At 49.5% G+C, this 68,399-nt stretch overlaps 1 protein-coding gene across 1 annotated transcript; it reads right to left on the bottom strand.

Annotated features, from left to right (window-relative positions):
* Positions 1-8,063: 8,063 nt before the first annotated feature.
* On the bottom strand, positions 8,064-43,650 carry LOC116946636 (angiopoietin-2-like). Its single transcript, XM_032961745.2, has 9 exons — positions 42,356-43,650; positions 24,059-24,280; positions 22,179-22,300; positions 21,682-21,917; positions 17,782-17,915; positions 16,101-16,202; positions 13,506-13,672; positions 9,721-9,851; positions 8,064-8,760 (listed from the first exon to the last, which is right to left on the bottom strand). Exons 1-9 carry the CDS (start codon positions 42,791-42,793, stop codon positions 8,591-8,593), a joined length of 1,722 nt encoding a protein of 573 aa, XP_032817636.1. The 5' UTR covers positions 42,794-43,650; the 3' UTR covers positions 8,064-8,590.
* Between the last annotated feature and the right edge of the window lie 24,749 nt (positions 43,651-68,399).

The following is a 68,399-nucleotide window of genomic DNA, read 5'->3' as shown; positions in this document are numbered from 1 at the left end:
GATTATCGACCTACACACTACACCTGATTATCCACCTATACACTACACATGATTATCGACCTACACACTACACCTGATTATCCACCTATATACTACACCTGATTATCCACCTATACACTACACCTGATTATCCACCTATACACTACACCTGATTATCCACCTACACACTACACCTGATTATCCACCTACACACTACACCTGATTATCCACCTACACACTACACCTGATTATCCACCAATACACTACACCTGATTATCCACCTATACACTACACCTGATTATCGACCTACACACTACACCTGATTATCCACCTATATACTACACCTGATTATCCACCAATACACTACACCTGATTATCCACCTATACACTACACCTGATTATCGACCTACACACTACACCTGATTATCCACCTATATACTACACCTGATTATCCACCTACACACTACACCTGATTATCCACCTACACACTACACCTGATTATCCACCTATATACTACACCTGATTATCCACCGAGCATCCAGCTGACTGCTCCGTGATTGCTAAATAAGCTGTCTAATTACTATGAGTGACAATTTAACTGCAGCTTGCGAGAGAGGGAGACTATGCCTTTTGCTTTTCCCAGACCTCCAATCGTCCTGAAGCCATTGATCCAAAATGTACATATTTGGTTCCACCCACGGTGGCAAACGTTAACAAATATTGTATAAAAGTATTTTCTATCCAAATCAACAATATGTATGATAGCAAGGTCACGGTGGTAGCATTTTATGAGACCGTTTTTTTTGTTAAAGAAGGGTACAATAAACATCGATGGAATGTGCACATAAATAGCAAGAGTGTCTACACGAGACGATATAATATACTCCGAGCTTTCTGCTCATGGTGCATGCTGCCCGTGGTGGACACTACCCGTGGTGGACACTGCCCGTGGTGGACACCGGTTGCATTTGCCGCTCTGGGTGGTACCGACCAGCTAGGACATCTTGGTCCATGGGCTCACAGCATAATTTTACATCGGTATGGGAACCCGTTTTAAACGGGAGGTATCACATTGTTGCATAACTGTGAAAAGTTGAAATGTCAAGATGTTAGAATCTACCTAAAAGCCAAAGTGCAGTAATCTTTTTGATATTCAGAGACTGTTTGGAGAGGTTTATCATACATTTCACTTTTTTTATTTAAGTAATTTTTTTAAATATTGGTTACGTTAAATTCAACGATGCTAAGCGGAGATGCGCTAATGCTTTGTTTGCCCACAGCTCAAAAGTTGAAACATTCCAAAAACTTTTAAGTGCCACAGCTATACATTCCTAACTGGATTTAGATAAATCTTTGGAGAATGTTTACTTCACTCTATCCAATACCTATATGGTCGCCTTGCGTGATTAATACTCGAGGGCACGTCCAGCAAGGGCTCTGAGGGCGAAGCATTTTTGGAACAATCAGTGGCACCCAAAATGTATCCTCACGCATTCCCCCAGCCGACCGATGCTTTGTTTAACCAGGAGAGAGCCCAAGAGACCAGGACAGACGCCATTTGGCACATGACCTGAGGCATTAGCCTGCCAGCAGGGGGCGATGATTGCCGTGTATGGTCTCAGTTGAGAACCGTACCGCGATTTGCGAGTCATTTTCGAACTCGGCAAATCTGGACCGTGACGCCGGCATGTAATATTCCTATTTTTTGCGAATGACGTCCGGGGATATTTAACGTCAGCTGTGAAGCAGATTGTATTATTATGGTTAACAACGCCCGCAGTATTAATCGGGGCAGCCACCGGATTCGAACCGCGAGCCTCTACAACAAGCGCCGCATTTGATTGCTCACGAAACGTCACGAACCATAAATTACGCCCAAGCGATAGAGCCGTGCTCGTTACATCAAGGGCGTTTGAAATGAATTATTGCCAAACGGGTAAGTGGGTGTTAAGTTGTGGCACTGGTTATCCAGAAATAGTATTAATCCATCCACAATTCATCAATACATCTTTATCTCTCAATCAGCTCAAGCGTCCTTTAAATCATGTGACTTGTGGGTGGTCACCCCCACTCTGACCCCCTCTCCCCCACCCCCTGTGAAAACAGACATCGCTGCGTGCAGCAGCGTCGAGGCCCTTATGCAGCCTCTTCCTCCCTCATCCTCATCTCTTCCTGATCCTGTCCTCCCGTTTATCCACCCATTTTCCACTGATGTCCCATTCTGTCTCTTCCCGCTTCCATTTCGCCTTCCGTTATCTCTTCCCCATTCGTTACATCCTTCACTCAGCCCCTTCCCGTGATGGTGTGCCACAGGTAAAACAACAAAAATTGCCTGTTTTAAAACGAAGTTTCAGAATTTAATTTCAGATAGCATACATAGAGGAGAAAAAAATCGAGTAGTTGCAAGTATAATGTAGCTTTCCAATTTAGTTTATTCTCGCGTGCTGTGCATATTCTCTATACTTGTTTTTGAACATGGCATTTGGTATGCCATCACTTCGTACTGAGCAATCATCTCAAGTACCCCTTTGTTCGAGCGCCTCTTCGATGTACTGCATGGGAGGCTTAGTGGCATAAATAATACACGAATATGGTCATAAACATCATTTTCTAAATACACAGACAAATAAGTACAATTGAACTATTTATTATCAATGTATAAGTTTGCCACATATATAAAAAACAACAATCGTTTTACATTTTTTTAAGCAAAAATATTAACCATACACATGTTTTAAAAAGGAAGTTTTCCGCATTTTTTTTGCTTTATCTTGGTTAGCTTTAAAATGTAGAAATGCTTTGCAATGACCGCGTCTTTACAAAATTACAACGTTAAATAAACCGTGCAGCATAATGATGTAACCCAGGACTTAATTTCCGCCGGAGATTCCTGGGGCTGAGCTCTAGAAAATATAGTTTCCCCCCCCCCCCACCCATATTTTCGGACGAGCATCTGGCAACGCGAGGACGATGCACCCGTTTACTCGCAAACGCCACAATAAAGGGAAGTGTAAACGCATCGATGATGGGCCACCACTTTATTTTCCAGCGACCACTTCTGCCGGCTGTTTGAGGCCCGCTCCACTCCTCTCGCTCGCGCCACTCTAGGGATGAAGCGCGCAAAGGGGGCCGTGCGAAACCCGTGCGACCGACAACTAAAATAACAAAACCGGGGGAATTTTTTGCTCAAATTGACGTGAGCAAGCGCACTCCTTGGACTTGATAAGTGACAATTACCGCAAACATGAAATGGGTTGACCTAGACTATTTTCAGGTTCTCCTTTTTGAGAGAGATGTGTACGGTTGTGGGCTCTCAGCTGGTTTAATGGTGATTATCTGTCCAAGCGGGTTGCGGTTGTGTGAATACAAATGGACCGTGGTTATTATCACAAATGACTCATGATGGGATTAGCGGTCTCGGAGGTGGTGAAACCTCCATTGGTAGAGCCATGCAGGGGAAACTCCAATGAAACCCCAATATTCCATGGGCCCTGACCACATTTATTGTGGTCACTGAAACCACCTGAAATGACAAACCTTGAGTTGTAACAACATCTTTCAAAGTCTCAGTGATATCTTGCACAAATGAGCATTGAGAGAGTGCCCATCGCCTGTTAACAACACTGAGCCAGTGGTGGAAATTCCAGGGTCCTAGGGTCCTATGGCGAAGCTACTCAAAAAACAATCACTGATGACTTAAACACAAAGTGGTAACTATTTTATCGACCCCAAAGGGATGATGGGCTGAGTCAAACCCCGAGCAGGATTTGAACTTGCAACTTTCCGATTGCAAGCCGTTCGCTCTACTACTGAGACAGCTGGCCTGCTACCAACATGTTAATCGCCACTAAAGTGAATTATCCAATGACCCTATTTGTTAAGTATGTTATGATTCATGACATGATCCGCTTTTACACAGAAACTGGAATCCATAAATATTAGTCACCTCCCACGGTACCAAATTCTGATTTGGCCCATGAACTGCAACCGCAAGTCCTTCAATCCCACCACTCCTACTCCTCCACAGCTCAGCTTGACATTCTTACCAATCCAACATCAAGCTGCAAATCAAAGCTTTCCAGTGTACACGTTTGTATGTATGCACGTTGAACTTCTTCCGCACCCTACGTAGCCAACCGTGCTAATCGGAGGTGCGTTTAACGGGTAAGACAGGCGGGCATGTCCGAGGCCCTGCCGTGACTCGTGAGGACATCTGGCCTGGAAGACATTCCGATAAGGGGGTCTTGTGATGACCTCAACCACCCAAGAAGGCGCTTTAGCCTGTCCAGAGAAGGCACGTGTCTGTGATTGCGTTCGCGAAGCGGCCTTTGATCCTCCGCACGCCACAAATTGTGCATCTCGCGTTTCTTGTGCAAACCTTTGGATTGTCTCGGCGCAGGCCAGCATTCTCCTTGTGCGCGATAAAAGTGCCGGATCATTGGTTGAACCATCAGCCGTGGATTTAACGTGTTACCGTTTAACCCATCAATGCTGACGACATACGTGTGCCAATAGTCTTACCCGTAAGGTTTCACAGCCACTGGTAAGCCAAGTGTGGTATTCTGTGCTTTGAGAATGTATTCTCTGAAGCTATCGCCGCGCAGTGCTGCGGGCAGCTTCAGGAGTACTGACTCACCTCCCGACGCTTCCCCACGCAGCAGTGCCTAGCGAACTGGAGACCCATGCTCGAGAATTCTGACAGTCGTTTTGTCGATCCACTGCTGGATGAAGGTGCTGACTAACCGCTGCGCTACCGCTCCCCACTGTTTAAGCCTACGCCGAGAATGCGTGCTTTAATGTTGTAAATGAGAATATATTGTATTCAGCCTGCTTCACTGAGCACTTGCGATACATATCCACACCTGGTGAAGTCGCCACAGTCCGAGTCAAGTGTGCACAGAGTTGCTGCGAACGTGAATTCGTACGCTGTGGAGCCACAGCCATCAAATGCTTCCACGTGTTGGGTTCCGTGACAGCAGTGCCGGGTTTTGAAAGACCCAGCTCGCAACGAGCTCTTAAAGCGTGAATATTTAAAACAAAAATTCGTAGAGCGGAATTTTGGTAGAGCGGAAACTCTCCTCGTCTGTGTGGCGATGTGGTGCGGGCAAACGTCACAGATCATATAATCCGTAAAAATGTACTCCACTCGTTCACGAAAGAAAAAAAAAGTCTGCGTATAATTGTAAATATGAAGGATGGTGGCGCGGATAATACGAGTGTTCGTGGACCCTACAGCTCCCGTGGATAATAGGATTCGCGGTTGATAGGGTGGCGGATAAGAGCGGGGTTCTACTGTATTCAACATTGACAGTGCCCAGCCTGTACAATTCATACGTGTTCGAACCTCGAACCGCGCTCGAACCTCGAACCGCGTTGGAATCTTTATGCAACGTCGAGATTTTAGGAAAAGTAACAAAATAACAAAGCAATCTATTATTGTGTCTCTTTACACACAAAGCGAACGCATCTTACCGATAAAGTTCCTCCAGGATTTTACTCGTTGCACACAATACTAGTATGCGTATAAATCTATTATAATAGAGCTTGTACAATGAAAACGTGGTAAGTGGAATTAAATTACACGTACAGTATAAAAATATGAATAAAATAAGCAAAAGCCCTTTAAAAATGAGTGCCACTATTGCTAATAGAAGCAACAGTGTTGTAAACATTGCGGAAAGCACATCGGCACACGTTAATGTACGAATTGTAAAATACAATACACGTGAAAAAAAATAGCTAAGGAATTAAACTCGGTCGTTAGTACCTCCTTCAGGCCAATTTCGATTGCTGTTACTGAAACGGGGCATGTGTGCCAGATTCTCCAAACGCGGCCGCCACCTCTGAGTTACAAAAATAACACTAGGGCACATCACGGTAAAAGATGAATAATGTCTCGCAATGCTGCGAGAGTGGAGGGAATGCATGTGTATGCATCGTCATGCGTGGTGCATTATTGTTATTATGATTACGCAACTGGCAATAACCGAGACTTACAGATTCCCAGAACAGCAGCTACCTCAACGAAAGGACAATCCTGATCACTAGATTACCATTCCTTCAGCTACAACCAGCACTTCATTTATCACTTGATATTATGTCCGGAACGCTGCGTAGGCTGGCATGGAGTAGGCTAATCATGAGGCACTGCCACTCGGGTACATGCTATGCTCCTCCATAATCATCCCATGTCATTGTACCCTATATTCATAGGACATCTGGGTTACCATAAACACTATTCACGCAAGTGTGTTGCACACCACCGCACGCACCACTGCACCAAGGCACACCACCGCACATACACCACCACCGCATGCACCACCGCACGCACACCACTGCACACACCACACCACCACCGCACAACACACCACCGCACACACCACCACACACACCACTGCACACACACACACCGCAACCCCAACACACACACACACTACCACACGCACCACCGCACGCACACCACTGCGGCATGTTGAGGACATAACTAAGGCGAGATGGTGGTGGCGTCCCAACAATAATTCCCCAAAACAGCATTCCGGACCCGTTGCGTCTGACATTAAGAACTGGCGACAACGAAATCTACAATCCACAGCAATTCGTTCAGCGAAGTCCACCCCTCAGGTTGGATTATGCTGGTAGTGCCACATAAACACAACCAGCACTACCACTGACTGGCAAAACACGAGCTAATGTTGGGGCATGGGCACGTTAAGATTCCCTTTGGGGCAAGAATAATAACAAACAAAACATCTAGCTGCTTCTTTCACAGTCTTGGGGAAGGCAACATATATATTTGTAATGTAATGTACAGTTCCTATCCACTGCTGGATGAAGGCCTCACCGCACCTTTCGTTCGTGGGGGTTGTGTGACCATACTTCGCCATGCTGGTCGGGTGGGTTCCCAGAACTCGTTGAAATATCACACGCCGGCCATGTTCGGCGTGGCCAGGAAACTAAATCATGTCCCAGGGTTTACAGCACGGCACGCAAACAGCTGAGTTACCACTCTACCCAAACATATATTTAAGCTTACTACAATATAAACATATTATATACCCTTTAATATACCAGAGCCTTACTGTATGTTATAAAATTATTACGTGCATAACACTGACAGATAACACTATAGCGTCACTTCAACTTCATGTGATTACATTGTACAGTATGTCCGATTTTAATAACTCCATTCTCAATTAAGACCTCTAACAACTAGGGGGATTTTTCAAACGAAATTCCTCTTTGCTCTGCTTGCTTGTTTGCTTTGAGCCACTCCGCAAAATAATAACCTCCCCCGGGGATGGCACCAAATTAAAATGTTTTAACACCAGAACGTGAAGCGAAATGAACCCAGGCTGTTTTTTTTCCCCTTCCTCTGACACAGCCCCTGGTCATGTGTAGCCAATTATATCACACCGTTCAGCCGCAAAAACGGAATTCTCTCGGAATTCTCCGAGCGAAGTGAGCGTGACACACACACACCGAAGCAGAGCGCGTACCAGAAAAAAAAATGACCAGCTCCGCCGTGTGGCTCCACAGCAGTGCAAGGTTCTGAATTAACCCAACCCGCTGATTCTGAATAACCCATCCCGCTGTGATTCCAAACAACGCCACGGTCACCGGCTCGGGGGTTTGCAGCGTACATTCCTGCCATCAGATCCTAAAACTTGAAGTGGCTAAAACTTTTTTTCATTTACCAGGTAAAGGCCCACTGAGCTACACAGCTCTTTTTTTTCCGACGTGACCTGGCCCACAAATGATAGCTCAACTTAGCGGCTTGTCATTTGGAAATGTATAGAAATACTCTAAACACATGTTGATGCTAAATGTGGAGTGAAAAACCGAAAGACCTGGAGAAAAATCCACACGACCACGGGGAAAACATGCAAACTCCAAATACACAGGCGTCATTCAGGGTCGGGATCGAACCCACAACCTCCTATATACTGGGCGAGGTAGTTAACATCTCACCACCGTGGCATGCCCCTTATCCCCCGCGACTGACCCACCCACCCCACCACCCCCTCTGCCCTCCCCGCCCTTCGCTGCGAAGGACATGCGGTCGTGAGAGCCCCCCCCCCCCCCCCCCCCCCTGGAGACGACGTGGAGCGCGTGGTCCTTCGCGAAGCCGAGAAGCTTCTCCCGCCGGATTAGGTGAACGCACCCTGGGGTTAGCTGCCAAATACCCCTCCAGCCAAATGTCGTGCAAGCCCTGAACCATCCCCTGCCTCCTGTTGGCGGTGGGCGCCAATGAGATCGGCGTCGTACGACAACTCAGCGGCTTACAAGAGCCGCCCGTTCCTCGTGGCCGATTTTAAACTCGGAGAGAATTCTCGAGCCGACTGAACCGGCGACGGCCCTGACGCAGGTTTTCTCTACGAAGGAAAACAGCGACGACAGCGGCAAGCGTTCGTAAAAGCGCCCGTAACGAAACAAAAACCTCCTTTTTACTCTTCGTCACAATGAGACGTTGCTGCCATTAACTGCTGACCGACAAAAGCACGAAGAAGAAGAGGATGAGGAGGAGGAGGCCGGATATTGAGTCACGGCGACTTTTGTGCCACTGGTGATTCTCTTTATGGGAAGGGCCGTGCGAGGCTGCCTCGTGCCGGGCTTAGGACGGCTGGAAGTCGGCGGGGCGGATCTTCATGGTGGTGGTGCGCAGGGAGTAGCTGGAGCCCTTCCAGTAGTGCCACTTGACGCCGTTGAATTTGCCCGTGTGCATCCCCGACATGTAGTACATCCCGTTGAGGTTCGAGGGTCCGCAGGCATCGAACCACCAGCCTGCAAGGGCAAGAGAATGCGGAAAAGCAATTTGTCACCAGATTTCAGATGCGTTTTTTTCTTCTTCGCCCCTGTCGTTTTACTGCATGCGAGCGGAATGAAACATCTGTTTTGTGAATCGTGACGTATGTGAATTGTGTTACAATATGCTATACATTTCCCGCAACGAGCACTCGGCAAGGTGCGTTAACACACCGCTGCTGGACGGGCAGATGCCACCGGTCGTGGTGGCGGCCACACATCACCATCCCCCTCGTGTGCAGTGCCACATTTGACAGCTGCTTGCTAAAAGCTCTCTCCCAATAGTCTCGTCAGCACACCATGAACCCAACCACTTGACAGTTGGATTTCTGGCCACGGCTCATGCGATCCGGTCCTGGACTCATCCTTCACCAACCCGCTTTGACCAGCGCGATGAAGTATGGTCAAGACTGCCCTCATGACTGACACAGGACGGGGAGGCATTCATCCAGCAGTGGACTACCAAAGAGCTGACAACTTATCACTAATAAGACAACATTTTAACGAACACATTATTTACGTGGCTCTGCCATATTTGGTCTATGACGTAACACGCAATGACCTGCTTTTGCGAGAAACAACAACGGGTAGGAGACCAAATTCAGCAGAATGGCCTCGGTGGAAAGCAGACTGTACTAGGCGTTGTGGAGACCACGGAGGGAGATAAAGTATTTGGAGATGTGAGAGGTGACGACGCTTTCTAGAAGAAGAAAAAATTCCCACGGAAAGGGAGGTTTGAGACACGACGGACGTTTGGCTAAAAAAAAAAAAACGTCGGCCGGGGTCTCAGGGTGAGCGTGACAGCAGCAGGCATCCCGAGAGATCGGGGCACTGGCACTGGGATGGCATGGGGGGGCATTGCCGAAACTGGCGATGTTGGGACACCGGGGCGTTGGGGGAGTCGGCGAGGGATTGGGTTTGGTGGGCAGAGGCACCTACCGCCGGTGGCGAACTGAGAGCACTTGCAGACGCAGTTGTCGTTGTCCACGTCCTTCGTGCTAAACCCGATGCCCGACTGCCCGATGCTGCTTAGCCTCCCGGCCGTGCCAATGTAGCCCTTGTGGAAGATCCTGCAGAAGTACGGAGCGAGAGCTAATTAGTCATTCAGCTTTGGTTGGTGGCGCCCGTCGTTCGGAGCGACGGCGAAACGGGAGCGGACGTCGCCCGAGTGTCGAGGTCCCCCCGGTACACACCGCTCATGGTGATGTGGGAGTCGAGCCGTTGTTCATGAAAAACCATCGCTCGCTCTTCCCCCTCCAGCTCCGCCACCCGTCTATAAAACTATAAACTATTTTTACCAGGTAAGGCCGACTGAGCTACGTAGCTCTTTTTCAGAAGCGACCTGGCCACAAATCATAGCTCAACGAAGTGACTCATCGTGTGTACATTGATAGCAGCCAAATACTCCACACGTACGTTGATTCTAAAATTTGGAGGAAAAACCGGAGGACCCGGAGAAAAATCCACACGACCATGGTGAGAACATGCAAATTACAAATATGCAGGCGTCAGGGTTGGGATCGAACCCACGACCTCCTGTATACTAGGCGAGGTAGTTAACATCTCGCCACCATCGCGCCCTACCAAGGTATATCCACTGTTAATTCATGCTGAAAAGTTTAAGGTGAAGCACTGCAATTTTTATTTGCTCACGACAGAGAAAGGAGCCTCCATGAGGGGGGGGGGGGCGCCCCTCCCCTGATAATTTGGCCTCCTCTTCCACGCTGACTGTCGTGACGGGATATGAAATCGAACCAGCGACCTGTGGACCTTAAGTGCAGCGTACCAACCATTATACTGTCACAGAATCCTGTATGCACTTAATGTGATATACATACACGCAACTCAACCAACGGCAGTGATTTATTGAACTCGCGATCATTAGTTTTGCGCGTAGGAATCACTTTTTTGCCAATTGACGTAACTTCGTTCTAATTTGAAAGACGTTCTATTTTACAGATGGCATATGAACGCACAGGCACGCGTTCGCAGATGTGCGTGCATAGCGCTCATGCTTTGCTTTGCCATGACACGAATCATGAATTACGTGTCTGCGGAAGGAATTTCATTTTGCAAGCCTGGCAAAACGTGTACGGGTCTGAGGCAAAATCATTTGGATATCACGACGGGTACGGCTGCTTAGCTTCAAAGCGGCCCATCATGATGCTGTCATTAAAATATCTCTCTCTCTCTCTCTCCTTGTCACGTTCAGAAAATAAAAAGGCACGAATGCATTCCGCCCCGAGAGAACGTTTCGCCGGCAGCCACGACCGAGGGAGCGTGTATTTTTTTTTCCTCCCCCAAACGTCGGCGCCACGTCGTACTTTTCTCTCACGAAGCGAAGCGCTTGAATATTATCACGTTGGCTTTCGCGACCAATATCATTCGTGACAAACGTTTTCGTTTGCTTCTCGGATCATCGCGGAGCAAGACCAGAGCACGGCACTGCGTCAAGCTACCCGGCGCGTTTCAAGGGACCGCGAGAAAGCACGATCGAGGTGCGTTTGTATTGGCTGAGGTTTCCTCACGATCCAGAGAATGTCTTGTCGGGGGGGGCGGGGGGGGGGACAAAAAATGTGTTTGCAATGTTCAGCCACCCGCCGCCCCCCCCCCCCCCTTTCTTATACCACATGCCAAAAACATGACAGGGCCCAAGAGATCGTAGAACTGTGCACTGGGGATATTTTAAAGACATTTATGAGACACTAAGTCTATGGGAGCGGGGGTACTTGCTCTCTTTAGAACAGTCGCGCCGGATTATAATGAAAAATTCCCCGCGTGGTCGTGGATTTTTATTTTTGTTTCAAACTTTTACTTACCGCCGGATGTTTTGCGGCGGCTGCGATTCGCACAAACACTCGCGTTTTCAGGCCGAGTTGGTGGAAACGGCCGTAAATTTCCACAATTATTTTGCGAGGCGAAAAAAGTAAAGTGTGAGGCAGACGGGGATGAAATGTGCCGCCACCTGCCCCCTCCCCCCCCCACCCCACCTCCCGCCCCCCCGTTTGTCCTGAATTTATTTTCTTTAAAAAAAAAACTAAATTCGGGCGATACACAAATTCCTCTGACCACCGGGGAAGCGTATTGTGGTGATGGAAGGCGACTGACGTGAATAAATGCGAACGCGTCGCGCTAAGCGGCGTGAGTCCTTGCGAACGAGCGTACGCAAGCAAGGCCGCCCCAGCGGCAACGACCCGCTTCGTGTTTTGGCTGAAATCACCGCTCACGCGCGTTTCCGTGGGAAGACGATGACAGCCCCAAGTCAGCGGAGCAAATAGCTTCGAGTTTAGACGCTCGCTGATGGACACTGTAATAATTCACCGTATTAATGACTTGCACGCTAACGTCAGCCTTAAAATTGAATACGCAGCTGGCAAAGCATTGGGAAGGGTCAGGGTAAAGGTGCAGCCCTGCAACTGCTTTGCCCCTGTCACTGCTTGCGTAAGAGCCTACCTCCTGGAGAGGCCAATCAAGAGCCCATTTGGCCTCCTCTTCCACGGCGGTCACACATCTTGTAAGAGGTGGGAGTACCCACGTTTTACCCCACTACACGCAACCTGCCGATCGACTGCGGCATACCCATCAATGCTGCTGGTTGGACAGAAGCTGTGGGGATTGGAGAACATTGCACCTTTCGTGACTGCAGGGATCCCTACTCTTTGGTTCTTTCGGTAAAGTCACGTAGGTAGAATATAAAATAAATCACGACGTTTCGGAGTGTGGTTATCCCACCTGATGACGGACGCTTGTGTTGCGCCAGAAACGTCGTGATTTATTTTATTTTATACCCACGTGACTTCACCGACAGAACCAAAAAACATTGCACCGTAGAACCGCCGTGCTGTGAGGTCGATTCGAACCGGCGACCTCTGGATTGCAAGTCCATGGGGCTAACCAATTCACCACGGCAGCATCCGCCCAAGGCCTTGTACAAAAGCCCTATTGTGTTCAGTATTTGGGCTCCGAACCACAGAGAATTCAGTGGCGATGCGCGGCGAGCTTGACGCGGGAGACAAACACCCCAAGCGTGTAAACCCTGAACTCTGGTGCTAAACTCGAGTCACGTGTCGGTTTAGTTCCTATTGCGCCAGCGTGATGGAAATCACATGGGACCGACAGGAACGCCGCATCACCGGAGCCGCGAACACTGGATTTATAGCAGGGGTGGGGGAGTCTTTTCCTTACTGAGGACCGAATTGGACTCTCAAATACGTTTTGCATGGGGCCACACTTACACTCGCACACACACACACACCTAGCTCACTTCTGTCACGGCAGGAGAGACCCTTGCAGTGACTGAGTACGCAAACATTTTGGAATCGCTAAATGAAAAAGCAGAAGCCTGAAACATTCCCCTCGAGTACCTGATTAGTGTGGCTAATGTGATATCATCTGCAGAACGTTTCTAAGCGTTAAGCCTTTACAATAGCGTGTAGGTTTTCGAGGTTGTGCTGTACAACGCTACAGTGTGCTTTCGTGTTGTGCCGCGTCTTTGTCGGCAAGACATTTGAACAACGCGCAACACACATCAGGGAGTCGGCAGGTCTTATGTGGCCGTATCCAGAAATAATAAAGTCCTGGGCCAGATATGTATGTCGATGTATAAACGTATATGCAACGAGGCCCTGGGGCCACCTCTGACCCCGCGAGCTGCCGAGTCCCCAGCCCTGCCCACGACGTCGTTTTTTTGGTTCTCAGCGGTGGCGGCGACGCTGGCTCCCCACCGGTAGTGCTGCTTCTCGGAGGCGACGGAGAAGCGCTCGTAGAGGGAGAAGGCGTGGTGGCCCTCCCAGTCGCCCAGCTCCACGCGCAGCACGTGCGGCTGCTGGCTGCTCAGCTGGTGTACCTGCTCGTTCCCCAGCCAGTGCTCTCCCGCCGGCTCCCCGAACCCCTGCCGCACGCGCACGTTGCAACACACACGAGCGCCGATTTGAAGGGATGGCCGATGATTATGGATAACAACAGTGGCAATCGAGGGATGGAACATATCTTCATGCAAAACATCCCAGAGTGCGTCACAATAATAACTCAACAAACTGTTGCCCGATCAACCCAGGTCAAAGTCAGATAACTAAAACGAACTTTGATAAATTTTAGTAAAGAGGTTTGATCATGCCAGCAGCCATTCGTGATATGAATTAGGGCGGCGTTCCAGAGGCAGGGAGCCTAACAACTCAAGGCCCTTGCCTCCTCCTGATTACAGACGACTTCTAGGAACCACCGAAAGTTCAGCAGTCACTTATCTGAAGGTGCGACTCGATGAATAAAAGTGTCCAAATTTTCTGTGGATTCAACGGCCCAATACAATTTAAGGCCGTATGTGTAGCATAAGCCCGAAAAGTGTTCTGGCACCACGTTTCCACTAATGTTAGCCGTGGCCCGGAACCAAACTCAGGTCACAGGCTTTGTAGTGCAATGCGCTAGCCAGTGCCACCACATAGCAACATACATAATATACATACATACAAACACAAAATCCGGCTTTCATAATCCTTGCTGTGTGGATGTGAGAATTGTTAAATTGCATAGCCTTTCACGACCTATATTATTCTCATTCGTTAGTGTTTTTTTTGCATCTATGTCAATTAGACACTCAAGAGCTGAGCTTTTGTTAATAGCTGACGATGCTGGACGGAATTTGCAGCTAAACGTTGTGCAAAATTGTCAACATTTTGCTTCCTTTTCTACATTTCTCCAGTTTTGCTGAAATACCAAATCAATTGGCATATTTGCCCACGACGTAACAACTTGACTTAACTTGCTCTATCGGGTGGTGGAGGGTTATAGTAAAAGATTGACATTGTATGCTATACCCCCTACACGATCAGAGCCAAAATAAACCAATTGTGAGAATCGTTATTCAACTCACCGGCAAGCAAGCTGAAACAATAATAACTGCCGCTATAAACGCTTGCACACCGCGTGACGATTTAATTTGTTTGGCTGTGTGAGGCTGTGGAGGATTTTATTGACATAATTTTGGTCAGATCATTACATGGCCTTACCCAAAATATTTTTTGTAATATTTTTGTTACTTTTTTTTTAATTTCGTTGGCTGCGGCAACCTGCGTGTTAAATCTTGCTTTCATGTAGCGAGCGAGGCTCTCGGGAAAAAGAGCCGCCGTTAGAGAACGCCAATTATATTTGGCACCACGCACGACGGTCTGGGGCGGGGGGGTCGGCGGGTCGATGTAGCGTGTGCCTATCTGGCGGCACCGGCATGAACGGCACCGTACCGCGCACCCCTTGCAAGAATTCGACTCGACGCGTACTTCAGCAACAATCCGAAAGCGTTACGACTTCTGCTCTCGCTGCTTTGTTCCCTGCTCGCCCCCCCCCCCCTCCCTCCCCTCCATTTCCTCCTGTAATGCAATCAACCCCGCTCGCCGGATTTGTACACGGGTTCAGCGAGAAACATCTTGTGCCACTCAAGAGAGGCGAGCCGGTTGACGACGCAGCAACCAAAGAGTAGAGCGACTCATTTCAAGAGGCTTCAAGTGAACCCACGAAGCATAACCTCAGGCAAACCCACGCGGTTTTTTTTTTGGTGTTTTCAAAGACAGATTTTTTTTTCTTTTCTTTCTTTTCAAAACGCTCTCCGGGAATAGGGGGTTCAAGGACGATGCGAGGAGTCGCGTTTCAGACGTTCAAGCTGTGTTGCTGAACGCGCCGGAGCGGCTACTGCCGCACAAGCTTTCCGAAGTGCACGGCGCGGGCGTTCCGCTCTCGCGCTTTGTGTGGGCAGTGGAAGCCTTGCCGGCTTGGGGGGGGCGGGTGACGGGTGGGAGAGGTGGAAATTTTGTCGTCGAAAGTAATCTCATCGGGAAGGAAAGCTCAGCGGAGTTAATTGTCGCTCGCCCCCGCATAATCTTAACTGCGCAATGCCGTAATCTGCGTTTTGCCTGTAATTGCTTTTCATTGCCACGTCACTCTTTGTCAGCGTTACGGATTGTCCATGCGGTATTGTTTTTTTCTAAATACATTTGCCATGTGCGCGTGCGTGTGCTCGGCTCCCAAGTGGGCGATTGCGAGCCGCGCGCGTGCGTGCGCGTGCGTATGTGGGGAGCGGTGGCGTAGTGGTGAGTACACTCCGTTACGGACCCGGTGACCCAAGTTTGATTCCCGCTCGTGGCTAACGTCAGCAGCGAGGGATATGAGAACCGGTCCTGGGCCTCCCCTGGGTCGAGCCAATCAGCACTGGGGAGACAAAGGTGGCTGGGTGCAGTGCTGGCTACACAACTACGTCGTGCTCGATAACATCACTTCCTCTAAGCCATATGGTGGGAACTTTTGTCTTTGTTTTGTATGTGCGCTCTCACCAGCTTGTACTCTGCCCAGGTGCGGTGAAAATCCAGGCTGCCATCACTCCGGTGCTGGATCACGGTCCAGCCGCCGCCACTTGTCTCCATGTCACACCACACCTGAGCCACAGGGACCGTCGTGCCAGCACAGTCAAAGGGAGCCGCAGAGATTCACACTTTCAGATTCGTAGAGGCCAATAATTCCTTACATGGCCTAGAAGCACTTGGGCAGCAGGTAGGGCCAGATTAAGGTTATGAGGGGCCAAAGGCTAATAGGAGGGAAGGGCCTAAGTATGTATTACAATTTTGCAACGAAAATTATGAAGTCATTAAACATATTTATTTACCTGTGTAAAATGGAACACATTCATTCGACTCAAGGTCAATGCAGGAAACATACATCACTCACTAATGTCTCTGAACCATTTTTTTCCCCTTTTAAAGTCACGAATGATGATGTCATCGTAATTCAAAGACAAATAATTTTCGATGGTCGCGCTACCGTCGCTCAGCCGTTAACTTCTATGTGGAATAGAGGGGCCTAATGGAGGGCCTACAAAATATGAGGGCCTTAGTAGCCTATGGGTCAATCCGGCCCAGAGCGGGAGGGTGGCTCAATGATAACACTTCACAACAAGAAGCGCCTGGGTTGTTGCCCTGTTGTGTGCATGTGTTTCCTCTGGGTTCCCCGGTGTCTCTTCACAGCGAAAAACACGCACAAAATGTAACTGATATTGGCTAAATATCCGAATTAATGGAAATTTACCTGCAAATTACTCAATTGGGATTACACAGCAACATTGCCCAATACCACGCATACTTGGCAGGACCTTCCTGAAAAAAAGGTCTTGAGACTCAGTGAGGCTTTCCCGGTTAAACAAGCATAGTAATAATAATAACATACACACGATTCTTGACGCATACGTTTTCTGCTCACAGGTTAATGAAAAAATGTAGAAGTTTCAGCCATCTGGCCTTCTTCAGGAAATATCGAGTTTTTTACATGAAGAAAGATCTGACAGCGTCATGTGTTAACAGCATCAGCTTAACTCCACCCATATGTTCCACAGTATTTAAGAGGCAGTGGAGAACTTTTACTTCCAAAACAAACAGTGGGAGGGGATTTATTTAATCAGGTGAGGACCTGCTAAATACGCATCAATCCTCTTGCAAGAGACCTTGTAAGTGAGACAATGAAAGGCCCTGTTATAATTCTCAAAGGAGCAGCGCTGCAATTGTGTGCCTGCGCAACTGCTGGCAGAAGGGTCTCCACTAGAGGGAGCTCGAGAGAGAAGCCCTGCCAGAGGGTGTTGTGGCCTCCTCTGCCAGACGTCTTGGTGAAGTACCCCCCCCCCCCCCCCCCCCCACTGATACTGCTGGGTGGACAGGGGCGAGGGGAAGGGGTGGGTGGAGTTTCTTGCCCAATTGTTTAAACTGCAGCACAGGCAGATTGACTCTAACCAGCAACGTCCCGCACACTAATAACCATTACACCATGGCTCTGTATACCTCATTAACATGCCCGCTGATGAACGTATTTGGCCTACTGTTCCACACTCGCAAATAAATTAAGGGGGTATAAATATTCGGTGTGGGTATGTTGTGGGTGTCTCTTAGCTATACACACACACATATATATGCATAACGTGAACCGATATTCTGTAACGTTGGTTTACTTGTCGCAAGTGATAATATTGACCTGTGTCGGCTCGGAGGAGTTGGAGAGCTGCACGGAGTAGACGCCGCTCTTGGTGAGGCCTGCGCCGTGCACGTCGGCGCAACTCTTGAAGGGGACTCGCTCCTCCTTGCTCACGGCGGCGGGCACGACGTGACCTGCCAACGTCAACACCGTGAAACATTTGCAAAAAGGCGGCGCCGATTCCACCAAGTCGTGCGCTACGCTCATGTGTCGGAAACATTCATTGCAACCGTTAAAACTCACGTTATTCTTCATAATAAAGGTTTTTGGGTTAGATCGCGTTATTTATAAATGTGTCGTAACCCTCCACCACCCGACATGGCCAATCAGCAAAAAAGTGTCACGTTTACAAAAGACAATTAGTTCACTACTTTAGCCCATCGGTGTGTTGAAGAGTGAATCCACAACATTTACAGTTTGAATACGAATGGCGAATTACATCCAGCATCATCGGGCGAATTGCCCGATGATGCTGGATGTAATTACCAGCGAAACGTCGTATTCAAACTGTAAATGTTGTGAATTCACTCTTCAACACACCGGTGGGCTAAAGTAGTGAACTTATTGTCTTTTGTAAACGTGACACATTTTTTGCTGATTGGCCGTGTCGGGTGGTGGAGGGTTACGACACATTTATAAATAACGCGATCTAACCCAAAAACCTTTATTATGAATAATATTGGCCGCGAAAGCCTACTAAGTGTTAAACTGTCCCGCTATTCTTCATAATAAAGCCTACTAAGTGTTAAACTGTCCCGTTATTCTACATAATAAAGCCTACTAAGTGTTAAACTCTCCCGTTATTCTACCGCGTAAGTTTTCGCGGATGCGCTTTTCGTGCTCTCCCGATGCGTTTTTTTGGGGTCATTCCGCGGTGCCGTTTCGCGAGATGTCAGACGTTTTACTCCACGTGCAGGGAGCTCCCTCGGGTAAATGAATGGGTGGTTCAAACTTGGAACTGAACTCGGTTCCTGAAGTTGCTCCAAGCTCGTGGAGCAAGACGTTGCGAAACAATAAGCCGTACAACCAAAAAACACATTCCGTCACTCTGTGACTTTTTTTTATATAACAGCAGAATTGCGAAGAACGATCACCTGTGCAGATGGAGTCGTAAGGTCCATTCGTGTGCAGGAGTGGGATGGATTGTGGCATCGCAGAACCGTGATGGATGGTGGCACAATGGAAAGGTTAGACATTGGATGATGATGATGATGGCGGTGATTAGTGATGGTAGCAGCAATAATGATCGTGGTGGTGCTGGTCGTGGTAGTGCTGGTGGCGATGGTGGCGACGATGACAATAACGATGCATGGAGGTTGTTCTTAATATGCTCATGAGAAGAAACAATTATGATTCCCAAATATTTTTTGGCCCAGATCCAGAATGAACTGGTCGGCGCCAAACGTTCACCTGAGCGACGTAAACAATGACTGGCCGAGGCCAAGTCAATTTCCATTTGCCTCAATGTAAGTTGAGTCGCTCATCTCGTGAGCAGAACATACACGCGTGGCAGCCGAAACCTAAGCCCCATTCCTGACGCCCTTCCCGGAGGAGCCGTGAGCCGAACATTTAAATTCGTTTGGATCGCAAATTAAATCAGCGCTTGCCAACATCAGAGGTAGCGCAACGGGTAGGGTGATGCGGGCCAAGCAATCTATTGGCCGGGCCGATAAACGCATTTGATAATATTTGGTTTCTCAAACAATTTTGAGAAAATAAACAACGCTGTCCAACTGAAAGAGCTCATGCAAAAGTATTCCAAGGTACAGTATCCCACGGACTTGAGCTCGAAGCGCGGGGTGTGTGTTTAGGTAAGTGAATAATTGCGTGCACTTTTCCATCTAAAATCTGAGTTTCTCGTCATTCACAGACATTGTTAGAACTGGTTTCAAAGATAGGGCCTTGTCTACCCGTCTACCCACTGATGCTGCCGTGGTCTAATGCCCGAGCACATTGGACATGCAATCTAGAGGTCGGCGGCTTGAATCATGGCACGGCAGTTGAAACAATGTTACAGGTTTCTTAAATTTCCCCCCCCCCCCCGCTCGTGCCTCTGTCCTACCGCCCACGCCTCTGTCCACCGAAAAGTATAAATGTGTCCACCGCAGTCGATCGGCAGGTCGCATATGGTCCGGTAAAGCGCGGGTACACACACCTCTTCCAAAGTGTCTGACCAGCATGAAAGAGTAGGCTAGAGTTCCGATTGAAAGGTTCTCTCTAGAGCTCCCTCAAGTGGAGTGGAGGCCCTTCCACCAGCAGTGGCATGCGCAAGCACTTTCAGGGCCGCGCCTTTGCCTCTTTACTTTTATTGTCCACCTTACAAGGAGGGGGGGGGGCTCCCTCGCCACAGGATTGATGCGTATTTAGGCAGGTCCTCACCTGGTTAAATAAATTCCCTCCCGCTGTTTATTTTGGAATTGAGACTTTGTGTTTCTCTACCGCCTCCGACTAATTTTCCCACTCATTCCCCAAAGAACTGTGCCGCAAATCCCCGTGCGTACTGTATGCATGAATTATTCCATCCTTGCTACCATGTAAATAAACTGTACGCAGATATTAATCCCATGGTTTTCCCATAAAGCCCCTCCGCTTGTTTGCGGTATAACATTTTATACCTTCAGAATTGTACATGTAATCCCATGGTCCTTCCCCTGCCCCAAGATGTACAGCGTTCTGAGATACTCGGCTGCTCTTAAAGGCTGCTTTTGGTTATTTACTCACACTTGGTCTTTATTTCCCACAATTTATTCCAGTTGGGATAGCGGCCTGTCATCAAGAGATGAAGAATCCATGTGGAAGTCTTGCAGAGCAGTGCATCCTGATTGTCAGATAATGGTTTCGACTGAAAGCATTGCGGCTCAATGTGGGTGAGCCCCCCAGCTGTGGCTCCATGTGGGTGAGCCCCCCCCCCACCTGTGTCTCCATGTGGGTGAGCCCCCCACCTGTGTCTCTACGTGGGTTTTTTTTGATCCTCCACACTAGAGGTCGCCAACCAAAACAACAAGAAGAGCAATTTGTTTCGCATTCGGTAACAACACCAAAAAACCCTCAAGAGCCGAAATGCAATTTGAATGAGGGACGGTGGGTCCTTAATAAAAAAAAAAATGTCACGAAGCCAGTCCTTAAAAGAGCCGCAGGTTGCCCACCCCTGCCCATGGTTGAACTAGACTTCCGTGGTCAGGGGTCGGCAACGAAAATAACAAGAAGAGACAATAGTATTTAGTATTTCCTTCTAATTTAAAGAGCCGCACTGCATGCAGTCGTTAAAGAGCCGCATGCGGCTGCGGATGTGCAGGCTGCCGAACCGTGCTCTACACAGCATGGAGCGCACTTTCCCACACACTCGTGTATGGAACCGTCACGAGATGGTCAAGCCAATCTTTCATTCTCGTAGCTGGAATATTGCCAATTTGAATATTATGATAGCTTATTGTGCCTGAGACCATCCACTTCTTACACTTGAGAACATGGATTAATCATGGGTGGCTGAAACCCAAATTTTAATCCAGCTTTTCAGTGGTGCCAGCTCAGTGTTTTGACCTTTGAGCTTACATGGCCACCTCCTAGGTGGCTGCTTAGATGCATATTGTCGTTATAAAACACACTAAATGTATTATACTGTGAACATGCTGCAGTATCCCACGCCCTCGTGATGCAACAAACAATATAGCTACACGCATGTGGGACAACCCCGATGGTGACTGTGGTGATGGTGGCTGTAGCGATGGTGACTGTGGTGATGGTGGCTGTAGCGATGGTGACTGTGGTGATGGTGGCTCTAGGCGGCAGTGTTCGTAGCGGCTGTAGTGGCCGTGGATTCAAGTGGCTGCTGCTGTAGCGGCGGCGGCGGGGGCACGACGCGCAGGGTGCCCGGGTGACGCTGTCGCCTGCGCCGCTCACCCTGCGCGTACTGCGGCAGCAGGGCGAGCAGGGTGCGCACGCTCTCCGTCAGCTCCTGCTGCTGCCGCTGCAGCCTCGAGTTGTTGGCGGTGGCGGCTCCGAGCTGGCGCTCGAGCGCGCCCACCGCCTGGCTCTGCCTCCCCACCAGTCGCTCCAGCTCGGCCTTCTCCTCCCGCAGAGCGCGCAGCTCCGCGTGGTGCTTATCACCCAGCTCCCACAGCCGCACCTCCAGCTCCCTGCGGGCAGGGGAGGGGGGCAGGGGAGGGGGTGGAGTTGAGCAGGGAAGGGGGCAGTGGAGTGGGCAGGGAAGGGAGCAGGGGAGGGGGTCACACGCACGACGCGCGTTTGCGGCGTCTCTCGGCCACGGCTAAACAAGTGGAGGGGGGGGGGGGGGGTCCGGACCCTCGCTGCACCCACGGCGGCCGCGCCACTGAGGAGCTGCCGGGAATCGTCTCCACCTGACGGCCGCGCAGTGCGACTCGACGCGGCGCCCTCACTTGTTCTTCTGCGCGAGGCGTCCGATGTCCTGGGTCTGCAGCAGCAGCTGCTTCTCCAGCTTGTGGGTGGACAGCGAGTTCTCCAGCAGCTGGATCTCCAGCCGCGACGTCTGGTTCAGCACCTGCGACGGCGCGGTCACTCGTGGTCACCCTTAGTCACCCTTAGTCACTCGTGGTCACCCTTAGTCACCCTTAGTCACTCGTGGTCACCCTGAGTCACCCTTAGTCACTCGTGGTCACCCTTAGTCACCCTTAGTCACTCGTGGTCACCCTTAGTCACCCTTAGTGACCCTTAGTCACTCGTGGTCACCCTTAATCACCCTTAGTCACCCTTAGTCACTCATGGTCACCCTTAGTCACCCTTAGTCACTCGTGGTCACCCTTAGTCACCCTGAGTCACCCTTAGTCACTCGTGGTCACCCTTAGTCACCCTTAGTCACTCGTGGTCACCCTTAGTCACCCTTAGTCACTCGTGGTCACCCATGGTCACCCTTAGTCACTCGTGGTCACCCTTAGTCACTCGTGGTCACCCTTAGTCACCCTTAGTCACTCGTGGTCACCCTTAGTCACCCTTAGTCACTCGTGGTCACCCTTAGTCACTCGTGGTCACCCTTAGTCACCCTTAGTCACTCGTGGTCACCCTTAGTCACCCTGAGTCACACGTGGTTACCCACGGTCACCCTTAGTCACTCGTGGTCACCCTTAGTCACTCGTGGTCACCCACGGTCACCCTTAGTCACCCTTAGTCACTCGTGGTCACCCTTAGTCACCCTTAGTCACTCGTGGTCACCCTTAGTCACCCTTAGTCACTCGTGGTCACCCTTAGTCACCCTTAGTCACTCGTGGTCACCCACGGTCACCCTTAGTCACTCGTGGTCACCCTTAGTCACCCTGAGTCTCTCGTGGTCACCCTTAGTCACCCTTAGTCACCCTTAGTCACTCGTAGTCACTCCAGTCACCCACCTGTGTCTCCATGTGGGTGAGCCCCCCCCCCCCCACCTGTGTCTCCATGTGGGTGAGCCCCCCACCTGTGTCTCCATGTGGGTGAGCCCCCCCCACCTGTGTCTCCATGTGGGTGAGCCCCCCCCCACCTGTGTCTCCATGTGGGTGAGCCCCCCCCCTCCCCACCTGTGTCTCCATGTGGGTGAGCCCCCCCCCACCTGTGTCTCCATGTGGGTGAGCCCCCCCCACCTGTGTCTCCATGTGGGTGAGCCCCCCCCACCTGTGTCTCCATGTGGGTGAGCCCCCCACCTGTGTCTCCATGTGGGTGAGCCCCCCCCACCTGTGTCTCCATGTGGGTGAGCCCCCCCCCTCCCCACCTGTGTCTCCATGTGGGTGAGCCCCCCACCTGTGTCTCCATGTGGGTGAGCCCCCCACCTGTGTCTCCATGTGGGTGAGCCCCCCCCCCACCTGCGTCTCCATGTGGGTGAGCCCCCCACCTGTGTCTCCATGTGGGTGAGCCCCCCACCTGTGTCTCCATGTGGGTGAGCCCCCCACCTGTGTCTCCATGTGGGTGAGCCCCCCCCACCTGTGTCTCCATGTGGGTGAGCCCCCCACCTGCGTCTCCATGTGGGTGAGCCCCCCACCTGTGTCTCCATGTGGGTGAGCCCCTCACCTGTGTCTCCATGTGGGTGAGCCCCCCACCTGTGTCTCCGTGTGGGTGAGCCCCCCACCTGTGTCTCCATGTGGGTGAGCCCCCCCCACCTGTGTCTCCATGTGGGTGAGCCCCCCACCTGCGTCTCCATGTGGGTGAGCCCCCCACCTGTGTCTCCATGTGGGTGAGCCCCCCCCACCTGTGTCTCCATGTGGGTGAGCCCCCCACCTGTGTCTCCATGTGGGTGAGCCCCCCACCTGTGTCTCCATGTGGGTGAGCCCCCCACCTGTGTCTCCATGTGGGTGAGCTTGCGCGTCTGCTCGGCCGTCTGGCTCAGCAGGCTGGTGCCCATCTCCAGCATGGCGGCGGCCGCGTGCTCCTGCTGCTGTTGCTGCTGCTGCCGCTGCTGCTGTTGCTGCTGCTGCTGTTGTTGCTGCCGCTGCTGCTGTTGCTGCTGCTGTTGCTGCTGCTGCGACGTCGCCCCCTCCACCCTCACCGAGTCCTCCAGCTGCGTGCGGCACCAACCACGGCCGTGCCGCGCCCGTTACCAATCGAGGTCGTACCCACGACGACTTTCACCCCCCCCCCCCCCACTGCTCATCACAATCGCAACTCTTCAGGGGGGGGGGGGATTTCTCTGCCCTCGGAGGGTTAAGGAATCTGTCCCAAGTCGATGGAGGTGCTATTAAAGTTTCGCCCGAAGAACCCTCAACCATCACCTGTTTACAAAGATTTCACTTTCTCTCTTTCACTCGTTCTCTTCTCGTCACATTAGTCGTTCTCTCCCCCAGTTTCTTCTTACTTGCTTCCCTCGTTTAAATTATTGACGCCCTCCGAGATCCATTGAGGGGCGCCTTATATATCTTAATTATTAGTATCTCCATCTGTGCAACATATTTTCTATTTGTCATATGACAGAGATATTTTTGTTCTGGTTTCTATTTGCTTAATCGCTCTGCTTTGTTTTGCTTTTGTAAATTTGGCGACTCGTCACTCGTGCGAATGAGACTCATCATGGTCTCGCCTGGCAAAACAAAATCAACTTAAATTTCCCGCATTCACCATTTCCCTACCCCGGCTTTTGTGCCGAGACCGTCGTTTTGTGCCTTCATCCCATCCCTCAAAATGCCTCCCCCCCCCCCGAATCCCGCTTCTACAAACTCTCGATTAATCAAAACACCTCTGCCAGGTTTCTCACCCGCACCATAAACATGACCCCCAATACCGCAATACTCCCTCCCATCACGATACCTGTCAACCCCTTATCAGTGTCCTACCTCATTACAGACCAATTCAGACCTTATCGGCCACCCCGTGCCCCTTATAAATCTCAACGTTCATCCTACAAAGTCCCATCGCAAAGGAGAAACACAAACAAATAGACAATTTATCTTTTTTTGTGCCCGTATTGAAACGGCTGTACGCTGTATGGACCTGAAAAGTCAATCTCTCCCTGCACAAGAATACGGGGTAAACCGTGCCGGTTGAAAGCTATGCATCATTCCCCTGGTTCCCAATCCAATCGCCCTCACCGTCTTCAAAAGCCTCCGTAGACTTTATCCTGCCTACCTCTCTCCTCAAATCCCACTCCCCTCCTCCTCACGCCTCCTTCCCACGCACTCTCTCCGCTCAAAAAAAATATTAAAGCTTCCTGTTAAAAAGTGTTTTGTTTGTCTCGGAGGAAACCGGAGCGCCGGGTGAAAACTCCACCACGTGTGCATATGAAAGGGATAGCGCTCCCTAAAGGTAAAAAAACCTAAATCTGCCGGCCTAGATGAGAGAGCTGTTCCAAGCGTTTTAATACGTTTTTTTTGCGTGGAATATTTGCTGGTTGAATTCCAGGATGTTTCTGTTGCTCGTCGTCGCTTTAAGATGTTCTGTGTTCATATTTTGTTTGTTGCGGTTGCACCCGACTTAAGAGCCGCATGGCTCACAGGGCTGTACCTAATACATGAAACTTGAAAACTTGAAACAATCAGCATCAGGAACAAGTGGCAAGACCGTCAGCAGCCGGCAATGCTGTACAGCTTATTGAGCTGATCCGAGTCAGTTCCTGAAGAAACTCCCAGCACGTGGAGCGAAACGTCGGACTACAGCACCCGACCATCGCACGCGGCGCAACCCGTGCGATGGTCGGGCGCCAAAGCCCGCGTAGTCAGCGAGGCCCTTCGTGGTCTGGCCATGAATCACCATCATCATCTCAGACTAGAATGGAGCAAGTGTGAGTGTTCTTGTTGCAAGGGGGCCGTCCATAAATGACGTCACGCGATTTTGGACGATTTTTGACCCCCCCCCCCCCTCGTCACACGGCGTCACAAAAAGTCAGACCCCCCGCCCCTCAAATATGACGTCACAAAGCTCTGCCCCCCCCTCAAACCATATTTCCATTTTGAAAATAAAACGTGCTTCAAATAGCTTTAAACTTTTATCATCGTGGTGCGTATTTAATGTGGCGCTGCACTCTGATGTTGTAGGAGTGTTGTTATAACAATTAGTGTTGTTATAACAATTCTATATTTATTTAAGTTGCGCATTTTGATGTGACGTCACATTTCTCAACCCCTCCCCCCCACTCGTCACACATCGTCACAAAAATCTGCCCCACCCCAACCCCCCCAGGTGCGTGACGTCATTTATGGACGACCCCTAACAGCTCTCTCGCTGGTTCAGCAATTCCACTACTGGATTATTTTTTTTCCCGCCTGAGGACGACCGCTTGTGTTGCGATCGGAACGTCGCGGTATATTATTGTTTGTTTTATTTTATTTTCTACCTACGTGACTTTACCGAATTAACCAAAGAGTAAGAAGTGTGAGTGTGTCTGTAGCGGGGAACAGCTGGGTGCATCTGCCGGTCATCTCAGTTATAACCAACCCATGGCACCTGCTGGGTCTGTCCCGAGACCTCTTCCTGTCAGCGAGACTTCGACACTTCACGTGGCCTCAAAGTGCACCTAGCCTGGCACAGGCGCCGTGGAAGTCTCCGTCACTTCGTGGTTTACTCTCCGGATTTTTTTGTTCTTTTTTTAAAAGCCCCCTTTTTTTTTGGAGCGCGTAACAATTTTCCAAAACGTTAACATGCAACGAAGTATCGATTGTACGAATGTTTTTTTTTAATGCCGCTCAAAAAAAAGTCGATTTAAAACGTTTGGGCGAAAACTTTCTACGGTGACGCTCCAGGTTTACGACAGTCAGATTCGCGCGCGCGCGCGGCTTTACGACGTCCACATTAAAGTGCAACGACCAATTGTCGATTTACGGCACAAAAAGAAGACTTCATTTACGACTCCCCCCGCCACCCCCCCTCACGATCCTCCAACGCGATTCCTGGATCAGCTGGAGCGGCGAAGATTCTCGTGATAACGCCCCGAGGGTTCGAGTTACTTCGGAAAGGGAAGAAGAAGACGAGGTAAGAAAACGTTACTTTGAATCATTTGGGAGCGAGAACATTTTTTTTATTTGATTTGATTTGTGTCAATTTCGGTAAAAAAATCAATGTGGTGGACAATACTGTGCAACTTAGCGCTATTGGCCTATTAATGTACTAGCTTTTAAAATTGCCCGTCCAAGGACGATTTATATTGCAGTACATCTGGAATATTCAATAGAAAAATTGTTCAGCTCATGCGGAGTGACGTCACCCGCGAATGGTTATTGTGGAGGGGTGCGGTATGTGGAGTGACGTCACCCGCTAATGGTTATTGTGGAGGGGTGCGGCATGTGGAGTGACGTCACCCCCTCATCGTTATTGTGTAGGGGTGCGGCATGTGGAGTGACGTCACCCGCTCATGATTATTAATGAGGAGAGGGGTGCGGCATGTGGAGTGCGCGACCTTGTGCGTGAATGTAAATTTACACGCGGGCATGAATATTAATGAAGGGGGGGGGGGCTCTTTTGCAGGGACGTCACGCACGGATGTAGCAGTGTGCTGCGTAGATTTATTTTTTACCGTCAATTTCTGTAAAGAAACGTCATATCTGAAGCGACTTTGCTTCATGAATTATTTAATTCAGCTAGATCTTCCTCTGCGTTAGTGTAAAAATCCACCCATTCATGAATATTATTGAGGGGGGGTGGTCCTCATGTGGAGTGACGTCACGCGGGAGGTGTGCCTCATGTAGAGTGACGTCACGTGGGGGGGTGGGCCTCATGTGGAGTGACGTCATGCGCGGGACATTCTTGACTTCGGGGCCGTCCATAAATGACGTCACGCGATTTTGGACCATTTTTGACCCCCCCTCATCACACGGCGTCACAAAAAGTCAGACCCCCCCCTCAAATATGACGTCACAAAGCTCTGCCCCCCCCCCCAAAATATAAAACATGCTTCAAATCGCTTTAAACTATTGTCATTGTAGTGCGTATTTAATGTGGCGCTGCACTCTGATGTAAGAGAAAACATTTATTTGAAAGTATATTTAATTAAGTAGAACGTGTTGTCTATATTTATTTAAAGTTGCACATGCTTCCTTGTAAAACGTTTGAGTTTAGTGTTTTAACATCTTAACACCTGTTTTGTTGCCAGAAAAAAGGGGAACACCTATTCTCTTATAGTATTAATGTAGCACGAGGGGACTGTTTTCTAGCATGTTATAGCATTAAGAATGGATAATACTTTACACATGCACTTTTCAATTCTACGTATATGCACTTTGGTAAATCTACATTGGAAACTCATTGCTGTAAGAGCTGCTGTTTGGGTGTTTAGTTTGTTGTCCTTCCCCCGCACCTCCGATTAGCCACGGTTGGCAACGTACGGTGCGAGAAGTTCAACATGCAGTGCATACATAACACTGTACGGTATTTGACTAAATCCCATATTTCTAGCCTTTTTGTGTGTGTGCATGTGTGAAAAATCTCGTCTCTAGCCCGTCTTCAGGAGGAATATAACCGCCCAGCGTTTTGGAGTCGACACGAGACGAGGACAATTACCGGGGAGACATTTGGAATCTTGCTCCCTTCTGGCAATGTTTAAGTCACCGCGAATAATAATGCACATGGCAATATTCGCCCGTTGGAAGCAGCAAAGGGGCATTAAGATTCTGCCTCGCGATGGCTTCGTATCCGGACAAAGGTGGAAAATGCACGGATAACGTGGGTCCTATGAAGAGGTTTAGAAAAAATTACGTTTTTGAAAGAAAAAAAAAACCTGAAGGTTATTTTCTCTATATTTCTTACTTAGAGTAGTTCAGATGTTATTCCAGGTTAGTTCTTCGTGGGTTGTCATTGAAGCCCAAAGGCTCCGAACCCCTCTGCGGACCTAGGAAATGACGGTCTATAGGGCCTGGAATCTTCTTATCGTTACAAACTACACATCCACGTCTGTGCTTGCAGACGCTTCTGTCTGCTAAGTCCTGCAGTTTCCCACATGCACAGACATTAACGTCAGACCAACATGTCACAATACGTTCGTATATGAAACTTCACATGGTGATATGATCACAATTCGGTTAGAGGCTTGCAAGAACGCTTAAACTCTATTTAGGTTGATAAGATTAAAGGCCTTATTTGGTCTGCCGGTCACTTTGTTGTAACAATTAATTTTGGATTTAAAGCTTTCGTGACTGCAGGGATTCATATTCTTGGTTCTTTCTACGTGACTTTACCGAAAGAACCAATAATATAGTTAATTTTGGGTTCTATCAAAGTAGATGATTAATTCTAGTGTTATTTCATTGCTTCTAAATGTGATTTAAAACTGGATTTTAAGAGGCCATGCCATTATTTTTTGGTAATATTCTGTTTCAAGGACAATCTGTATATGCAGTATTTGGACGTAATTTTTCTTGGCAATAAAAGTGCAGGCAAAGGGGGTGAGGGTTGGGTTAGTTTGGAGGAAAATGTAGATTTATGTAACAGATTCATTCAGATTGCCCGCTGGAATGTTGTAGAGAGGGGGGCTTATCTGTCACGGGGTCAAGACACGTCTGGACAAGGGTTCGGTGAAGTGGTCTGGATGTGTGGAGCATCAATTGAAATCTGAACATTCACTTAAATAACGCCACACGAGCTTGCACGCAACTTTGTGGAATTGGAAGAAAAATAATTCCGCAAAAGTATGTTTCAACTCAACGTACTGTAACTGCCCTTTTTTTGTTACTTCAAAACAGCATCTTATGACTCAACAAAAATGTAAAATAAACACTAGAGTTTTTTTTCATCCCCCTTCGTAAAAAAACGGACATTGGCTGCTTAGAATTTAGTTTCGGAGGCCCCCACTCCAAGATAACGGGGCTCGTATAACGAGCAGGAACAAAGTGACACAGACACCTCGTGCAGATAGGCAGCGGCTCAAACCTTATCGCTTCCCTTCCCCCTACCACCTCGGCCTCCCCGACTGAGTCTGTGTTTGCCCACATTTGGTTTTATGGTACCTCAAACATAACATTTTGACTGGGAACATCTTGTATGGATCGTTTCCAGAAGCCCCTATAATGCTACCGAGTTGGCATTTGGCACAGAGATTTTTCACTTGAATTCGGGCAGATTTATGGCTCTAACAGAGATCGGCCCTTTGGAGCTCAGCCAAGTAATGGACCCCTGTTTATATCGCGAGCGACGCCACTCGCGAGTTTTTTTTTCAGGTTCCAGGTTTTCTCGCGGTCGATTTGGACGATCGCACGTTTGAGAAATTGTGTAACGTAAACATTAAATAATGGGCAACGTTGTTTATATATTTGCTCTCAATTTTCGCAGTTTAACATCATTAATCACGTGTGAAAATGTATATATAGATTCGCACTTCGCATGTAAGCACGGTCAGGCCCGGCATCTGGCCAGGTGGCTCAGCGGCAGGGCAAAACGGCTTGCGATCGGAAGGTTGAGAGTTCAATCTCTGGTTCGGGATTGACTCGGCCCATCTTCCTTCCAGTGTCAATAAAATGAGTACCACTTTTTGGGAAAGTCACCAGTGGTTGTCCTCTGGAGAGACCCGCCCTCCCCCCCCCACCACCAAGGAATGTGGAATTTCCACCACTGGCTCAGGGCTGTAAATAGGAGGTGAGCACTACCCCAATGCTCATGTGAAAGGGAAATCCCTGACGCTTGACTTTGACGTTAAAATAAGTGCCAGTGATTGTCCTATGGGTAGACTCGCCCACGCTATAGGAAAACAAGAGTTGGGCCTCGAGGTGGTGCTCTCATGAGTGCCTCAACGGATCTGCGTGCGCGATGTTTGCTGCTTCAGCAAAGTAGTGACAGAAAAGTACACCATGTAACGCGTTCCAAGCCGGAGCCACGTGCCATTTACGGCTCCTGGAAAACAAACCACAACAGACACAACTGACCCACAGCTGGTGGCACTTGGACGGATGTGCTGTACCCTTTGGGGGCTGGGAGAGTCTATTGGGCGATTTGGCCTTTTCACACTAATCCCCGTGACCTACCGCATTGCCTCCCTTCTCCCCGCTCCCCCCACATCGCGTAACGTAAACTCCCCGCGCCAATTGAAGGGAATGAGAGACGAGGGTGCGATACAGTACGGGCCGACCCATTCATAGATACCTCGCTAAAATAATAGGAAGAAGTTACACTACAATATACTGTATAGAGAAAATCTTTATTTAAAAGCCTAAACACAATGTATATTTGTAGGGCGCATTTCCTACAAAGATCCCATTGCGCCACCATGTATGGAATGCAGGAAATGAACAGAACCTGCAGGGTAAACATCCAGATCTAGGGGGTAGAAGCCAGTTGAAAGAGTTCAGCTTTCAAGACGGGCTTAACATATCTAACGATTGTCTTATTCGCAAAGGCAAAGCGTCATTTCATAGCATGGGGGAGCTGCACTGGCAATAGCCCCACCACCCCAGGAAATGAGCCCTTGACCTCAGAGGACTTGGTAGAAGGCGATCCGAAGATGTCAATGCAAGGTAAAGGTGAATTACTTGCTCACTGTCCACTGCTACCAGAAGGGAGAGCTCCTGTAGAGGGTATTTTGACCATCTCCTCCACACTGGAGTACCTACACTCTGCCCCACCACGCTCAACTTGCCAATAGAACGACTGTGATGTACGGCTGAGTGAACAGAGGCAGGGGGGTTTAAAGACGTACCCATGCTTTACTCCACCACACATGACATGCCTGTTTATTTGGCGTACCCGCATTTACGTGTAGTTTTCTTCTTCCTTTGATGTGTCCTGGTGTTTTGCACGTTTAGTAGATTGGCAACCCTTGTGGGGTATCTATAGACAGATAACTGCGAATAATGAGCACTTCATGGGACTCTCATTAGATGCATTGTTGTTCTTCCCCCGCATCTCCAATTAGCATGGTTGGCTACGTACGGTGCGAAAGAAGTTCAACACACACACACGTACATATCCAGACGGGGCAGTGTTTTAATGTGCTGCCTTGAATGCCTTGCCTGGGCAGCGCAGTCTAATGAATGGGCTTACAAGACAAATATGCAAAGACTTAAAAACTCTGACCCCAGCATTCGTCTGGACTGTGTACAATTCCGGATCTGATTTAGTGCAGGCAGACGCAACAATGTTCCTCCAAAGTGGGGTCCATGAATGCGCGTGCGCTCGCGTGTGTGTCTTTGTGTGTGTGGTGATTCATGCTGGACGACATAGTGATGGAACAGAGAATGCGGGCCTGTGTCCTTGGCACCAGGACCTACCATTGGGCTGTGCCCGCTGACCATCGGCTTGCCATCTCTTAAGTTACGCCTGCCATATTTCCACTGCACTGACATACATCTATTCAATCACTCTATTCAAATCCACAATAGCCTGGTCTCATCTAGCTGATTAAAGATGCAAGCAAGAATTTAATCATTACGTGCAGCTGGGGTTGGCATCACCCCCCCTCCTCCTCGTGATGCCGAGGGGAAATGCGTGAGGTCCAGTACTGTGATTCGCGCATCTGCTAGCTGACAGAAAGTTCCAGGCCCACTCCCAATGTCTAAAACATCCCACTTCCCAAAATGAGAAGGCTTACTCTCCATGAGTGACTGGGCAGTTGTGGAGAGAGTGGATAAGTTTCCGTACCTGGGTTGTATGCTTATGACCAGATCCGGTGTGATAGTAGAAGGCTCACTCTGAATCAGTCGATCAGTAGTTTATTTTCATCAGCTGCGAAACGATGCTGTGTGGAAACTGCCTCGACTGTCGCTGCATATGAAGCTTCAGGTCTTCTCGGCCACAGTCATACCCTCCCTTCTCTTGCAAAAGTGGACTCCTCTAATGGGACATCTGCACCGGTCGGAAACATTCAGGCTGGCCTGCCGACAATCCATCCTGGGTTAAACCAGGCTGGATTATGTAAGGAGCTCACGAATCCTTGACAAATCTGGCGCTTCATTGACTGGGTCATGTAGCCCGCATAACCAGCCACCGCATGCCCAAACAGCTTTAGTTTGGGGGGATAGAGGGGTATAAATGGGTGATTGAACTTGCCGATGACTGGTACCAGCGGTGTCAAGATCGGCTCTGTGGAGGAGGCTCGTGAAGGACGCGACTCGGCAGTTGGAGGCAGTCGCCCTCAACAATAGGTGCTCGCTAACACTTGCCCCTACATGAGGGATCTATGTCTTTGCATGCAAGCATGTGGGTTTGTGTGCAAGAGTGTGGATGTATGTATTCTTGTGTGTGTGTACATTTGTGTAGCAGGGAAAACTCAAGAGATGTGCTACTTCCCCTTGTATGGTAGTTGAGTTCGTAGTATTGTAGTTGAGTTCGTAGCATGGATGCGTTTGACAGTATTTATTATTACGCTGATTTACCCAGGAAAGCATCGCTGAGTCTCAGTACTCTATTTCTATGCCTTTCGCAGTCAGGGGCGACAATCGCTTTGCGTTTCCGAATACATTTTCACAATATTTGAAAATTTGGCCCGGCACACAATAGCGTATAATTATTTCAAATCTTTAACGTACGCGCATATCTTTTACGGTTTAGACTCTCTCCTCCCCCCCCCGCCCGCATAATTAACCGTGGTGGACCGCGGGATTCGAACCGCCCAGCTCTGCCACAAGCAACAAACGTGCTACCGCTGGACCACGTCACCACCGCGGCCACCGTGTGTGTGTGTGTGCTTAAGGAGTGGGAGGTGAAGAAGGGAAGGGCGGGATGTGTTTGTCTTTCGCTTGGGCTTTTCCTTCAGGGACACCCGGCTCCGTTTCTCGTCTCCACGAGAACTCCCGGCGTTATCATTACAACGCAAATAGCCCGGAGGCTTCGCTGATTATCACCATTAGACATGGCCATAAGGGTCCACTTAGATGAAAAGGTGCTGCGTGAAAGCTCCTGCCAATAATTACAACTCTTGAAAATGTTAAAGTAATAGTTTGGGTGGCTGTGACCCAGTTCACCCTTTAACGAGGACCGTGGTTTCCATTTATGTGCCACTCGATCGGTGTTTAGACTGCATTTGAAAGCAAACCTCTTGAGAAACAAATGTTTTAAGTGCTTTAGCGCCCTATTACATCACGGCCATGCCAGCACAGGGCCGTAAATACTCTCTGCAGGGGCTCTCTTGAGCTCCCTCTCGTTGCGACACCTTCCCCCAGCAGTGGCGTGAGCGGGCACTCTTCTGCTTACAACCGTGAGACCCCGGTGGACATTCCTCATTCTCCTGGCGAGGAAGAGACTTTTCATAGGACAACCACTGTTTATGGAGGGATGATGGCCTAAGCCAGCTCCCAACTGGGTTTTTGAAATTTTTAAACCTTCCATTCGCAAGCCGCGCACTATGTACGCGGCGACTTACTGGCACAAATCTGCCACTCAAAGCGTCATCACATATTTTTGGAAGTTTCAGTTCGCATAACAAACGCTGTAAATGGACTTAATTGGGCTTGGAGAGGGTACATTGCCAGAAGGGATGATGGCCAATGGTCAAGAATAATGAAGGGGCGGCAGCCAAGGAATGGAACGCATCTAAGAGGAAGCCCGCCAGGGAGGTGGAGCGATGAAATTAGCTCATGTGCAGATGCTAGCCAGATTAATACATCGCAGGAGTGTGATATATGTGGTGACTGCTTGGGGAGGCCGTTATCCAGCAGTGGATTGACCATAGCCGGTGATGATGATGGAATGTGACTGCATCTCAATACAAATTTGAAGGAGTTTTTTTACTTGTTTTTTTTCTTCCAAAAACTAACTTCCCAGTAACTGCAGTCAGGAAGGACGAAGCCTGCCTTGTGCCTTACTCAACATACAAACACAACACAGAATTAATTTTCAATAAATGTTAAATAGATTCTCCCACATACAGAACTGGGCAACGCAAGAGCAGGTGGTAAATTACATATCCAGCCTCTGCGGCAGAGTTAAGATAAACTTGTCAAAATTATTTTTTCCCACGAATCACCAGTATATGCGGATAAATGTACGCATGAGCCAAGATGGCATCCCGTAATGAAGCATTAACACCACAACGCTAATTTAACGAGTTGTGTAAAGCCCTGGTTGCAATGGTTAGCACACTGGACTCCCAGAGGTGGCCGGTATGGTTCGATCTCCACGTGTGACATTTTTTAAATGTTAATTCATTGGCTGAAAACTTCTTTAAAGTAAAAACTCAAAGCAGGACCCTCTTGAAAAATAGAGACCAATGACTCAGTGCGCAAGTTTTTCCAATCCACTTTCTTCTCTCCAACCCAGGGATCAGGGAATAAAAATGACAAGGAGAGCCATTTTTAAAATTCGAATTCGATAACAAAACTATTTCAAGAGCCGCAATGCACGTGAATACGAAGATGATGGCCCTCATTAAATCACGTCACGAAGCAGTCAATTAAAAGAGCCGCAGGTTGCCGACCCCTGGTTCAACCAGACGTATGAATAGGTCCACCAAAGTTAGTCGGTCGGCGCGTCGCGTATGGTGGGGGGTAAAGTGTCGGTACTGTCACCTCTTCTCAAGACGTCTGGCCGGCGTGCAAGACTAGGCCCAACGTATTGTGTGGAGAGGGCTCTGTAGGGTGCCCCCCCCCCCCGCCTCAAAGTGGAGGTCGTTCTGCCAGCATTGGTGCGACTGGGCAATTGCAGGGCTGCGCATTTAAGATTTTTAAGCAGGGCCAATAAAACTTTTTTCGTGGTTTTGACCCAAAATAAACCAGAATGCATTTTAATATAATTGCCGCTCCTTGTCGTGCCAGGGGATTTGCGCGTGAGCGGCAGTTAAGAGCGCTTAGCACAACAAAGCCTCTGTCCCCAGGTCTTCCGAGGAGCTACCGTGTGCGTCAGCCAATTTCCTGCCAAGTTTACGGCCAACGGGGGGGGGGGGGGGGGGGGCACACAGTGTAACGACGAGAAGAAAGAAAAAAATTAAGAAGTGTCATTTCTTCTTAGCGTGAAATACAGAGCTCGTCGGGTGACCCTGGCCTGACCCTCCCGTCGTAAACCCGCGGCAATTTAACCAGAAACGTTCAAGCAACCGGATTCCACACGAAGCTACATCCTTTTATCGTTACATGTACACTGTCCAGAAAACATGTTTAAAAACATAAATAAATGTTGTGAGGGGGCGGCGGCGGGCTGGGGGAGGGGGGGACATGAGCTTTGTTGTTATGCGATGAGGATGTAGGATTTTGTTTAGCTTCATCTTCAGTCAAAAATGGCGAAGGAGCACTAAACTATTTAATCAACTATTGCTTCCGGAGTTTATTTTTGCAGATAGATAGTTTGCCAGTGGCTATGTCTTTCCCTCTCTCTCTCTCTCTGCGAAGCTTGGCTGACATCAGCACTTTGTCAGGAAAGACTGCTGACTCACAGCTCCATTCACCCCCTGATACTTAACCCCCCCTCCATCCCCTCCTCTTCTTCTTCTTCCCCTTGGCCTCGGCCATTTGTTTTGCATCAAAATATCATGCTGCCTATGAGTGGGCGGTTTTATACGCAGCTATGTTTACGCAGCCCAGAACAAAGTTCAAGTTTAATTCTCTGATACGGCGAAAAGAAACGGTTCCACGATTCTCTAAACGGGCTTCACGCGGTGCAAAAAAAATGCGTAAGCAATGTGTAAACACTTTTGATGGAAAATAATTTTGAATAATTGACCGTGAACATACGAATCAACTTCACGTTAAGTTTGTAGTGACATACGACGACGATGATAATGATGATGTTACATGTGGAAATGAATGTTATCCGCAGAAATGCAGCGGTCAAAAGTGTCCTTGGTTTCTACTGCAGCACTGCAGTACAACCCGAAAAACACTTTGGAGACCTATAGAGCAAAACTGCAAAAACCTTCGCAGCATTTAGCAACAGATCATAACGGACACCCCCAAGGAGATATGCGTGTCATCTTGACATGCCATCTTGACATGCAAAACATTCTGGGGGGGGTGGGGGCCGGGGTCCCTCTCATGTGTTACTATTGAACCTATCTGTTTGCGTACACAATGTTATTTGTTTCCGTTCTGCACACGCATGACCGAATACTTTTTTTATCGCTGTCGAATTACCGCTGCTGCTAAAGGCAGTGCTTGAATTCTGTCAAGAACATAACTTGCCAAACCGTGAAGAACACGTTATGTGCAGCCATGACACGTGTTCCCTGACCCCCATTATAAGGAATGGGCCTCAGCAGAATGTACAAAAATGCATTTCGCCACAAAGCAGGGTGGTGGTGGCGATGGTCGTCATGGTGAGGATTGTTAGGGTGTTTGTGCTGCTGCTGGTGGTAGTGGGTGTAGTACTAGCGGTTGTAATGTTGGTGGTAGTGTTAGTAGTGGCAGTGTTGAGAGGAGTGGTTGGTGTTGCTGTGAGAGTGGTGATGTTGGCAGTGGTTGCGCTGGTAGTGGTATCTTTGCTTGTGGTGGTGTTGATGGGGGTATTGGTAGTAATGGTGGTGGTGCTGGTTATAGTAACTTTGTTGGTAGCAGTAGAAGTGGTCTTGATCGTGGTTATGTTGGTAGCGATGGCAGGAGCGGTTGCCAGAATGTTGGACAGTAGCCGTGTTGGTATCGTGGTGGTAGTCTGTGGTGGTATTGGGTAATGTTGTTGGCATTGACACACTGCGCAATGTCCCAGGCTATCAAGAACTCTTTAATAACGCACCATGTCTGGCTATGCGACCCCCAAATGCAGCAGAACTTGGGTCTGTGGTTGTTATTGGGGCGCTGGAAAAAGTGGTGAACATTACACGACACCAGCCACAGAACGCACAGCGAAAGCGCATGCGTTACGGTTTTCTGTTGCGGCGGTCGGCCAAAAACACATTGCGTATTGCAGGGTTTTTTTTTATTGTGCTTCAGGGGCAAGAGGAGGTGTGCTGTGTGAATGGAGGCTTCATTTCTTATTTCATTCACGATTTTTTTTTTAGGTCAGCAAAGCGTTAACTCGTAGCAATATTTCCCAAGCACAGCTTTAAGGAACCGCATCATCCCCTGCCAAGCACCCTAATTGTTCTTTTTGATGCAGTGCCGGGAATATTTGTCCGTGTGAACGGGAGCAGTGATGGCCAGCTCCGCAGGACCAAGGCACGCCAATCCGTAAGGCATGCCAGGTAAGGCCCGCTGAGGTATACAGCTCTTTTTCAGAAGCAACTTGGCCACAAATGATAGATCAACGAAGTTGCTTATCGTGTGGAAATGTATAGCAGGCAAATGCTAGAAACGCATGTGGAGGGAAAAACCAGAGGAGCCGGAGAAAAATCCACGTAACCATGGAGAGAGACACGCAAACTCCATATATGCAGGCGTCAGGATCAGGATCGAACCCACAACCTCCTGCATACCAGGTAAGGTAGTTAACATCTCGCCACCGTGGCGCCCATCAATGGGGAGCCAACGGGAGAAATGGAAGTGTAGGAGCCCCAGAATGAAAGCTATTCGTCCTGCATTCCGTGGTAACTGCTGCGTCCCCTTCTGTGGAAATGTCGCGTTTTCAAGAACCATGCTGTGAAAAGTGCAAGTAGGCATTCTTGGTGTGGCGGGAAGCGCCGTCTTATACAGGGACAGTTCGACCACTTGGGAGAGGGCAGGGGGAGGGGGGCACAACTTCGCCAGTGTCAAACGATCGCAAAACAAATGTTGAACGCTAAGCAGAATGAGTAACGTTGCAATCCGCTTGCGGCTGTCGTGCGTTCTGCTCTGGCTCTCACCGCCGTGTGTGTGAAGAAAGGCTGCGATGCCCATCGCTTAATTGTCCTCAATTTTTGTACCAAATTTGCAGAACTGAATGTAACAATTAGAGGAGAGGCTGGAGGGGAGGTGGCCTGAACTTTCAGCAGGGTAGTGGAAGAAGGTGGCTGTTCTCCCGCGCTCATGCCCCCTACGCCCCGAAGCAGCACAGATGATACCGTGCATGAGCAGTGGGTCAGAGTATTTTTAGCCACCACGCACTGTACGTCTCTGGCTAATCGACAGACGCCGGCCAACTCTGACCACACCACCGCCACCACTACCACCGCCACGTTCTCTCGCCACGTTGTGCCCCTGTCGCCGGCGCTGCTGCGACAGCTGCTACAGCTGCTAGTGTTGCAACGAACGCTCGTCTTGCAAGCAGTGAGAAACCAGGGCAAACGTAAAACACCGCAGGCTTCCATCCCGTGGGCGCGAGAGAAACAGAAAAGTATAGACTCGATCTCCAGGGGTCAGAGGATCATTCATCAACAAAGGTGACATGTCCAGTTGAGAACTACCTCTTGCAAGTAAGCTGCCTTTTCTCAAGCACTAATTGACCCCCAATAGGGTCATTAAAACCAGTGACCTTTCGCCAGCTCCATTCTAGACCCCTCTTCTTGGTACAACTTTTTTTATTTCATCCCTGATGAATATTAATTTGCACAATTTCTACGTTTGTGCAGAACACACAAGCTGCTGCTGCTGCTGTTGCACCAGCGGAGAGAAAAAGATTTGAGGACTGCAATGTCACTGAAAGGGAGGGGGCGTGCAGTGGAGGGGGGGGGGGGCAAGGTCAAGGTGCAGCCCTGCAATTGCCGGCTCACGCCACTGCTGCCGGAAGGGCCTCCACTAGCGGGAGCTTAAGGGTACCCCCCCCCCTCTAGATAGTATTTGGCCTACTCTTCCCCACTGGACAGACGTCTTGAACCCCTTTTATACTGCTCGGTGGACAGAGATGGAGTTGGGGGGGGGGGGGTGGATTTCAAGTAGAAAAAACTTTTCCCCATTGCTTCAACTGCCCCACCGGGAGATTGAATATGAGCGAGCGATCGCCAAGTCCTGCGTTGCTGACCGTTGCTTCCACGGTGGCGATTCTCGACTTGTTAGCAGCAGCAGCAGCAGCCGCAGCAGCAGCAGCATAACGGCTGCGTGCTCTCGCAGCTTTCGGCATCGTTACGAATTGAGTCAGCGCCGCCCGAGCGACGACGACCGCTTCCTTCCCAGCGCTGCGGCCGCGTTTTTTTTCCGTCCACGCGCGCACGCGTTGGGAAACGCACGATGCCGCGTGGCGTTGAAAAACCCTTGGGCCCCAGACGGAGCTGAGCTCAGCCACGGCGTGTGAACACGAAGGAGTCTGCGGTCCCCACGCCGCGTCTGTAAACACTCGGGCGCTGTACCCCCACCACCCCCCCCGCGCTTGACCCCGCGTCTTGCACAGCGCCACGAGCGAAGGGCTCGCTCGCTCACTCACGTACCCGCGCACGCACGGACTCACGCACGCACTCGCACACGGATGCACTCGCTCGCACACACGCACGCTCGCTCACGCATGCACTCACCCACGCACGCGCTCGCACGCAGGCAGGCAAGGCAGGCATGCCCGCCAACTCGCAATTCCAAAATATTTCTCGCAAACAATTGCATAATATATTTCGTCTACCCCGCCCCCCGCCAGCCCTCCCACCTTGCTCAACGCGGCATATGTGGCTGCTTCTTGCAAAATTATTCACAGCCCATAAGTAAATAAATAAATTCTTCAATGATTGCACTAAAAAGCAAAGTTATTCCGGTGAAACGAAGCTTTTATTAGAGTGATGAGGTGCAGGCTATGTATGCTTAGTGCAGGCAGTTTCATCAAAAAAAAGGTAAAGCTACCCAAACCACTGCTACCACAAGAACCTCTACTCGAGGGCAGCTTGGAGACAGCCCCTCCAAGAGATTATTTTAAGCCAGACGTCTTGGAAGGTGTTGGAGTACCCCACTACTTTCCCCACACGACACACGACCCCGCCTATCAACTATAACTGGGCTTGTACCCGGCAATCGGCAAGATTTTTTTTTACGATTTAAAGCAACCGTTGTTTACCACTGCAGCGCCGCGAGATCGAATCGAACCGGTGACCTCCGGGCTGCCAAGTCCAGTGCGCTGCTGACCGTTACACCGCAGGGCAGCAATGCGCCAGTTTAATGTTACGCCCTATTAATTGGACAAACGCTGTCTGTCTCTTTTTTTCGCTTCTCTGGTTTTTCGATGGCGTATGTGCTGTTTTAGATTAGAGCAATAGAGTGTGTGGTAGTGCCCTCATCCCGCTTACATGCATGCGACTTTTGAAAGGTCACCGCAAAAACAGCACAGTTTACATAACCCCCCCCCCCCCCCACATCATAAGTACTAATTGCAGAAAGATTTTTTTTTTACTCCCGAAAAGGGGTATCGGCGGCTCCTTAATCAGCTGCTTTTCAACCCGAGCCTTAGTGGACACGACTGCTCAGCAAAATACAAATTCGTAACGCGGAGGGGGTCAGTGCCTGGTTTCCTGAGCAAGGTGCCGTATTCAAGGATTTTCTAAAATTTTTTGCGGAGGTGGACACGCGCCCACGCCAATGCGCCTGGTCCCGAACGCAAGTCTAAGGTTGCGAGTCTGGCTCACGCCACGAGACGGGAGATCACGGATTAGAGGACGCAGCAGGAACGTGGCTTACCCCAGAGTTTACCGGGAGGTGAACCGAAAGGTTTACCGCACCTCAGCCACCGCGTGCAGCGCCTGAACACGGCTCGTGAGAGACACGCGGCGGTCGGACCAGCACCAAGTAAGCCGTCAATTCACCGCGCAGTTTAATCGTCAAAGTCCAATTTCGCCGCAGTTTCATTTCCCCTAAAATCTACAAGTGTAAAGCCACTGGAGTTGGCAAAAATACATGAAGTACAGCATGAAGTAAAAATTCATTGGGGGATTTATTAAATTTTTTCCTGTAAAATTGGACCAAGCAGAAGCTTGATTTTTATTTCATTATTAAAAATCGCATTGGATGGATAAGGGGGCATAGCCAGGAAATGTGTAACAGGGTTTGACTTTCCGAGATGTAGGAGCTCGGATGCGTTCTGACGCATCCTGGGGAGCACAAGGCCACATTGCCACTCGTGGACACATGGCGATGAAATACAAAAATTACACACTTGCAAAAAATCGAATCACTTTCTGACAGCATTCAATGACAGGCCCTGCATGAAAAAAACCCCAATATATTTTCAATTTCCCCAACGGTTACTTGGTCATTTATTTTGTCAAAGAAAACACAAAAATGCAGTTGAAAAAATAAATCATTTTTCGAAGGAAACTGATTTGTGAATAATGCCATTCAGCTAACTCGGGGGGGGGGGGGAGGGGGGGGCACCTACAACAGATGGGAGGCTGGCGGTGGCCATGCCAATCTCTAGTTCAGCCGCAGGTCGAGCGCGCGCCAGAAGTGGAACACGCGCGAGCCCCGGAGGAGCCGCCTACCTTGCGCAGCCAGTGCGTGTTGTTCTCCATCGCCACCTCCAGCTGCTGCAGGCGCTGCAGCGCCCAGTCGGGCTCTGCGGCGGGGGGCGGGGGCGCGTCGCGCTGCAGGGCGTTGCCGCTGTGCGGCGGCGACGGGAAGGGGGGGCCGCCCCCCGCCACCGGGGCCGCCCTGCAGCCGGAGCCGTCCGCCGCCGCCCCTAGCTCGGGCAGCAGGAAGGTGTAGGTGCACGCGCCGTGCTGAAGCCGGTGGTAGCGCCGGCCCGAGGCGTCCACGCCTCCCGACGGGGAGGAGGCCGAGCCGACGGAGCGGCCGGCGCCGGCACCGCCGCGTGCCGAGGAGGCCCCCGCGCCACCCTGGGCCCGCGCTCGGCACGCGCTCATCCCCAACAGCAGCAGCAGGCAGCAGCTGGACAGCCGCCCCCCGTCCGGCACGGCCATGTGTCCTCGTCGTGCCCTCCCGGCGGAGGAGGCCGTCCGGACGCCCGGCGTCGGGGCAGCGAACGCTCGGCGGAGAATCCAAAAATAACGAGAGCTCGTGGAGCTACGCGGAGTACTGCTGCTGCTGCCCAGAGCCCTGGGTCTTTGATACGAGAGAGCTGGCAGATCCGAGATTGTGATATTGGTCTGGTTAATTTACTGCAGTTTGTGATAGCCTCAACTCGATGGGTTTGCTGTAAAAAAATCCCATTAACTCTAAAAGCACTTTTTTATTATCTTACAAACAGAGATTTATAGGAACTGATTTATAGTTACATGTTTTTTTATGTTTGTAAATTGCTAAATGAGTAACATTTATATCTTCAAACGTCACCGCAGGAGTTTATTTTTTAGCGGTCCTCAATATTTATTTACAGTGCGCAAACTCCGCAAAACAGTTTTAAATCAAAACCAAAAATTTCAAACATTTTGCAGACCCTCCAAAAAAAACGGTTTTTTATTTTTGTCGCAAAGCAGACACCGCAATTCAGAGGTCGTTTACAACAGCAGACTCTACCTTTTCTGCAAAAAACGCCGTCAGCCCGATCCCCGTGTTGCGCACTGCAGCTCGCAAGCCCTGCATCTGGAAAGCGACTCCCAACCCGGCCACACTCTCTCTCTCTCCCTCTCGCTCCCTCTCTCTCTTTCACTTGTTGCTCAGCCCTCGCTGCCAGAATTAAATACCGGTCCCCCAGCCCAGTTTTGGTTGAATGAGATCCAAGACATGCGGCCTGGAGCTCTGAAAGGCACAGATCGCACTGATTTCCAAATTGGCCCGCCTTGCGCTTCAAACTCTGTCAATCGGCCGCGTCGGGCAGCCCAATCGAGGGGCACGCTCTGGAAGGTGGTAGGAGGCGGAGTTGGGTGGGTGGGGGGGCCCTATGGCCGTGCCCGTCTAATCGGCAGTTGGGACGATGCGGAGGGAGGTGTTACGACACAGGGGTATGGACTCTAGATTTTACTTGGCTTCCTCTTAACACAGCTCCCCTGAAGACACGTGCAGTCTGGTGGATGACTTCAGCTAGGTATGGTAAGGCAGCCCAGTTATATATATGTGTCTGTGTATATATAAGTCAGACCGGTTATAAAATCCATAGCCGTGCCAGGTGGCCAGAATATTTTAAAAGCACCACCACAAGCTCTCCATAGTCAACAGCTCAAGGGGCACCTGGTGCCAAACAGGACCTTTAAACAACTTTTACTTTTTTCAGTTAAAAATTCTCACTGAGGCCGTGTCAAGACCTAAAAGCCAATATCGTTCTACTTATTATTTTTGTCCAAATGTACGAATAAGCAGGCGGGGGCGGGGATCACTTCTGTAGAGGACCAAAAATGTAACTAGCACGAGTCAATATATTATCGGGTTACTTAGTTGCAAGTCGAATGTTGTTTGAAGGGAAGGTGGGTGAGGGGAAGAGGAAAAAATGAATCGGCTGGAAGAGCCCGTAACTTTGTTCTGTGTAAAACAAGTTTTAAAAATGTGTTTGCACATCTGACCACAACTCTTTACAATTTACATCACGGAACTGACTTGACGACACTGTGTTATTAGTTTATTTCAGCATCCCTTTGAATAACGTACACAAATACTGCCGTGAATGTTTACAAAAATGGCAATATTTACAAAACAGACAAGCAAGTATATCTACAACCCTTTGTCAATCAACTGCTGGATGAAGGCCTCACCACGCGTTTCGTTCACGGGGGTCATTTCACCATATTTCACCACAATGGTGAAGGATGGTTATCTGCAGTGACTGCGCCGGAGCGGTAGTTTTCCCAATGCGTTGAGTTTCATTCCTTGCCACTGCTAAGCGTCGGTGGCTAACATCGGTGGCGAGTGACATCTGTTAGCCATGGCAGGGAATCAAACTTGCGTTACCAGGTTCATAGCTCGGTGCATTCACTACTAAGCAAGTAAACGGAAAAATAAGTGCTTTAAAACAGCCAAAGTTATTGTTATGGCAGATATATTTTTCTTATATCTCTGTTACCAGGATGTAACTTTTATAGTGGTGTTAGCTCTGTACATCGCATCCTGGGTCGGTCACAATATAATTTTTGATTTGCGAGTGCAAAGTGAGCCAGTTTAAAGGGGAGTCAGTATTTATGAGCGAGATGTCTGGCCTGCAGCTTTGGACCTCGTTGGTGCGGACACGCACCCAAAAAAAACCACACCAACACAGCACCACCTGGTGGCAACTCCGCCGTGATTCACTCGCTCTCTTGTCTTGCATTTGAAAAGCGAATGGCAAAACAACTGTGCGTTGAGTCTGGTCATCCTTTCGATGCCATTGGAAGCTTGTACCTCCTCCATGTAAGCGAGTGCATTAGTGTATTTGTTAATGGGCAGTGCTCCGGTTGACGCGATTGGCCACGTACGGTGCGAAAGAAGTTCAACATACGGTACATGCGTATCAACAGATTGCACTTCAACCGCATTCGCAGGAGACAAAGAAACGCAACACATTTGTGAATAACACCGTGTGTGTGGCCTTCAAATGAAAAGTACGTAGCAGGCGACGTTTAGAGCAACGGCCGCTACCTCGCAGCACGTCCACAATAGGACGACTGTCACCGTTCATTTGTGAGGGAAATGTGCCGAGCCTGTTGTGCGTTGCTCGAACTTGATTGGACGCAGCTCCGTTGTCTTCTACGAAGGCTGAAGCCAAGCTCATCCCTGCGGCGGATCTTCCAGTCAGTTCCTTGTGCTGGTGATTGTCTTGGTGGAATCATTAAGCGAGGAGTGATACAACACACTGCGCGTCCCCAGAATTAATAATTCTAACCGTAGCGCGCCCCCATTTAACCGTCGTGAATATTATTTAAAGGATAGTACATCAACTTGATTTTGTAAAGATGTGTATCGAAATAAATGTATCTGGGCTTTATATTCTTGGTTATTTCGGTAAAGACACGTAGAAGGGAAACAAAATAAAAATATAAAACAATAAAATATTTATTATTTTATTGTTTCCCTTCTACGTGACTTTACCGAAAGAACCAAGAATATGAATCCCTGCAGTCATGAAAGCTTTAAATCAAAATTTATCTGGGCTTTGCTACGAACGCCACTGAAAACAGCTTGATAGTTTCATTACAATTAAAATGACAAAATTATACTCACATACTACGCAAGGAGGCAACACTTTCCCAGACGTAATGCATAACTTATTGAGCTTTTTTTTACGTATTGTGTTTTAAATAATCTCACCGTTTATTTTTGCACCTCGTTTTATTTTCACAAATTGTCATTCACATATTTGCTTTGAGAAATACCCGTGGAAATAATAGGCAGAAACGTGGAGGAGAATAATCTAAATCCCCTTCCCAGGGACGGAGTGCAATATTCGGTCAAAGCCACAAAAAGCCACAAAAAAAGTCAACTTTTCGAAAGCCCTAATCTGCCGGGGCTCCAGGCGAGCGCCGTATTTTATCTGTGGTCCTCAATTCCAAACACTGCAACGTCTCCTGTGTCCGTGTGGGGGGAGCACCAGCGAGACATTTTCCTTGGATGACAAAGGCAACATTGAACGCGATACTCATCGTCCACATCCTGCCCAATCGTAATTATGCAACGGCATCAAGCGGTCGACGAGCGATTTAGCGCGATTCATGCCTTGCAGCTACGCAAACACAAATAGAACCTCCGCCGCTGAGCGGTCCCGGTCATATGTCGACACCTCAGAAATGCACTGGCATCACTTACAAAGCATGTGTCCGCAACACAAAGACATCATCGCAGAACGCACCGAGACAAATTGATGGACGATGCCGTGGTGTAATGGTTGGCCGGTTCGATTTCATCTCTTAGCGCGGCAGTTAAAACAAAAGGGTGTGTTTTAACTTGAATTTCACTCGCCTCTGTCCAGCCAGCAGGATGAATGGGGTTCGTCGTGAGAACTCCCGCCTCTTCCAGGATGTCTAGCCAGCATCGAAGAGTAGGCCGAATACCCTCAGGAGGGGGCTTTCTGGAATTTATTCCCGTGGAGGCCCTTCCACTAGAATTGCCATGGTCAAGTAATTGCAGAGCTGCACCGTTTACATTTTAGGCATCCGACTGAGCTTCATAGTTATCATTTCAGAAGCAACCTGGCCACAAATGATAGCTCAAAGAAGTGTCTTATCATCACGTGGACATTTTTAGCAGCCAAACTCTTTAAAAGCACGTTTCTAAATGTGGAGTGAAAACCCGGAGGACCCGGAGAAAAATCCACGCCACCACGGGGAAAACACAAACTCCATATATACAGGCATCAAGATCCAAATCGAACCCGCGATCTCCTGCATACCAGGCGAGGGAGCTAACATTTGCATGGTGCTCATCCTCTCCGACGATGCCTCTCCTCTGGATGGCGCACCACCGCTCGGCATCAACCGCAGCCTCCCGTCCCTTCTATCGACGTGTCCTGCACAACCCCACTTTCTATTTTTTAAGTCAACATTGTAATTTTACTCTCATTTGTATATGTGCTGTAATCCGTGTGCTCCTCATTCTCTCAGTGTAAGGGGGGGGGGGGGTTTGTCAGATTCCATATTTCCGACCCATGGCATAGTGGCCAAGAGGTAAAATGTTATACTAAGATTCAATAGCATGGAAGAATCCTTGTTGTGTCACTAGTGCTCCATGTACGATAAAACACGAGCAATTAAGCTGCAATAACTTTTTTTTATTTTAATTAAATATCTGACCTGAAACAATGAATATACTTACAGAGACTCCTCTACTTACAGAGGTCTGGTCGTAAGTCGATTTATTCACAAGTCCAAACTTTTCTCCCATCGATTCCAAACATGTTGTACGGAATGTACACTAAACACAGAGAATGGCTATTAAAAGTTGCATAATCTGTAGATGTAGATGCCACTGGTTCTTCACGTTCTGCAGATGTAGATGTCACTACCACCACCACCATCTATTGTGCGGCGGTTGAACTTACGACTCTTGGTTCGAACGGGCAACTGGACATACGGAGAGTTTTGTTGTATCTCTGAATGTTCGTGAGTAGAATGTTCGTAAGTAGAGAGAACAATTCACCCTACAGCGCTACGATGGATTGCCACAATTTCGAATCACAATTTTGTTCAAAAGTCAATAATTTTTCATCTGTTTTCACCATCTCGTTTGTGTTGCAAACGAAATGGTAAAAAAAAATTACTGCATATTTTTTTCCATAAAATGTGCATTTACATATGTCATGACGATGCAGTGTTGTAGAGGCCTTCATCCAGCAATGACCATGGCTGCTAGTGATGATAACGTGTCTACGTAATTAATTATCATGCACAATTCGACGCGTGCATCGTGAATCCAAGAATCGATTTAAGTCGCTGAATTCACGCAATGTTAAATGCCTAATACCGAGGTGACACGCGTACAATACAAATACTGTCCTTAAGTCAGCCTCTGTAAGCTTGAGTAATTCCATCAAACTCAAGACAGCTGATAGATATGAATTAGGCATACGTTCCTGTTCTTTGGATTCATCCAAAATATCGGAATATTGGGCCTAGATACGAATTTCTGACGATCCGAATTTAGTTTTTTGGAATTTATCCGGAAATATGACGTCACACAAAGTGCCACGTGTCCGTGTTTTCCCGCTAAAGGTGGCTGCCACGTGGCATCCGTTAATGTCGTGTCTGTTAGCACGACTATGCATCAAGCTATTGCGTCGTATAAATTTACCTCAAATGTGAAAATGTATCTGCAAATGTGTCCTTGAAAACATAAGAATTCTGAAATCCTAATATTTTAAATATAAAACTTGCCCCAAATATGAATTCCCTAGGAGACAGAACTTAATTTGAAGCACACTCTCCTGTGGAAACCAATCTAACAATTTATAAATCATAAACGATGCTTCCGTATTAAATTGCTAAAAGTTCACAAGGTAATCGTTTGGTGTAATGATATTGAATACGTTATATATTTTTGATAAACCTGCCTTCATTTACAATGTGTATCATCCAGGCTGCAGATTTTCTTGGGAATGAAATCTCCCAAGGGAGAGAAGAGATTGATGTTTGACAGTTTCAATTTCAGAACAAACCAATTTTTTTGCCAGATTCAACATCTCGAGAAAAAAAAAACCCTCCACATTCTTAAGGACTTTTAACTTACATCTTGTATCAGATCTATCTTGTTTAAACATTACACATGCAATGTTTTTATTTACATAAAATTAGCGGTCGTGAGCTGGATATTAATCAGCGTGTTATATATTTTCATCCCCGAAGAAGTCTGCTTTGCCAAAGAATCCCCAACATGTTTATATTGTGGACACTAACATCAAAGACGTTAACAGCATGCCATAGAACATCAGCAGAGTGAAGCGGTGCGCAAGAGATAATTGTGAAGCAACTAGACCCCGCGGCATTCGCGTACCAACATTCTATTTCCCTTTGTGAGAACTTCATGATGATCCGAGTTCATTTCCCGGCCACAGTTAACATCAGTGGCACGTGAATTCTAAAACCGTTGCTTGGCAGCTGCACTTCACCGACCTGTGTTTACTAGCATAGTGAAGTATTGTCAAACAACCCCACGATCGATATGGCGTAGCAGGAGGCCTTCGTCCAGCAGTGGCTTGAACAGAATCGTGGCGTAGACAACATTGTTACACAAGTGGAGGAATTCTGTGCAGGCGTTTATAGCAACAGGGAAGAACAATTACGCACATCCATGATTCTGCAATGTTTTCCAATATTTAATTAGTGATAATAATGTCACATTGCCCCCTGCTCCTTCAGATGTCACATTACCCCCTGCTCCTTCAGATGTCACATTGCCCCCTGCTCCTTCAGATGTCACATTACCCCCTGCTCTTTCAGATGTCACATTGCCCCCTGCTCCTTCAGATGTCATATTACCCCCTGCTCCTTCAGATGTCACATTACCCCCTGCTCCTTCAGATGTCACATTACCCCCTGCTCCTTCAGATGTCACATTACCCCCTGCTCCTTCAGAATAGTTTTTTTTTTACCAGCACCACCACCACCACGGGACCCCTCAGCTCATCTAAGTGGAGAACACGACTGCGAGCAGCTTCAGCTGCTGCTAAGGAGATGAGAATGCGAAGATCCACTGGTGGCATGAACCACGTCCGTACAGGTGTCCGCTGCTGCAGGGCAAAACCTCAGTGAAGTGGGGCCATCTCGACCAGGAGGTGAAACACGAAGCTCACCCGGTGTGAAGAGCGGACGGTGCCTCTCCTCGCTCATCGGCTCCAGCGTCGTCTGCTCGATGGAGCCGTGCACGGCTGGGGATTCAAGCACCCAAGACTGACCGTGCACTGGGGGGGGGGCTGTGCCTCCCCGCCACCACGAACGGTCGTCGTTGCTCTAAGTTGGTTTGATGAAACGCGAAATTAATGAAAGTCACATGGCGTATGACGTGTGATGTCGCAAGGTTGGAGAGGCCTTCAGATGTCAACGAACTGACTGGGGTGGGGGAGGCTGTACCACGGCTTGGCTGGCCTCGAGCAGGCATCGGCGTAAGGCTCTGCCACCAGAGTGCAACGTATGCCTATCCATAATGTGATGTATGTTGCATTTCTTTCGCACCGTACGTAGCCAACCATGCTAATCGGAGGTGCGGTAATCCTAGATTATTGTAACCTTTATTCCTAGAGTCATACGAACAGGTTGGTAAGAATCAACGGGATTAAATAAGGCAAATTTCTATATATATGGATGATTCCCGAAATGGCGGGTTACGGCTAAAACGAAGCACTGGCCGTAGGAAGTTGTCAAGGCTTCAGCGAAAGGCGAATCGTGCTGTGTTTCTGTACAAAGGCCGCAACTTAACAAATCAATGCGAGGAAGCGATTTGCCAGACTTTGGCTAAACCAAATGAATGGGTCGCGCAATGAATCATGCAGTGGCGTGCGAGCAGGGCGACATCCCGGAGGGGAGGGGAAGCCCCCCCCCCTTGCACTGCGATTCATCAAGCAGCAAGCATCATGGGCAACCGGCACGAGGCTCGCCCAGGACCTAGCCCTCCCCGCTCGCTACGGCTCCATCACCAAACGCCGCTGCACGTTATTTTAATTAGCCTGCATTTCAGTTTAACGGCAGCTTATATTTCCGGCAGCAAATTAAATGCACGCATACACTTAACTCTTAAATCCTACCCCCCCTCCCCAACCACCACCACCGCCTCTGTCCACCCAGCAGTATAAATGGGTTCACCCCCAGTTGGTCGATAGGCCGGTTGCGTGCAGTGGGGTGAAGTGTGGACATTCCAACCTCTTCGCAGGTGTCTGAGCAGCGTGAAGAAAAAGAACCAAATACCGTGATAATAAGTTTTTCCCCTTTTATCTGGCAACAAAACAGGTGTTAAGATGTTAAAACACATCTTAAAGATGTTAAAACACATCTTAACCAGAGGATGCCAAAAGGCGTACAGCCCTTTTGTACGCCTTGTGGCGTCCTCTGGTCTAACAACGTTTTGAGACGTGGCTCAAAAGAAAGCTGTCTGTGGTGTGGACCAATCAGTTTCAAGGACAATGCATATATTATCAGAGTATGTTTTTGTTTGCATTCTGACCACAGACATTGTGGTTAATGCAGACATGATTCCTTGTAAAAAGTTTCAGTTTGGTGTTTTAACATCTCGACACGACTAATTTGTTGCCAGAAAAAAGGAGAAAACCCTATTATCATATTTTTGTACTGGCAAAGGAGGTCACATGATGTAAACCAAATACCCTCGAGGAGTTTGCTGTCTTAGAGATCCACCGAGCGGGAGATCCTTCTGCCAGCAGCAGTTGATTTGTTGTTGTCGGAGATCGTTGGTCGATGTTCGGTCGCCGCCGGACGGCGCGAGTCGAGATTCCTCACCGCGCAGAGTGGACCGCGTCTCCACTCCAGCAGCGAGCCGTGGGAGACGGCGGCAAGCAATTGCAGGGCCGCGCTTTTACCTTGTAAAGCCGTGCGCTGCGCTTGCTTTATAAAGCACACAATGCCGAGGCGGCAGGAAGTCGGGAGAGGAATTTTTACGCACGGCTCCGTCTGTCGAATGGGGGGGGGGTGGTTACCCGTCGGGGCCACTAAATCCCTCGCCAAATAAATTCGGGTCGCTCTGGGCGCGCGCTGTTGTTTCAAAGGGGCACAGGAACGGCAAAAATATGTAATTAATAAATGAGAACCTCTTATGTCAATGACTTCTCAGGCCTTGCTCTCACGTCATCCTCGCCCACGATCAATCCAACTGCTGGATGAAGACGTCTCCCAAGCCGTGGCTGTCTTGCCGTTCCTCGATTCCAAACGTCCAATGAGCACCCGCACACGAACGGATTTCTTTGTTCCGTCTCCCGCGGTGGAGGTCCTCTCGGGCGCGTCTCCTCCTTTGACTGCCACTCCGTCGTTAGTCTCGACCACTGGGCCATCGTCCCTTCCTGCGACGTGCCCCTACCCCACTACCTGCTAACTTCAGCAGTCACCATGATGTTCATAACTTGTGTACGCTCTCCAATCCCTATGTTCATGTCTCTCTCTCTCTGTGTCAGTGTCATTCCCAAGCGTGCACTTTTACAAGTTTTATTTTAACACCTTCAAGCTTTTGTTGAAAATTAGTTTTGTCAACGTTGAGGTCTCCGTGATGACCGTATCTTAGCAGGTCACATGCAACAAGTAATCGCTTTCATCTTGATGTATGTATGTATGATGAAGTATGACCGGCCACGCTACGGATTAGAGTTCTGGGGTCAGGTTCGCGTCAATCAATTGTTTTGCTTTTATGTTGTTGCTCTGGTTGGTACATTTACTGCCTGCGATGCGTATGTATGTACGTATGTTGAACTTTTTTCGCACCGTACGTAGCCAACCATGCTAATCGGAAGTGCGGGGTGAAGGACAACAAACTAAACAACAAAAAAGCACTTCTAAATAAATTAGTTTTAAATCTGCATTTACATTTCAAATCTAGAATTAGGCACACCGGAATGCTGCTTTTCTTTACTAAGCTCAATAACGTTTCGTGAGTCGATCGGTATAGGTCGCGTGTGGCCAAGTTTGGGTCCTCCCACCTGCTACAAGACGTCGGGCCTTCGTGGAAGAGATAACAAATGGCCACTGTCAAGAGAGGTTCTCTCAAACGCCCTCTCGTGGAGGCCCCGCGGGCAGCAGTGCCGTGAGCCAGCAATTCAACCATTTTTATTTCACCAGGCAAAGGCCCAATCGCAGGGCCCGCTTCTTTACGTGACATGTGGTGGTGTGTTGTGACGTGCGGTGGTGTGCTGTGACGCGCGGTGGTGTGTTCTGACGCGTGGTAGTTTTCTGTGACACGCGGTGGTGTGACGCACGGTGGTGTGTTGTGACGTGCGGTGGTGTGTTGTGACGTGCGGTGGTGTGCTGTGACACGCGGTGGTGTGCTGTGACACGTGGTGGTGTGCTGTGACGCGCGGTGGTGTGTTGTGACGTGCGGTGGTGTGCTGTGACGCGTGGTGGTTTGCTGTGACACGCGGTGGTGTGCTGCGACACGCGGTGTGCTGCCGCACTATTACGCAGCGCAGAGCGGGACGCGCGAATCGTGCCATTTATAGGGCGCGGGGCGACGGCATTTGCCGACAAATCGATCCAAACCAACCGAGCGGCTCTGCCATCGTCTGTCGCGAGTACTGGCACCCGACCGGAGGTTCCGAGCGCACGGAACACGTCGATTGACGAGGTAATTGCCAACGCCGACCCAAATTGTCTCCCGCAGCGGACGCCAGCTCTATGACATCGCCGGACGCTCATGACATCACTCAGCGCCGGCGCGTGGACTTGAAAGGCACGCGTCCGTGCATTCGTTCGCTGGCCCAGTCAGCTGAATTTAATTACACGTCCTTCGCTCTCCAGCGACTCTTAAAGCTTAAAGAGGGAGTTGAAGTGGGCCAGCAACGCGCACGCGTGCGCGCTTGTGTGTGCGTACGTGCGTGCGCCGAGTGATGGACGCGATAAAAAGCCATTACATTTGTATTCCGCTCCTCGCCAGGTGCTTTGGTAGACGCGGTAACTATGACCACATGTGTTTTTGGCGCACATCGGACGGCATTTGTGTTTCGCCATGAGTCATCAGGAACTGGAGGATAACGCGCGACAGCTGACGAGTCGAGATATTTCACACAGGTGATTCGCTTTTGCTTCATGCAGGGCCTGTGGCCTCATTGCATTTTACTCTATCATTTCCACCGAAGAAGCCATGAACTATCCACTGCTGGATGAAGGTCTCCAAAAGCCCGTTAGCATCTGTCGTGCGACGTAGCAAAACCACCTAACAGCTGTACACCAACTGATTTCATCTGGCGCATTTTACCCGCTTTGGCTGTCTGAAAGCCTGTGTCTTGACCACATAGGCTTTCATCCCTTCTAGCCGTGCCGCGTCCCGCTAAGCCCACACACTTTTTTTTCCCCCACGGTCATGTCTCTAACTTGCGTGTGTTCTCTAATCCATGTGTTACTCTTTTGGCCTCTCAAATGTAACTCCGATATACAGTACTGTGTGCTGAGTCGGCCATTGTCTCGTTAAAAAAACCCCAACATTCTTGATAACCATTGAGGCAAAAAAAAAACATTCCGGAAGCTTACGCTAGAGAGTCTCCGATTCAAAAATGCAGCCCTCTGTGAGTAATCAAATCCAACATAATAAAAAGAATAATAAAAATAACCGCATGATTAAATTCAAGTTTAGCTGCCTCTGCAACTTACATTCAAAATAATAATTCTCCCATTTTAAGGCACAAGTCATAAACTTCATGGCAACTTCCATTCCACGATACCAAGATGCTTCCATCTATTAATGTCACACAATTATATTTCACATGTATAATATATCTTCGAAATAATGACAATTATTTACCAAGAAAACCCTCACTCAATCTCGAGACTTTTTCATAAAGGCCTTCCATTGGGATGTTTAATAACTTCCACGAACAAGTAGAAATTTTAATGTGAGAGGAAACTGTAGAACCTGGAGAAAATCCACCAGGAATACAAAAGAGTGGAACTCTAGCACTGCCATCTCCTGGCCAAACCTTCCCAACCCCACGCCTACAACACCTGGAAAGCCTCTGTGGTCACGTTTCCAAGTACTAACAAGGCAAACGCCCTGCTTGACCTACTGGATATGGCATGCTCTGGAGCATTCGGAGCGATTTGGTCAAAGTCAACTCTTGGACTTCTGATTGGTGATACTTTCAGGAAGTGCATCAAGGAGACGGAGTGATGAAATCAGCTCGTGTGCGCGAGAGATGGCAACAGCTGCGGAGGCCTTAATCCAGCAGTGGATTGACCATGGCTGAGGACGATGATGACGACGAGGCTTTGGGAAGGAAATGGACCATGTGCCAAGGGGGACTACGTGGCTGTCGTTTAAATATAACTCCAGATACATGCGGTGTTTATTCGGCCTTCGGCTTCTGTCATCGGGGTCCCTCCTGGGGAGCGGAACAGGCTTCACGGCGGAGCGCGCTATCTCGGCGGTCGGCGCGCATGCATCCCGTACCGCCGATACCCAAGGTCCCGCTCCGCCGATACCGTGGTCCCACTCCGCCGATACCCAAGGACCCGCTCCGCCGATACTGGGGTCCCGCGGCGCTGTTACCGAGGTCCCGCTCCGCCGATACCGTGGTCCCACTCCGCCGATACCCAAGGACCCGCTCCGCCGATACCGGGGTCCCGCGGCGCCGTTACCGAGGTCCCACTCCGCCGACACCAAAGAACCCGCACCACCGGTACCGAGGTCCCATGGCGCCGAGAACTCGCTCCAAGAATCGGCAGCGATGAGCAGACGCGAAGGGGGGAAGGCGCCTCGGACGTTCCGCCACTGCTCGAGAACGGGCCGATTGTGCTTGAGTGTGTATTACCAGTGGTGCTTCCTTGCCGTGAAGTCTTTTAGAAGGAAAAAATATCAGCCTTTTTGGCATTGCTTCGCCCAGTGTAATTCCAATTGTGCTATCTGTGTCATGTCACGAGATGAAGGATCCACGCACGAATCTCGCAGAGCAGTGGGTGCCAGAGAATGGCGTGCCGGGAGAGCTTTTTCTCCCCCAAAAATCCTTCAAGTGGCCTTTTCATCCTTTACCAAAGAGGGGTCACGCTTTCAAATCTATATTTTTGTTTATATTCCGGGCTGGAGTTTAGTGAAATCAAGTGCAAAGCCAAATTGAACGTAATTTGTTTTTAATTGTAATCCAGCCATTGGTCACGAGGCTGAGACCATCAACTTGATGCACTTAGAACTCCGTTAAACCACGGGTGGATGGCTGAAACCCGCATTCAAATCTGGGATCTCAGCATTGCCGGCAGAGTTCTTGCACTTCTAAGTCACCCGGTCTCCTCTGGGGGCACTCATTTTGACCATGGGGTTCTTGAAAACCCTCAATAGGTTCAACTGCTCGGCAATCACTACTGCCCTTTCGAAATGCCATCACGAATTTTAAGAGCTGCCTTGACCTTCCACGCCATTAATCACTCTCGAAATCGCGCGCTTGTACCACCGCGCCGACAACACTCCAAAACGGAGCGTCCTCGCAACGCTGTCCGGTGCGGTCGGGGAGAGGAGAGTAGTCCGTCCTTTTGGTGCTTTGCCATGACTTTTAAAATATAAAACAGCGTCACGACATTTTCTGGCAGCCCTCGCTAGGCCGCGTGCACGAATTTGACGTGGGGCGGAAAACTAAACAACAACAAAAAAACCATGACAATCGAGAAACTGCGATTTCCCCCCCCCGTCCCCATAAAAAAACAACTAAAGATACAAAGCGTCAGGCACAGCGTGACAGCAGATGAAAAGGCATCGCGTAACCGAGAGCGCGTACAATTCCTGGCGTCCGCAATATCTGCGGTCAGGAGTTCACACGTTCTGGAGCGGTCCCACATACCGTCTTTCCCAGCCGAGGGGAAGACATGGAATCACTTTGGAGGGCCATCGTTTGAATGAAAGCTCTCCGCTATTATCCGGCTCTCGGTGTCTTTCGCCCAGCCCTCGAGGGGGGTAAGATATGTCCACATGCATGAGTATTAAGTCTCCACGCCTTGGGGGAGGCTGGCTGAAATTAAGTTCATCGTGAGCCAACTCAGCTTAGCCCACGCTTAAATACCGTAATGGAACATTTTTTTATTTTCACTTCGCTCAAGAGATGTGCGCCGAATACGGATAATTCTGCGGTCTCAGGGCGAGGGTTACCAGAAGCAATTGATTTTTTATCAGGGGATCAATTTCGGTTGACGTGCGCGAGAGATAATGGTTACCGCAGAGCAGCGTGTACGCGCTCGCACAACTTCCTGACCAACGCGCGGTCTCAGGATTCATCCGCGAAGATGCAAAGTCGGTTAAATGTTAAGGCGCAGGAAGGGGAAAGAGGATGCGATTATTAATGCGTTGGGTTCCTCCAACCCGCCACGTTTATCGTGGAGCGATAAACAGGCCGGAACCGCGAAGCTGGGTCCGCTGTGTGTGCGCGAGCGAATCGCCCCGTTTCGGTTTCTCGCAACCACCGTAACATTTGCTCGTCGCTGTCCGTTGATAAAAACACGGGGTCAAAAAAAACTACATCGAAATTGAACCCCCTTTTCGACGCGCGCGTAAACATCTATCCGTAACAAACATCGCAGCAACGGGAAAAGAGTGGGGGGGGGGGGGGAACCCACAGAGACATAACAAAACAAAAATACCCCAACCGGATTGAAAAAGACGACGTTCCCATCAAGCGACCGGCGCTGTTTTTCATTCTTAGAAACAGCAAACAAAGCTGAGATGGCCCCTTTGCGAAGCCGCTAAACGAGTGGCTTACTTACTGCGGGTATGACCCATGGCCCGTGCCACTTTAAAGGTTAAGGAACCCAGAATTCTGTTACTCCCTATACAAGCTGATGGCGGGGGAGACGGCGGCAAGTCGGGGGGGGGGGGGGGGTGGTCTACAAGTGTTTTCTTTCAGTGTGCGCGATAACGGGGGCCTCAGAAGCAAAGGCAATCAATCTCCGCGAACACTGTTGTGCCGGATTAACTAAAGTGCTTGCAGCGGTGGGTGGCGGGCACTTTCCCCGGCCCTCTTTGTAACCCACTCGACGGGGCCGCGTCGAGGACGCGCTCCTGCCGCCGACCGCACTTCCCGAGAGTAAAACACAGAGACCCCCCCCCCCCCCACCGTGCTCCTGAACACCAACGCGTGAACGGTATTTAGCTTTTCATCTTTGCATTCGACGGAGGGGGCTCCGTAGTTTAAACGGTGCGCTCTTGCCAATAGGCTCTGATCATTTCTGAACACTTTTTGTTTTGTCTTACCAGGTAAGGCCCACTGAGCTGTAATAGCTCTTTTTCCGAAGCGAACCTGGCCACAAATTAAAGTTGTAACGAAGTGGCTTATCGCGTGGACTTTTATAAAAGCCAAATACTCTAAACGCGTGATGTTGATTCTAAATATTCTTGGGTCTTTCGGTAAAGTCACGTAGATAGGTTCAAAGAAAATAACAAAAACACTACGACGTTTCGATCTCAACACAAGCGGTCTTGTGTTGAGATCGAGACGTCGTAGTTTTTTGTTATTTTTGTTATTTTATTTGAACCTATCTACGTGACTTTACCGAAAGACCCAAGAATATGAATTCCTGCAGTCACGAAAGCTTTAAGTTGATTCAAAATATTGGAGGGAATAACCGGAGGAGCCGGAGAAAAATCCACGCCACCACGGGGAGAGAGACACACAAACTCCAAATATACAGCAGCAGGCGTTAGGGTCGGAATCGAACCCACGGCCTCCTGCATACCAAGCGAGGTAGTTCACATTCCGCCACCGTGGCGCCTGGTAAATAAATAATACAACGGAATGTAACAAGCCTAACTGCTGATGAGGCCCAGAAGGTTAAAACCTGACCAGAGTTTGCTCGCTTAAACAAATGCTGGTTGATAATAATAACAATAATGGTCTGGAAAGGCAATAGGCGGATGAACTCTACGTATTGTTATTCACGTGTGGAGACGGAACGGGAATTCTGTTTATATTTGCTGTTGCACTCAGAAAGGGCCTCGTCACTTGCAGCACGGAGTACTCAAGGACTGATAACCAGAAGGTAAATATAAAAGTGCAGCCCCTACAATATAAAAGTGCAGCCCTGCTAGCAAAAAGTTGGGTTTCCTACTCCCGAGGGTATTCTGGCCGACCCCTTCCATGCTGGCCGGCTTGTCTTGGAAGGTGTCACCGTCATCCACACCTTTACCGCGACCGCAAACCGAGCAATGTCGGGGGACTAGCAACACAAACTTGTCAGATAATTGGCATCGCACGTAAATATAAGTGCGCTGCGTGCGTGCATGTCAACCCACCGCAGGATGAGAAGCTTCCTACGTCGTGGAGGTTGTGTGTGTGTGGGGGGGGGTATGGGGGGGGTGGCCATACTTCACCACTCTGGTGAGTGCGGGTTGGTGTGTGTATATGTGTTGAATGAAGGAAAGTGACACGGCGTATGACGTGTGATGTCGCAAGGTTGGAGAGGCCTTCAGATGTCAACGAACTGACTGGAGTGGGGGGAGGCTGTACCACGGCTTGGCTGGCCTCGAGCAGGCATCGGCGAACGGCACTGCCACCAGAGTGCAACATATGCCTATCCATAATGTGATGTATGTTGCACTTCTTTCGTAGCCAACCGTGCTCATCGGAGCTGCAAGCGGGGAGCATAGCCTACAGTAAAACGCAGCAATCACATTTGTCGTCTTCTCCCCCCGCACCTGCGCTTAGCACGGTTGGCTACGCACGGTGCGAAATAAGTTCTACATACATACACACACATACATACGTGCTGCACTACCCACAGTGTAGCCCAGCGGCAGCCTGTAACGCCTCTTGTCCAGAGGGGCCGTGCACCCCAAGCAACTATCAAAGCTCAACCTCGCTTTGCTTCCGAGATCGGCGGCATTCCGTGTGACTTGTGTGCCCACGGGCGCCCACATCTGAGAGTTCTACTCGAACGCTGCAAGCTGTGTAAGCGAGTCGGTCATCTTCGTATCGTGGCCAAACATTAAAGCAAAGCGGCAGTTTGGTGGGAGGGGGGGGGGGCAAATATCGTCGGTTACAAAAATATCTGCCCGCTACTACTCCTCCTCTTACGGCCACGAGGCCATTAAAACTCGATTTAAAAATAAACCACGGGCGCTGCGGTATTCCAGCATGTAACACCGTGGCAGTGCCACGATAACAAACGGAACTTTTTTCAAGGCACCATGCCACGCTGCTGGGTGTCACGCGGCGCTCCGAGAGGAGGAGGGAGGAGGAGGGGGCCCCCCCACTTTTGCTTTCTTTGAAATGTAAATCCTCCTGCCGTGAAACACGAGGCGACGTGCCGCCCCTCCGGGCAGGGCTCCTGGGCGGGATTCCTCGGCCTCGGCACACCGCGGCCCGGCTCGCAACGGCACCACGCCGAGAAGTTGGCAACCGAAGGCGAGAATCGGGGGATAGATGTCTCAGCACGACGCTAACTCAATTAGGGCCCACTGCCCGCAGGAATGGTCTGCGGGCCAACTCTTTTTGAGCCGGCCGTGTACCGAGGAGCGAGCGGCCGTGTCCTCTCTTTTCCGAAAGCGATAGCTCGTACCCTCCGGCATGTGGCTTCACTAACCCAGCGGATTTCGACCTCTGGTACGCCTATACCCCCCCCCCCCCCCCGCCGCACCTCTGGAGGTACACGAGACGTCCTCGCGGGCGTGACAACGCACAAAGGAACAAGACAAGAGTCTCAACGCGCCTTGCGTGCATGTCACGTACGGACAGGTGGCCTGGTAAAATTAATTAAAACAACGTCGTGTGACTGTTGCCTTATGTTAAGGTCACTATATCTGTTTAAAGCCGGCACGCATTCTCCTGCTGTGATGGGTTTCATCATCACTCGCAGAAAGACAAATAGGGTCATTCTTCCACGCTGCCCGACCGCTTGAGAAGAAGATGAAGCACCCACACTTTACCCCACCACATGCAACCAGCCAATCGACAAACCGATTTTTAAAACAAGTTTTGGTAAATTGTAGATGTTAAATTGTAAATTATCATTGAATTGCCATTGGGTCATTAAGTGTTAACTAAATATGTACACAGTGGTGTCGTTACGTGTAAATGTTATTCAAACGTCAGAGTCAAGTGTTCGTGATTTCCCGTTCAAATGAGCATCGGGGGTGGTGCTCATCTCGTGCTTAACAGCTCTGAGCCAGTGGTGTAAATTCCACATTCCCTTGGTGGGGAGTGAGTCTCTCCAGAGCACAACAGCTATTGACCTCCCCACAAAGTTGTACTAATTGTATCGACACCGGAAGGATGATGGGCTGCGTCAACGCCCAACCAGGATTTGAATTCGCGACCTTCCGATTGCGATCCACTCTCCCTCTGCCTCTGGACCACCTGGCCGGATAAGGACATTGCGAACGTAATAAAAACTGTACCACACTTGCATTGTTTACTGATAGAGTTACGTGATAAGCAGAGGGTTACGTGATAAGCAGAGGGTTACGTGATAAGCAGAGGGTTACGTGATAAGCAGAGGACTGCGAACCACGGGTCTAACCGTGAGGAGGGTGTGAGAGAGTGAATCCTGTAGAACACCAACAACCACCTCCGCGATTGTCTGAGGGTGTTGTACCATCCTGCAGTTGAACGCCTATCCGGTTGTCTCCCGACGACGGAAGAGTCATCTCGGCTACTGGCACCAGTGACGGTACAGACAAGCGCCTCCTCTGATGAATGCGACATTTCACGGGGCATTGTTCACAACAGCTCAGCTCTCGCCTTGCAAGAGCATCAATCAGATAGGGCGCGTGTGTTCTGCTGCATCTCTTCTGCCTGTTTCAATCTTTGGATGCTCACGGAGGGTGTGAAGAACCTGGCCAGGGAGAAAACAGGTCGAGGGCCTGCCTGTTCAAGGCATTTCTTTAAAACCCGCAATATGACAAATGGCCCAAGCGTGGGTCTGATTCACCATTCAACGATACGGCCGACGATCATCACGTTATTTCAGCAGGTTTTGTTTTACAAAATCTGAGCACATCTGCATATCTGTGTCCATGAGCGTCGAGTCAAAATGATGTCGCGTTCAAATTAGCATCGGGGCAGTTGTCCATCTCCTCCTCGTGGACCTCGTTCAGCGGTGGAAATCGCAGATTCCCTTGGCGCGGGTGAATCTCGCCACAAGACGACCGCCGTTGATCCCCCTTACACACACGGAGCGGTTGTTATTATATTGAACCCGGAGAGACGACGGGTTGAGTAAACTCCCCCGACCAGGATTTGAACCCGTGGTCGTCCCAATCGAGAGCCGCGTGCGAGCCACCTGGCCCACGGTACGCAGCGCAGTATCTCCCCGCGGCGTTCAGCCGTTCCGAGACCGGCGCGTGGCTCAACGGTGGGGGGGGGGGGTCTTAATTCCTCGCGACGCGCCGTCCGAGTCAATCGTCTCCTGTTTTTCACGCTCGACGTCGGCTGCGGGACGCCCCCCGCGTGTTCATCTCCCACCTGCCGCCGGTAATTGACTTCAACAAGTCGGCTTCTCTCGCGCGCGCGCGCGTCGTCCAAAACGGTGGGGGGTGGGTGGGTGGGTGGGGGCCCTTTCGCGTTCCTCCGTCCGTCGGTCCGTCCGCCCATCCCCGTCTCGAACAAGAGCGGCCGTGTAAACGCTTCGCATTAAAGGAGCGGCCCGGCTTTATTTATTTATTTTCTCCCCTCCCCCCCCCCAAAATAGGATGAGCCACGGTCCCCTCTCGGCGGGGGGAGGCAGCAGGCAGCAGGCCGGTCAGCATTTGCCGGAAACGCAAAAGGACCTCCGGCGCACACTGAGGTCGCCGAGGTTTACCGCAAAGGCCTTCCTCAAAGCGTAGCGCCGATTGTAGAATGTATTGTTGTCTTAGGTCGTTATTATATTGTTCAACCTGGGTGACAACTCAAGAGATCCGAGACGAGTCGCGTTTTTTGTTTGTCGTTGTTGCAAGAGCGAACCTGGGTCACAAAAATGACAACAACAACGTAACGTAAGACAAGACGGGTATAGAGCGAGGAGGATGGAACTTATCCAAAGCAGAACGACGGCGTTGCAGGATAACTCAAGAAGCCTTATGAGCATGAATGCTTGAACAACCCCCTCCCCTGCCAGACCCCTCCCCCTCACTGCCCCCCGCAGAGCTGGTTGCAGGTGAAGGGGGTTAGGCAGATTTCTTTCAGCGCTGCTGTGAAAACCAGGAGAGGGGGCGACGCGCAGAAGGAATGTGCACGTGCACGATCGTGGCCAAGATCATGGGAACTGGCCCCGTAAGCTCTGCTGCTGCCTGCCGTCGCTAACAATTCATCAGCGTCGCTCCGCCTTCCATTACACAGCCTGCTCGTGCACATGTCTGCAGTGGCCCATGACATCGAAGTTGGATCGCACCAGCAAAGGGCCCCCCTCCCGCCCGCCCGCCCATCTTCACATCTTCACCCTCTCTCGATGGTCGCCCCCACCCCATCCTCCACCCCCCAGCCCCTCTCCGCCGACAACTAAAAGAGACGTTGCACTTGATTTAGGAAAATGAACGAAGCCGATGGGAAGAAACTTCGCAGTGCGCGGCACCTGTTCCCTCCTGCACGGACTCGCGCGCGCTGCAACGCGGCACCACCAGAGGACCATCGAATGTCAGTCGGTGTATTTGTTTTGGCCGCGCCTCGTTAAAAGATGCGTGTTTTAAATATGAAAGCTTGAAGTTTTCATGGTCGAGTGCGTTTTTTTTTTTAGAATGCATTACGACTTATAATAAAATGCGTCAACATAGCTTGGAAATGTGACGTTAAAACAGATGTTTAAAAAAAATAAACCCATTTGTAAATATATAGCACGTCTCCCAAGGTTGCACTCCATGAGTTGTGCTCCTACAAACAAAGCATTCATATCCAGGGGCGGAGCCAGGATTTTGACTTTGGGGGGGCTGACTTCAATATTCTGAGATATCCACTGTTTATGTTTTCCAATGGGCGCCACAAATGTATAAAACTAATTTTATTGGATTTGAACGGAGCCGCTGATGTGGCTAATAAGTTCGATAAGTTCGAAAGGCTGTCGTTCAAGCAGCACGAGGTGGCAACCAGCATTTTGCAGCAGCCGGATATCCGGTTATCCCGATTACCGACTTTCCCAAAATTTCAGGGGGGGCCAAGCCCCCCCCCAGCCCCCCTGTGGCTCCGCCTCTGTTCATATCCAATAATATCACTCTTTATGATATTCCATTGACTGCCACACATATAATACCCCAATGCAGGATTTCCCAAACCGCAGTCCGTGTGACTTTCCGAAATTACCAATCTACTCCCCATTCAAATACAAATTAAGTCGTCCCACGCTAGATTTCATGAAAGCAGTGGAAGGACAAGGAGCTGCAGTGGATCGACAAATCAATAACTTATCTTCTTTAGCATATTACAATATATGGCACAATCAAAAGCATTACAATCTGAATATGATGAGTGCACACGCAGCGATAGATTATTCTCTGATGAGCACATAATGTATGTTGAACTTTCTTTCGCACTGTACGTATCCAAACAGATGATCACCCCGTAAGGATGTGGATTCAATCAGCCAAAGACAAGTTCGCGAAATATTTAGACGTCCCCTTACACATAGTATAACAAAGATCCCCCATGTAACTTTAATTACTTTTTGGGCAAGTGCTGTTCGCGAGCACATCTGAAGGCCGGCACGGCACACGAGGGGGTGGGATTGCCAGCACCACGCTCGGCCACCCAGGGGAGACCCAGGACCGGCTCAGAAAATAGTCATTGGTGTTGGCCATGAGCTGGAATCGAACTCGGGATCGCTGTTTTTCGTTGCCCAGGACAATAACCGTTTTTGACACAGTATATATCGAAACACACACGCACATATATACGTGTACCGTATACAAAACAACCCTGTCAGCTGTTACTGAATCGGCAAGAAGACGATGCTTCTCACCACGGCCCTCAAGAGATTCGCATTCAGCTTGGCCTCGTAACCTCCCCCCCACAGCTGTATCTAACACGGCCCAAACACAGGCAAACAATCAGGCAGCTCAGCGTGGGGTTGATTTCCTCGCTGGTGCGGAGTCTCAAGTACACTGCCGTAGGGTTCGGTGTCATTATGCTGCAGCTGTTCAAATCTTAGAGACGGTGCGCGTTCGTATCGGTGACCCAAAAAACTCAACGCATTCGTCAATGTCACTGTGGCCTCAACAGGAAAATGTATATATATAATAGGCGACGTTTCGGGCAAACGAAAAAAATAAACATTACCATCGGTTCAATCCAATTAACATCAGTTTGGTGGCATGTAACTATGGGGGTGGAAGGGAATGCCATCCAACTAATACTATATAACAGCGTTGAAATTTTATTATTTTGAGAAGATCTTAGAAATAGTCAATCATCCCTCCGTGGGCAATAACACGAGCAGCGGTTTGTGTGGACGTCAGCAGTGGTTGTCCTATGGGGTAGACTCACACCACAGGAATGTGGAATTTCCACTACTGGCTCAGAGCTGTAAGCAGCAGATGAGCACCACCCCCGATGCTCATTTGAACGGGAAATCACTAACACCTGACTCTTGACAGGAGAAGAGCGTCGCCTCGATGTCCATCTGGGCAGGCAATAACTTTTGACTTTTTTGACTTGAGATTCTGATGGGCAAGGAAAGTGGTGAACAAAGAAGCGTGAAGCATAATGGGGTGTCAAAACGTGATGCTGGATTTAGTCGGACAGGGAAAGGCGACAGGAGGGAAGTGAGGAAGACAAAGTGGGGGAACATCACGACAGCGTGTGCCGAGGAAGTGCCGGCATAAATTGACCGTCGACCTTTGAACCTGGACCTGACAACGATGGATGGTGGACAAACTCGTCCTCGAACCTATTTATCCACACTCAAGATAAAAGTGTATCCAACACAACGACGCACAGCCACACGTACCCCCCCCCCCCCCCCCGCCGTGTCTGCCGCAGAGGTTTCGTGGCCAGATTTCACCACGCCTGTCACTCAGCGCATGGTGGTGTAGAGAGAAAGAGAGAAGCCCTGGAGCGGTTTAGATATCACTCGCCGCTGACGTTAACCTTGGACAGACGTTTAACTCAGGTCGCCCGGCTCACAGCGCAGTGCGCAAACCATGGAACCACTGCTCCACCTCGATGAGAACCCGAGTAGCATGCCTGTATATACATCAATTACACCGTATTCTCCAGATTGTTAGGCGCACTATTTTCTCCTGTATTTAAAAAAAAAAGTTGTGGGGGGTGGGGGTGCGTCTTATAAACCGCTACATGTGTGTGTATGCGTGCGTGACCAGATGTGTGTAGATGTATTGACACCGGGCACAAGTTTGCAGTGTGCGTCTTGTTTTCCGGAGCGTCTTACAACCCGGAGTGAATATCGTATATCGAAATCCACACCTTTACACATTTTTATATATTTTTTTTATTATGTAATGTAGCGGGGTTCTCATAGAGTGAGAACGAATGAGATTTGAAGATGTTGAGCCGCACAGATTTCGCTCGGCAAGCTGCAGCTTGAGTGGAGGGGGTGGGGGGTGCTGAGCGGAGCCTCTGGGACGCCACGCGCGACGTGCCCTGGTGAACGCGAGCATTTGGCACCGCGACTTTCCTCTTGCAAGCCGCGCGTCTTAGCACCTCATTGTTCGAAGTCGGTACGATGGCACAAAGATTCCGGGGAATGTGGGCTAATTGGGGAGAATTAGACCGCGAGCAAACACAGACCTTTGGTGCTCGCCTTTTTTTTTGTCGAAACGTCAATGGAATTCCCTACGAGTACGACCTACAAAAAAAAACCCCAACAGAGATGAGAATTACTTGACCCGTGTTCACAAAGACTCGCCGTGCCCAAGAGAAAGAACGCAGCGACAGCAACAACACAAAAAAATATATCCTCGCGTTCACAAAAGCGCGGTGGGTCTCTCTTGAGACCGGCTATGACCCAGCGGCATCTGTGCCCACTGAAAGGCGTTCTCCAACAACTCGTGGATAAATGGACTTTTAAAAAAATATTTAAGTTTAGTTGGGGGGGAGGGAGGGGGGGGGCAAAAGTTACGAAAGCTATCGCGATTAGATTGACGGGTTAATCCAAGGCAACCGAACGTTGCACGAGCAGAAGAAGCCCCGAAGGTCATCTCTAGCACTGCGAAGCTGTGACAATCGCAGGGAGCAGCTGCTACCGTGTAACGGTTAAACTGTTACGGCAAAAGATGACAGCGGTCGAAAGTTGGACCCTTCTCAAGTCCCTGCCGCCACTTATCGGAGGTTGAAGGAAGGACTGACGAAACTTATCTGGAAAGCCGCGTACGCCATCACGCACACGACTTGCATTAAAAAAACGGCTTTTTAAGTGTCCAAGCTAAACAGTTTGTAATCCCACGCAACTTTTCATGTTATCTTCTATATATAAAGCTCACGTTGCAATGTTATTTTCAATTTGACACCATCCTGCTTGTGTGCAAAAATGAGATGGAACGTGTAGTAATTTTAAAAGATGTAACCGTATTTTTAGGGTGTTGCTTGGGGTGTGACGGTTGCAGTGCCGGACGAAGCTAGTGCGGGGCTTGTAGCATGCGTTATAAAGGGGCCCGAAATAAATAAATCAGCTAAATATTAAAACACACTCATTTTTTACTTGCATCGTAAAGTTATTGTATTTTTTTCATTTGCTATACAGCCAGATAATACGACAAATCGCTAACCTTAAACACCCAGTCGTTCATAAAAAAAAATGAAGGCAGTATAGTACTATTGTAATAGAGCAAGTGCAGAATCACTGAACCGGAATTGACAGCTTAAAATCATTTAGCGCGGAGCCCTTGAAAGTGCGGGGCCCGAAGCTACTTAATATGTAGCTACTTTTGCTACTAGGATAATCGGGCACTGGACGGTTAGCAGCACGCTGGACTTGCAATATAGAGGTCGCCGTGTTCAATTTGAACTCCCGACGCGGCAGTGGAAACGATGGGGCAAGCTTCTGAAATCCCTCGCACCGCCTCTGTCCACCCAAGCACTCTGAATTCGTAACATCACGGTTATCCTATCGGCAAGTTGCGTGCGGTTGGGGTAAAGTGTGAGTACTTCCATCTCTTCCGAGGCCACTGGCCAACTTGGTAAGATTTGGGCTAAATACACCGTCTAGAGGAGCTTTCTAAGCTCACTCTAGTGGAGACCCTTCCGCCAGCAGCGACGCGATCAAAGATATTGCAGGGCTGCGCTTTTACCTTTTTAACGTGTTGAAGCCAATGCGTCTCCACGTCAGGATAATGCTTACGCTAACGCACAGCACCTCCCACGGTCAGGCTGCACGTTGGCACAAAAAAAAACCGGCTCACTGATGGTGGTGATTGCATCTGCAACCCAGCAGCATGGGGCGTGCCCACAGCAGGGAGTGGGAACCGTGCAGGCCCGGTGGATCGCATCCAGGTCAACAGGTAAGCCCCCTCCATCATGAACACTGGCGCAGGCGCTTGTGTTTCTTTAAGCAAATCGGGCTCGGCGTATAAAACAAGACCACACAAAAGACTCATAATCTGACCTCTCCAAGAGACCGGCCAACAGTT

Source organism: Petromyzon marinus, chromosome 27 (genome assembly GCF_048934315.1).
Source record: "Petromyzon marinus isolate PM22_M1 ecotype Great Lakes invasive population chromosome 27, UKy_Petmar_22M1.pri1.0, whole genome shotgun sequence".
Classification (NCBI taxonomy): domain Eukaryota; kingdom Metazoa; phylum Chordata; class Hyperoartia; order Petromyzontiformes; family Petromyzontidae; genus Petromyzon; species Petromyzon marinus.
The sequence above is the reverse complement of the archived record's forward strand: the minus strand, read 5'-3'. Positions and strand labels throughout refer to the sequence as shown.

Excerpts from the sequence above, each read along its gene's own strand:
- LOC116946636 (XM_032961745.2), bottom strand. The coding sequence starts at position 42,793 with ATGGCCGTGCCGGACGGGGGGCGGCTGTCCAGCTGCTGCCTGCTGCTG. Across the intron at positions 21,918-22,178 it reads CGCCTCGCGCAGAAGAACAA|GGAGCTGGAGGTGCGGCTGT; the intron begins GTGAGGGCGCCG and ends CCCTGCCCGCAG. Across the intron at positions 9,852-13,505 it reads TCCGAGAAGCAGCACTACCG|GATCTTCCACAAGGGCTACA; the intron begins GTGGGGAGCCAG and ends GTACTTCTGCAG.